This window comes from Marmota monax, unplaced genomic scaffold, assembly GCF_021218885.2.
Source record: "Marmota monax isolate L192 unplaced genomic scaffold, Marmota_monax_Labrador192_F-V1.1 WCK01_AAM20220418_F8-fsc00206, whole genome shotgun sequence".
Taxonomy (NCBI): Eukaryota; Metazoa; Chordata; class Mammalia; order Rodentia; family Sciuridae; genus Marmota; species Marmota monax.
Window position 1 is genome coordinate 363,374 of NW_026694490.1, and position 72,089 is coordinate 435,462.

Consider the following 72,089-nt stretch of genomic DNA (forward strand, 5'->3'; position numbering starts at 1 on the left):
AAGACATAGGCAAAGCTTTGTTGATGCTACACATAGTCTCTTGGGAAAGATATTGGCTAAAAGAGTCACCCGTAGGTATGAACCTGTCTTTAAAAAGATGATGTTTTACTGTAACAATCAGGCCTTTGAATGGCATTCTGAATATTATACAATCTTGGAGTTGGTCTGTCAGGGGGAAAATAAGTGAAAGAAATTCTGTATGTGCAGACATTCATGCAGTTGATCATAAAGAGTCTGAACAGCTAGAACCTGAGTTGATGGTGCAAAAAGGCACTGCTTCTCTGCCTGGCCTCAGGCAGTCATAGATCATCCTGCACTGGGTCATGGACATTAACCCTAGGTTAGGGGGATAAGTCCCAGGAAATCCTCTTGGGCTATAAAAAATGGGCAAAGAGGACTTGGTCTCTGCGCTGCCTTTCGACCCCTTTTTGTCCATTTGAATGAATCCAGAATATGAGAACAGGGCTTGGTTTGCCACTTCTGCTGGTTGGTGGAGTCTCTATGGGCTGCAATTCTCCCCAGTTTCTTTCTGGTTATTGTCTCATGGGTTCAAGGAGTGAAATACACAGATAGAGATGGAGAGCAAGAGTTAAAGAAGTGGGATATCTGTGAGTGAGAAGAAGGGAAATGGAGCTCCCACAATGTGAAAGGGGACCTGGCAGTGGGTTTTTCCACTTGGGTGTACTAGTCTGGGGACTTGTATGGCTTCAGAGTCCATGCTAAACAGTTATTGGAAAAGTGTTGGGGTTGCTGTTTGGAATTTGTGTTGAACAAGTATCGGCAGGGTACCAGGGCTATTGGCCTGTGACCTTCTAATTGGCTGTGCCCTTTAGTCTTTGTATAGGAACTTTTCTGTAACCTTCATTTAGGTCCACCCTACTTCATTTTCCCACCCTGCTCCAGGTCAGAGGAGTTGACTGGAGTGTTTGGCATACTTCTGAAAGATAATATCATGGAGTTACCTTTACATTTGGAAAAAAAAACCTTAATAGGGGCACATTACTCTGAGTGCCTGACCATTCATTAACTATCCTATCTTATTCAGGAAGTGGAGGCTGCCAATCACAAATGATGTGGCAATGTTATATTATGACATGGGGAGAGGAATGATCTCCCCTTTTAAGGTCTGACAGGATGCCCCATTTGGCCAGGGCATACCTGTTGCTGGGACTGAGTAGTTTTTGCTTTGACAGTTTCCCATCAACCTAAATGCATGGGGAGAATGGCAGGATTAACAACTGTACATGGAAAGGAAAAAAAAAAAGCTATGGCTCGAAAGCAATACCTAGAGGAGAGAAAAAACTGCAACTACTCAAGCACTGGAAAAAAGCAGCAGCTATGAAAATAGCTGGGCAACTTCAGGGTCCTAAGCTCCAACTAAAAATAACTAAAGGCCCTGGACTGCTGGGGCTATACTGAAGTTGCACCACAAGCAGCAGGGGTCATGCTTGGGTAGGGATAAAGAAGAGCCACCTGTTTAGCCTCAGTATTAGGAAAAAAGCCCTTCAGGCCCTGATTGTAATCCCAGGCCAAAGCTGCCAAGGAAAGACAAGGTCTCCTGTGTATGCTGTCCCAGCTTGTGTTCTCTGAACAATTGTTGAACTCTTTCACCTGTCAGGGGTCACTTCTGTGTGGAGCCCTGCCTGTTGTCCACAGAGTTGAAGTACAAGGGTCTCTTGGAGTCCCCATATATGCAGGTACCTGTATCTTGGCCCAACTGGTTTCTGCAGGGAGAGGTCACTAGCAGTCTTGGTATGGTCAATGTAACCTTCATTGGGCAGAGTGCTCTAGACATAAGAAATAAAAGCTTCACTGGACAGAGGGGGAAAATTGACATAAACCCCTCACAGCTAATTGATAGTGCCTTTATGGTATATAATGCCTGGGAGGAACAGAAACTAAAGCCAACCCATATTTTTTTCAGCCTCTGCAAAGGGCTCTTCAGGGGAGCCTAAAGAATGGAAAGGGCCTGTTGAATATCAATATGCTTACTGTAAGAAAAAGACCTTAGAAGAGACTCTTGGTACAGTTGACAGTGAGGAACTCACTTTAAGTTGATGGCATTGTGATAATGATAAGAGAGACAAGTCAGGCTTAACAATACCCTGTGCTCCAACCCCTTGAATGCAACTTGGAAAAAGAAAAGATTAAGGCACAATTTTTGAATATACCAGGTTTTCTGATTCTTCTCCTGGGACAAAATTTGTTGTGTAAATTAAATACACAGATACCATTCATAAAGATTGTTTTAGAATGTGAATTTAAGAAAGGGTCTGAAACTAGAAAAGAGATATAAGAAAGTTATAGTCATGGAAATATATTTTAGTACAGAAAATTAGAAAGAAAAAGAAATGTTTCTGGGTGAGAAATATTTTGTATGGTAAAGTAATATTCTTGTGCTATAGTCCAAAATGAAAGAGAGGACAAAATGGATGTAAACAAGTTGTAGAATGTCTAAGAAAGTTGCAGAGTGGAAGGTAAGTTTCAAAAGGTATTTTTAATGACTTAATTAAGTTCGCTATAATTAGCACAGTCATTTAAGGGTTTTTTTTAAAGTCAGATTTTAATGTGCTGATATGAATTGAAATCTAAAATATTGTGTCTGTTAGGTTTTATTACTCAGGGAAAGTAAGTCTTAAAGGAATTCAGGTTTGTAACTGCTTTAAAGTCTTTTAAATGATTACTGCATAACTGGTTACATAAACAACTGTTATTTTAGGTTATTACAATATAGTTGACACTCCAAGTATATATGGCTAGAGATATGTATATATCTGAGAACTATGTTTGTCTAAACCTTGTCTGGATATCATATAAAAGTTTATAAAATGAAAGTTTATGCAGGTTTACAGGCAAGGTAACAATAAGTGCTCTCTTTTATATATTTATCTGATATGAAAGGGCCATACTGTCATTTAAAACCTGGCTTTGACTAAGTCTATTTCTGATCATTAACAGTGTTTCCTAAATGCATAAGAGATTTAAGGCTATCCTTTGATTTTGCTGGTACTGCTAACCTATGGAGATCTGTGATTGTAGTTACCATGCACTATGGATTCTAAATTTGACTTTAAGTTAAACTTGGTTAATATAAGGAATTCAGTGTAATTGTGATGCTAACCATTACTGGCTTCTTTCTATATTAGATGTACTCATGTTCTTCAAGTATATAAGCCTTTTAAAATATAAAGTTTAAGACAGTATTTTGCCAAGTTGGTATTCTCCAATAGCCTCCTTCAAATTTATATAGAAATAACACATGTGGTTAGTATTTATTTATGTCATTTAATGTTTTATAAGTGGATAAAGATAACCTGTTATTGGTGAGTTATATATAAAGTTTTGTGTTACTCTTTACACTGGGATGGGAAATTAAATGTATTTTTGGATGGTAGATATAAGGAGAGCCTGGCCAGTGGCACACGACTGTAGTCCCAGTGGCTTAGCCAGCCTCAGCAATGGTGAGGTGCTAAGCAACTCAGTGAGACCCTGTCTCTAAATAAAATACAAAATGGGGCTTGGGATGTGGCTCAGTGGCTGAGTGCCCCTGAGTTCAATCCCTGGTACCCCCACCAAAAAAATAAGGAGAGCCTGGTTTGTTCAAATGTTCCCAATGTAGACTGTGAAAACCTTTTGCCACTTTTTCCACAAAAAGGAAGTTTAAGAACTCTCAGACTTTCAGTTTGATTCATGTTTCAGATGTAATGTTGTATTATGTTAATTGATATTCAGATAGAGTCAGAAAATAATATATGAGAACTTTGTAGAATGATACTTTAAAAAAGAGGCAAAGATCAGCTAAAGAAATAAAGCACTTTAAGATTTTCCAAGAGGCCAACCTTACCTGATTAAGGTTTTTCTCTTGTCCTTCTTAATGTTAGAATGGCTCCAAAGTAGGATAGAATTAACTTATTTAAGTTGTGTTCATTAAAAAAAAGGGCTGGGACTGTGGTTCTGTGGTAGCGCACTTGCCTTGCATGTGTGAGGCCCTGGGTTCAATTCTCAGCACCATGTATAAATTAAATAAAGTAAATATCTAGCAACAACTAAAGGAAAAAAATATTTTAAAAAATAATTAAAGTTGTTTTCAAAAGATAAATTTTTAAAAAATTACTATGGTCTCAAAATAAATTGGGGATATAGTAGAAAACTTAAGTCGGGGATTGTAAAAGGTACTTAGGTTTATAAAAGAGTTTTTTAAAAGAGTGAAACTTCTATGTAATTGAGTTGATAAATATATGGGTCATTGTAGAGGCTAAATATATACCAAACATACAATAGTTTTCATTTTGTATTTTCCTTGTAAAACTTTATAACTGTTGCATTTAGTGTTTTGCAGAAGTACTACTTTTAACAAACAACCTAAGTTAATTTAAGACAATAAGTCATCACCTACAGGACATATAGGATATAATGCTGACTTCTAGTATCAATATTGACCACAATTAAATGAAAAGACTAACTGCAAAATTATGGACAATTGAGTTATAACCCATTACTTCCACTTTAAGACTGGCAAAACTGGCTTGTTCTATGTTTAAAACCAAAGATATGAAAGTCAAGTAAGTAATCTGGGGTTGTAGCTCCGTGGTAGAGCACTTGCCTAGTGTGTGTGACACACTGGATTTAATCCTCAGCACCACATAAAAATAAATAAATAAAATAAAGGTATTGGGTCCATCTACAGTTAAAAAATATTTTTAAAAAGTCAAGTAAGTAAAAGCGCCAAGGAAAAAGCAGCCAACATTTTGGCCCTTGCCCTCTAAAGTCAGCTAGAACCCAGGGAACAATGGAACCCCCTAAGGGCCCTGTAATTTTGATGAGTCACCCAAACTCCCAGTCAGAGGGATTGAGATAACCTTAGAGAATAGAAGGCCAACCAGTGCACATTGTGCAAAAAAAAGGTCATTAGAGGGCAATGTCCCCTATGCTTCCAAGGGAAGCCCACATATGGTCAGCAAGTCCCAGACCCATCCTGGCAGATGGAATGACTGGGAGATGAAGGCAAAAACAGCCATGAGGCTCCTCAGACAAACCCAAGAGTGATTGCTGAGAAATCTCAGCTGGCCCTAAGAATAGGTAAGAACAAGGTCAGTTTTGATCAATTTGGTTTTAAACACCTGGAAGGAGAGTTTAATTAAAGCACAATCATATATGGACATTTAAGAGGAAAGATAGTGAATTTTTTAATATAACTTAAGATATATATTTGTGTCAGCCCTACCAAAAGTAAGTAAAGCTGGAAGCTATAAAGGAAGGTTTCTTATGTGGGAATGCATAAATATCACAAAAGTCTCTAGAGTCATGTGTTTGTCCAGAGTCAACTTGAGCCTGATCTCATAAACCACAAATCTTCCTAACCTCCTACATAGATAAACTTGATCCTAGTATGAGTTTCTAGTGCTGATATTTATCCCTTAGATTGGTCTAAAATATACAATGTGGCACAGAAGAGCTCTAACTAACTTTACCAAGAAAAGCCTAAATTACACAGTTAAAGGAATCCCTCTATAAAGCATAGAGCTGATGCTAATGAGAAGCTATTTTACAGAAATCAGATGACATTAGATATCTTTACTGTAGCTCACTGTGCCATTATAAAAACTAAATGTTGTATATGTTTCTAACAACTCTACTAATGTTTCGAAAGCTTTAAATGGCCTCCACTCTCAAATCAATGGCATGTGGTATCCCACCTTGAGCTTTAATGAGTTACTGTCTTCATGGTTTTCAGAGACTGGATGAAATATAAATTGCTTTTGTGCTAATTGTTTACAAATATGTAATGCTTTACTGTCTTTTATCGTTGTCCTAGCAGGATCCCTACACTTTGTATGTCTTGTCCAGTTACCCGCCAACTGCCACTGTAGGCTTCTGGACTGCTGTGATGCTAAATACCCTTAACTGTCCATTCCCCACTTGATAGAGAACTAGGACTTTTGGTCACTTTCCCCAACTTTTCCCTCTCTCAGCAGGAAACAGCTTGAAGATATCATCACCCATTTTTCCCTAGAAATGGAATGTAGAAGTTGACAGTGGTGAAATTTAATAGAAGTCCACTCCATGCTTTGAATATATCCCGTGCTGCTCTGCCACTGAGACTTGTTTTAAAACCCGACGTTTTTTTTCTCTTCTCTCTCTCTCTCTCCATAACTAACCTTGTGGATATGGCGGGGGTGCGGGGCTGTATCACCTTTCTTCCCCATCTATAATTGTCCTGGAGCACACAACTACCACAGGAATAAAGTAGTTCAGAATTATGGGATGGCCCAGAGGATCTAAGAAAGGACTGTCACCCAAATTAACAAGTAACTTTCAACTCCCTTAGGGCATTCTGGAAAGCAGCCTTTGAATTACCTCTTTAAAACCCCTCTGTTTTAGGGCTGGGGTTGTGGCTCAGTGGTAGAGTGCTCACCTACTATACAGGAGGCACTGTTTTTTTTTTTTTAATTTTTTTATTGTTGGTTGTTCAAAACATTACATAGTTCTTGATATATCATATTTCACACTTTGATTCAAGTGGGTTATGAACTCCCATTTTTACTCCGTATACAAATTGCAGAATCACATCAGTTACACATCCATTGATTTACATATTGCCATACTAGTGTCTGTTGTATTCTGCTGCCTTTCCTATCCTCTACTATCCCCCCTCCCCTCCCCTCCCCTCCCCTCTTCTCTCTCTACCCCCTCTACTGTCATTCATTTCTCCCCCTTGTATTATTTTCCCCTTTCCCCTCACTTCCTCTTGTATGAAATTTTGTATAACCCTGAGGGTCTCCTTCCATTTCCATGCAATTTCCCTTCTCTCTCCCTTTCCCTCCCACCTCTCATCCCAGTTTAATGTTAATCTTCTTCTCATGCTCTTCGTCCCTACTCTGTTCTTAGTACTCTCCTTATATCAAAGAAGACATTTGGCATTTGTTTTTTAGGGATTGGCTAGCTTCACTTAGCATAATCTGCTCTAATGCCATCCATTTCCCTGCAAATTCTATGATTTTGTCATTTTTTAATGCAGAGTAATACTCCATTGTGTATAAATGCCACATTTTTTTAATCCATTCGTCTATTGAAGGGCATCTAGGTTGGTTCCACAGTCTTGCTATTGTGAATTGTGCTGCTATGAACATCGATGTAGCAGTGTCCCTGTAGCATGCTCTTTTTAGGTCTTTAGGGAATAGACCGAGAAGGGGAATAGCTGGGTCAAATGGTGGTTCCATTCCCAGCTTTCCAAGAAATCTCCATACTGCTTTCCAAATTGGCTGCACCAATTTGCAGTCCCACCAGCAAAGTACAAGTGTACCCTTTTCCCCACATCCTCTCCAGCACTTGTTGTTGTTTGACTTCATAATGGCTTCCAAACTTACTGGAGTGAGATGGTATCTTAGGGTGGTTTTGATTTGCATTTCTCTGACTGCTGGAGATGGTGAGCATTTTTTCATGGACTTGTTGATTGATTGTATGTCCTCCTCTGAGAAGTGTCTGTTCAGGTCCTTGGCCCATTTGTTGATTGGGTTATTTGTTATCTTATTGTCTAATTTTTTGAGTTCTTTGTATACTCTGGATATTAGGGCTCTATCTGAAGTGTGAGGAGTAAAGATTTGTTCCCAGGATGTAGGCTCTCTATTTACCTCTCTTATTGTTTCTTTTGCTGAGAAAAAACTTTTTAGTTTGAGTAAGTCCCATTTGTTGATTCTAGTTATTAACTTTTGTGCTATGGGTATCCTATTGAGGAATTTGGAGCCCGACCCCACAGTATGTAGATCGTAGCCAACTTTTTCTTCTATCAGACGGCGTGTCTCTGATTGGATATCAAGCTCCTTGATCCATTTTGAATTAACTTTTGTGCATGGTGAGAGAAAGGGATTCAGTTTCATTTTGTTGCATATGGATTTCCAGTTTTCCCAGCACCATTTGTTGAAGATGCTATCCTTCTTCCATTTCATGCTTTTAGCCCCTTTATCAAATATAAGATAGTTGTAGTTTTGTGGATTGGTTTCTGTGTCCTCTATTCTGTACCATTGGTCCACCTGCCTGTTTTGGTACCAGTACCATGCTGTTTTTGTTACTATTGCTCTGTAGTATAGTTTGAAGTCTGGTATCGCTATACCGCCTGATTCACACTTCCTGCTTAGCATTGTTTTTGCTCTTCTGGGTCTTTTATTTTTCCATATGAATTTCATGATTACTTTCTCTATTTCTACAAGAAATGCCATTGGGATTTTGATTGGCATTGCATTAAACCTATAGAGAACTTTTGGTAATATCGCCATTTTGATGATGTTAGTTCTGCCTATCCATGAACAGGGTATATTTTTCCATCTTCTAAGATCTTCTTCTATTTCTCTCTTTAGGGTTCTGTAGTTTTCATTGTATAAGTCTTTCACCTCTTTTGTTAGGTTGATTCCCAAGTATTTTATTTTTTTTGAGGATATTGTGAATGGAGTGGTTGTCCTCATTTCCATTTCAGAGGATTTGTCGCTGATATACAGGAATGCCTTTGATTTATGCGTGTTGATTTTATATCCTGCCACTTTGCTGAATTCATTTATTAGCTCTAATAGTTTCTTTGTAGACCCTTTTGGGTCTGCTAGGTATAGAATCATGTCAACTGCAAATAGTGATAATTTAAGTTCTTCTTTTCCTATTTTTATGCCTTTAATTTCTTTTGTCTGTCTAATTGCTCTGGCCAGTGTTTCGAGAACTATGTTGAACAGAAGTGGTGATAGAGGGCATCCCTGTCTTGTTCCAGATTTTAGAGGGAATGCCTTCAATTTTTCTCCATTCAGAATGATGCTAGCCTGAGGCTTAGCATAGATTGCTTTTCCAATATTGAGGTATGTTCCTGTTATCCCTAGTTTTTCTAGAGTTTTGAACATAAAGGGATGCTGTACTTTGTCGAATGCTTTTTCCGCATCTATCGAGATGATCATATGGTTCTTATTTTTAAGTCTATTGATGTGGTGAATAATATTTATTGATTTCCGTATATTCAACCAGCCTTGCATCCCAGGGATGAATCCTACTTGATCATGGTGCACAATTTTTTTGATATGTTTTTGTATCCGATTCACCAGAATTTTACTGAGGATTATTTCATCTAGGTTCATTAGAGATATTGGTCTGTAGTTTTCTTTCTTTGAAGTGTCTTTGTCTGGTTTAGGTATCAGGGTGATGTTGGCCTCATAGAATGAATTTGGAAGTTCTCCCTCTTTTTCTATTTCCTGAAGTAGCTTGAAAAGTATTGGTATTAGTTCCTCTTTAAAGGTTTTGTAAAACTCTGCTGTATAGCCATCCGGTCCTGGGCTTTTCTTAGTTGGTAGTCTTTTGATGGTTTCTTCTATTTCCTCAATTGATATTGGTCTGCTTAGGTTGTCTATATCCTCCTGACTCAATCTGGGCAGATCATATGACTTAAGAAATTTATCTATGCCTTCACTATCTTCTAATTTATTGGAGTATAAGGATTCAAAATAGTTTTTGATTATCTTCTGTATTTCTGAAGTGTCTGTTGTGATATTGCCTTTTTCATCCCGTATGCTAGTAATTTGAGTTCTCTCTCTTCTTCTCTTCGTTAGCATGGCTAAGGGTCTGTCGATTTTATTTATTTTTTCAAAGAACCAACTTTTAGTTTTGTCAATTTTTTCAATTGTTTCTTTTGTTTCAATTTCATTAATTTCAGCTCTGATTTTAATTATTTCTTGCCTTCTACTTCTTTTGCTGTTGTTTTGCTCTTCTTTTTCTAGGATTTTGAGATGAAGTAGAGGCACTGGGTTTGATCCTCAGCACCACATAAGTGTAAATCTAAAACTTAAGAATAAATATTTTTTTAAAAAACCCTCTGTTTCCCCTGATGTGCAGAATCACAGCTTGTAGAACAGGGGTCCCCTGTGTTTCTCCTTTGCTAGCAAAGCAATAAAACTTCTTTTTCCTTTTTTTCCAAATCTGTCCTCATCATTGGATTGGCATAGGGACAAGGACCAAGCTTTTGATAACAAAGAGACTGCCCTTTTCCTATTATATGTTTTTGACACCTTTTTTGAAAATCAGTTGTCTTTATGTGTGGATTTATTTCTGGGCTGTTTATTCTACTTCATTGGTTTATGTGTATGTTGTTTTTTTAAGAGAGAGAGAGAATTTTTAATATTTATTTTTCAGTTTTCGGTGGATACAACATCTTTATTTTATTTTATGTGGTGTTGAGGATCGAACTCAGCGCCCCACGCATGCCAGGCGAGCACATTACCACTTCAGCCACATCCCCAGCCCATGTGTATGTTTTACTGCTGATACTATGCTGTTTTGATTGCTATAGCTTTGCCCGTAGGTTTTAAAATCAGGTAGTCTGATGCCTCTAGATTTCTTCTTTTTGCTCAAGGTTGATTTGTTTATTTGGGGTGTTTCCTGATACCATATGAATTTTAGATATATTTTTTGTTCAAGTATAAAACAATTGGAATTTTTATAGGAATTACATTGGATCTATAAATAAGACTGCTTCAGGTAGAATGAATATTTTGACAATATTGATTCATTTAAGTTCTTAAACATAGGATATATCTCTATTTTCATCTACTTAACTATTTCTATTTATAATATTTAAATGTATGTTTTCTGGTGTACAACTTTCATCTTCTTGATTAAATTATTCCCTACATATTTCACTTATTTTGGTAGCTATTGCAGATGGAAATTTTTTCTTAACTTCAATTTTGGTTAATTCATTGTTTTTGAACAAAGATCCAAAGATAATTCAGTGAAAAAAAGTATTTCCTATACATTGTGGCATATCAACTGGATATTGCATAAATGTAAACTGTGATCATGCCATATTGAAAAGGTAACTCAAAATTAATCTCATAGATCTAATCAAACCCTAAATGTATAAAACTTAAAAAAAATAAGAGAAAATCCTCTGTGCTGCCTCAGAACAATAACTTCCACCTCTTCCAACCACACATATTCACTTAACCCCAAGACAGGCTGCTCTGTGAGTGCCCACATTATAGACCCCAGCTCTGTGTCTTCAGTGTGCTTCATACACCATAGTAAGCAAGTAAGTTCACACCTTGGGCCTTGGAACTAAAGTCTCTCCACATGTGCCTATCCTGCAGATACCAGCTTAGCCAGCCCGAGAGCAAGTCGGTGCTCTGGACACTGGATCCATTTCCTAGTTTTCCTTCACTAGCATGGTTACCATAGTGACTCAATGATTGCAGTGAGATCTGGTGCAGACTGAGCATCCATTTTTTTTCTTGTCTGAATAATGTATTGCCATAATAGTTGTCCAGTGCCTCTTTTTGAATTCTCCTTTGCCTTCCAAAATTATTAGTTGACACTTAAATGTATAGTTTTTATTTATAATTTGTTTATTTATAATAAACAGGTATGTATATTAAGGCTTGTATTCTCCCAACGGACAGTGATCTAATGCTGTCCATAACTCCATACAGGCAGTATAAAAAAAATTCAGAGCAAGAGACACATTCTAGATACAAGTCAAAATAATATAGGTTATACATTAACTTAGAGGTTCTTTTGCATTAAATAACTTCAGAAGTTATCTACTCTCTAAGACAGGGAGGATCCTCTGTGGTAGGTATGTGCAGAATTGGGGTATGAGGCTGATGGGCCTGAGTACCACCTACATGCTGAAATCTAACTCCAGGCAGTGATCTCTTCAATAGGCCCCTAACTCCACAAAACATGACAGCAAATTTGTTTTCTAAAAAGTGTGTGTGTGTGTGTGTGTGTGTTTTGCTTTTTTTTTTTAACCCATTCAACAGAAACAAAAATTAGATACACAGTGAAATTTAGTAGGTGGCATCACCCATCACACTGTCTGTACTATCAAATCCTACTTTAAAGCTCAATATTATTGGTATAAAACTTAAGATGACATCAGGATTCTCAGTTGAATTAAAGGGGAAAATGAAAAATGTTCTGCCAACAACTGAGAACATCTGAACACTGACACAGACCTAAAACACTAAATAATCCTCCCTAAGAGATTAGACAGTAGCAGTGGGGTGAAGCAGACCACCCAGTGTGGGCAAGACATAGTGAAGGATGGCTTTTCCAAGGATACAAAGGTGGTCATCATGTTAGAAAAACTAAAACTTATCTTTCTATCCAGTAGAAAATCCAAATGGACAGATAAGCATTTTTACACAGATAACACAAATAGTAAAAATGGCAAATCAATTGAAGAGGATCATCACTAACATTTTATTTCAGCACTGAGATTTTAACAGCATTCTTTACATGACACAACAACCCATGGGTTCTTGTGTTTGCTACAAAGAAGTAGAGTGGTAAAAACTATTAAGTCATCTTGGAAATAATAAATGACTGGATATAAAATAAGAAAATTCCAAAAAAAATCTTTGAGATATATTAGGTTTTTGTTGTTTTTAAGGATATTTATATTTTGCATTAGTTCTGACTGATAAGCTGACAAAACACTTCTCTGTTAGTGAATTCTGTAACATTATAACACAAGGAAAAATACAAATGAATGCAGATCCATCTGGCAAAAATTAACTGCAAAGTAGGTGAACATGAACGTAGCATGAAGATAGCACCAAATATACTTTGCTTTCAAAGTCAACTGTTAACATAAGAGACTAGTTTGTCCTTATTGTTTGTCTCGATTTTGCCATTCATTGTGCACCACCTCTCCGTCCTCCTGACATTTCTCATAGTGAGAAAAGTCTTCAAGGCTTCAGATGGTGTGCTTGAAGGAAGAAATAATTCTCAGCATTTGTTTTGCTTTTACTAGAGGCACCTCCTTTGTCTCTCAGGAGTTTGTGACTGGTTTGTTGTTGTTCCATAGTCTGATGTGCTGGAGCTGGTTATTGGGCACATTTTTGACAAAAATCCACTTCATGTCAAACGTGACCTTCCACTTATCCTGAGAACAGACCACAGCCGTGGTGCCATAGTCCACAGGAAACTTCATCTTGGCCATCTCACAGAAATGCCTAGTCTCACTGATGCTGAAAAGCAGGGAAGGTGTTATTCAGGAGCTTGTTGCCATGTTCAGTGTGGCACCAGTTGCAGTACTTGATGCAGTGGTGGATGTTGTCCTCTGAATAACTCTTTATGATGAACATGCCCATTTTTAAGGGCTCACTCAAACTATTTAAGGTTGTAGCTGTAGAGGGCCTTCTATTTCTCAAGGACAGGGTGGAAGTCTATACATGGGACAAAATTAATCTGAGTGATTTCAAGAGTGTTACTACTACTTCTAGCCTCCCTGTTCTACTTAAATGCAGTGTTTTTGTTATAAGGGGTGATCCAGCAGGTTTGGGTGGCTGCTGAGGGCTCTGATGCTGTGACTGGGCCAATGGGGGAGTCCTGAGCTGGGAGAATATGGACCACCTGCTGGGGCTGCAGGGTAAACTAGGGGCAGGTGACTGCCAGGAGCTGGGACCTTCAGCACAGGCCCTTTATTATCCTGGGTGCCAGTGTCCATGTGGTTCTTTATAGGTGGAGGAGGCATCACAACCCCTACTACAGGCCCACTTTTTTTTCTTTTTCATTTTAGGCTATGGTTTTGCAGGCTTGTCAGCAGTGGCAGCCCAAGAGGTTGGCTTTGAAACTAGCATGTTTACATTTGTCCCACTGCTGCTAGAAAGGATTCCTGTCAGTGCCACATCATTGATAAAGAGCCCACCATCTTGACTTCAGAAGTGGTGACATCCTTGTGCCCCATTCCAGGCTGTTCATCCCAGGTGCCTTGGTAAGTATGTCACTGTGAAAACCTGTCTGTCCATCAACAACCATGCCACTCAGGGAGCTTGGCAGATAAGTATAGCTGCTTCTGTATGTGGAGCTCTGAGTCTGCTGCTCTGAGAACTACTTGCCCCTCCTGCTGAGAATATAGGGTTTTGAGGGAAGAAACTAAACCTATGTTGACACATGTTGTTCCCCAGGCCCCCTGGCTTCCTAAAAACAGCATCATGCATGGAATGATTGTCTCCATTATGGAGCTGCCCATAGGTGGTGAGGTATGGAATTGGAGGGTCCCCTGCAGATCAAGGGGTAACTGTTACCCCAATTGGACTGTCCAGAAAGGTAGGGCTCAAAGTTTTTGTCATGAACTATATCCTTGTGATGCAAAAAACCATTCTGTAATTTATTATCTTGCCTTTTTGTTCTCTGGGGGTCCACACTACTGGTCCACCTGTTTTATGAACAGTGTGGAAGTTGGGCCTCTCAAGCCCTTCCCCGGGCTTCATCCCAATTCCACCTGGTACAGCTAGTTGCAGCAGTAGGCACTGGGTGTGCAGCTGTGAGTGGCCACACTGAAGGAGTGCTGACCCAAATGGCCTGTTTTATTTATTTATAAATATATTTCTCAATGTATTATTTATATTGGTATGACCCAAAGAACAACATTTTTAACAAAGGGTTAGCCTCTGTTATTACTATAATATATACTGATGTTAAAATTATCCAAGCATTGGTCAGTGGAAGGCCCTTCAAATTGGCTTCAATGTCAATTTGACATCTTTCTAGAGCTCCTAGAGCATGTACTTTGCTCTCTAAGCCCAGCTGTAGGAAGGAGGTAATGATCTGAACCTCAAAGTATCACTTTGAGGACTTGAAGAGAAAAAGTCTGAAAATACCTACCTATAATGTGTGGCATCTAGTAGGCCCTCAACAAATATTAGTTCCCAATTCCATCTTTGCCTCCTTCATTCTGTCCGTGCAATACATTTGACATTAACATAATAGCATAAATGTAGAGAGAATACTTGGGAATATAACAGCAAGCAGGGATAAGTCCACATTTCCAATATTTGTGAGCATCAGTGTCACTGCTGGGTATAAGAAGGTAAGGAGATGGAGCTGAGGAAAAGTGTCATTGCACAACTTCAAGTTAACTGGGTAGGAGTAGGCAAGGCATCACCCCAGTCCCATTTTTTTTTTGTATGGTGGTTTCAAAAATAGTCTTTTTCTTTCAAGTGTACATCTGAGGAAGGTATGGACTGTACACCACAGAACCAATAACTCATAGATAAGAACCAAGTGAGATGTAGAGTCTCATAGGCTACTGGAGCGAGAATGAAATGATCATAACCTCATCACTAGGACACTAAGAAGGTGACTAACTTTCCACCAGTCTTATCTATGAAACAGGATAATAACACCTACAACCTCCTGATGAGCAGGCATGCTTTAGGTTTTAATTGTGATCCCATGTAAGAAAGCAATCTTCATTCTCAAATGGAGAGAAGGATCAGTGCAATTTGGGTTAATTACAATAACAGGCATGCCAGGTATCCTGGAATTCTGCATGACTGTCTGGTATGGTTTGGATATGAACTCTCCAGCAAAGATTAATGTGTTGAAAGCTTGCTCCCCAGTACAGCAATATTTAAAGGTGGAACTTTGGGAAAGTGATTGGATCATGATAGCTTTGACCTTATCAATGGATTAATTCACTGATTGATTAATAATCTGATGGCATTATGGGGAGGTGGTAGAAATTTTAGGAGATGGGGCCTAGTTGGAAGAAGTAGGTCACTGGGAACATGCCCTGGAAGGACATTTCTTTTCCTGGCCTCTCCTTCTCTCTCTCTCTCCCTCCCTCCCTCCCTTCCTCTCCCCTCCACCCCCCCCTATTTCCTTCCTGGTAGCCATGACATGAGTAGCTTTCCTCTGCTATGCCCTTCCGCCAAGATGTTTTGCCTTATCTGAGGCCCAAAGCAATGGAGCTTTCTGATCATGGAATAAAACTTATCATTCACTAATATTAACATATACAAAAGCATCACAGAATATCCCACTAATGTGTGTAATTTCCCCCTGTCAATTAGAAATAATATTCAATAAAATGAATTGATAGTTAATATTCAGTTTTAAGACTTTAGAATTTTCTTTTTCCTATGTCATGAATTTTTAAAATGTTATTCCTAAAAATTTATATATTTAAAAATTTTTTTAGTTGTAAATGGACACAATATATTTATTTTATTTATTTTTTTGTGTGTTGCTGAGGATCAAACCAGTGCCTCATGCATGCAATGCAAATGCTCAACCACTGAGCTATAACCCCAACACTATAGTTTTAATAACCAAAGCACAAAGAAATATTTAAAAATTGTTTTCTCTTCTGTGAGAAGTACTATCTAATATCAGTTTTACCAATGAGGCCAATAAGTGATAGTATGCTGACATAAATGTATTCAAAGAGTTTTCAAGTGATGTAACTAGGGCTTGTCCCTAGTCTGCCTCCAGAGCCCACACTCCTCACCAGTATACTTTAGAAGAAACAGACATTTGTTGAACTCTATCAGCCCATGACGTTTAATGTTACATTGTGACCATAGTTCTTTTAGGGGAATCTATGCTTGTAGAATCACCCCACATTGTATCAAATGAAATTTATTTTAGAAAAACAAAAATGTAATAATTATCAAAGCAAACATGTTGACAATCACCACAATTACTATGCATTAGATAGCTGGACTCTTAAGATAATTCCTTGAACCTCCATGGTGAATTTTTTCCTTTAGAAACTCATAGTGCTTTTCCAGATGGAAATCACATTGTTCTGTGCTCTAGACTTCATTGGTTGGGAGGCGTGGCTAATTAGACCCCCACTGATGGGTGAGTCAAATGAGGTGTGGTGACTTACCCAACATCACCTAGAATATGTGGGTTAGATCTGGAACTGAGGGTCAGGTATATCTTGTCATTCACTAATGTGTCTGTCCATCAGATAAGGCATTTGCCACATATTTATATGTAGTAAGTCACTTTTCATGAGCTTGGGATATAGATAAATAGGAGAGGACACTGAGTACCTTTGAATAAGAGGAAATGAGGTGTTGACTTTTTCTTTCTTTCTTTCTTTTTTGTTGTAGATGGACACAATATCTTTATTTTATGTGTTTATTTTTATGTGGTGCTGGGGATAGAACCCCACAACCCCAGCCTCCAAGGTGTTGACTTTTCTTATCCAGCACAATACTATGTTGGGAGATTCAATTTTCTGTCCAATTTCTTTCAGTTAATTAACATGCTATGTGTGAGATTTACACTTATTGTCTATAGATGTCAATTGTTCATTCTTATTGGTGATAGTATTACATTGAATTAATATATTTCACAATAAGTGTATTTATTATGAGTATTTGGATTGTTTTAGTTCTTGACTTATGTATTATGAATGTCTTATACATATATTTGGATGGATACCTATTTCCATTTCTCTTGGGCCTCTATCTACCTAATACCTAAGAGTGGAACTTCTAAGTTATAGGATATATGTATGTTCAGCTCAGCAGTCACTGCCAAGCAGTTTTTCAAAGTGGTTATTCTAATTTATAGTCTCCACAGCAGTGTGAGAGTTCTGGCCTTTTTACATCCTTACCAATACTTGGCATTTTCCATCTTTTATTCTCTTGTTCTCTATGTGTAATAGTATCTCATTATAGTTGTATTTTTTTGTTAATTCAACTTTCTCTGAAGTTTTAGCTCTCCTTTAATATGAAGAAGGTCATCTCTCTCCCTCTTCCCCTCTTTACTTTCTAATTTGATTATTGTACTTGGTCTTTGGCCTATGTAATTTGTATTCTCAATTTTGCTCATTGTATATTGTATTATTTATTACTGTTCTGATCTCTCATATTTCCTATAAATTGGTAATTAGAGTCTTTATCCAATTCAGATTTCTTTTGGTAAATGTACCTCAGATATGGTGTTAGGTACCTCCTATAGTCTCACACCATATGTTAGTTCAGACTGCTGTAAGAAATAACCATAGAGTGGATGTGTTAAACAACCTTTATTTCCCACAGGTCTAGAAGCTCGATATCTGAATTCAGAGTGCTAGCTCCAGCATTGTTTGGTTCTTGGTGAGGGTCCTCTTCCTGATTATGTCCTCATATGACCTTTCCTTTTTGTGTACTTGCAGAGAGGAAGCAAGCTTATTGGTGTCTCTAATTATAAGTGAACTAATCCCATCATGAGAGTTCAACCCTCATGACCTAATGATCTCCCAAAGGCCCTATTTCCTCGTACTTTCATATTGGGTATTATGATTTCAATATATGAATTTGGGGGAAAACAAGTATTCACTCCATAGCATAATAAACTAGGAACCTTATCATGTTGATTGTCACTGCTATTGTGACTTTAAGATTGAACACTGGGCTCAGGTAATGCATCCATTATAAAACTTCCCATTAGTTTTTTTTTAACCTCATGATTTTTAATGTCTCTTAAGATTTATATCTAGATACGCTGCCGCAGTCTGGCTGGGCACAATCAGGAGCCACTTGTCAAAAGAAACTAACTTTATTTTTAGAACCACACACGCCAAACAAAACAGCCTCTCAGGAAAAACCCTCAGAGCCTCAACTGCCACCACCGGCTTTCCACAAGCCTCTCTCTCCCACACAAGCTTCTCTCCACCTCCCACAATCCTCCTGCTCTTGAGGCCGATTGGCTGGGTCACGTGGGTGGAGCCAAAAAAGTCCCCCAATGAGCAGCTCCGTGGTCTGAAAGGGCAGGGAAACAGCCCAATGAGCATCACCGCAGAGGAGCCAATCAGCTAGATGTTGCTGGGGCCGAGGAGCCAATCAGCTAGATGTTGCTGGGGCCGCTGTGAGCCAATCATCAGCCGGCAGCTGGAAGTTTGCTGGCAGCTGGAAGTTTGCTGGGGCCCCTTCGGCTGTGGCTCTCAACATCTCCCCCTCTCTGTTTAAACAACAAGCATGTGGCTTAGGGACCGTGCCTGCCTTAGGTTGTCCAATAGTACATATGGTCCTTAGGTTGGTACCATTGCAATTGGATCTTACCCGTCACTGACTACTGGTCCAGTATACAACCACACCTGTGGAGAGGTCTTTGTACCAGCGGGGGGGTGAGGTTCTTTGCCTCACCTCTGTTGGCCCCCAAATTTTAGCTGGACGATCATGACAAGCAGGAAGATACACCAAGCCAATTGACGGCTCCTTTTGGAAAAATTGTACCACCAATGATATCATCAGCAAAAATACCCCAACACTACCACAAGTCGCTGCACCAACAGATAGTTCACAATGCATACAGGTGAGCTCACAATGTATCCAGGCAAGTTCTGCAAGCAGTTCAGTGATGGCTATTGTAGAAGCTGTAGATTGGTGTTATCTTTGACTTCACCAGCACTGGGATGAAGATAGGAATTCTGGCAATAATGGCTAAAGAAAAAATTATGTAACATTACAGAAGGCACTAAAAGAAAACAATTTTCTTAACAATTTACATTATCTTTAAGAGAATTATTAAATATAATGAAAAGGAAAGGTGAAAGTAAACAAACAGATCTGTTAACCTTCTTTTTTGTTTACATATTAAAACAATCCTCAACAGTTGTTTACCCAATTTAAATTAAACCATATAAATCACGTGAAAAAAAAAATATTTGGATCCATTTTATCATGAGCGCTCATCTTATATGATATATGGACATACATACATTCAAACATATAACACAAAACACAAGTGTGCACACATAATATAATACATACAACACATAACATTATAGTAAAGGCCTTATAACTTTTTACAGGTGAAATCTCCATTGCAATGTTTAAAAACTCTATAGTCAAAAAATAGAACTGATCAGCAAAACATCAACCTAGGTCTGTATGAGCTCAAAAAACAAAATAGAACTTCATGATATGGCAAAGGGCAATAATAAAATAGATATTGAAAAAAGCATCCTGGTTCTGTTGCAGATGTAAGAATAGCCAAACTGGAGTTTTGGATATCAGTTTTTATGGATTTGAGCCAAATCATCTTCTTTTTGGTCTGTAGAAATCGCTTTAGTTAATCTTTCTGGAATCCAAATCGGCTGCTGTTCTCCCTGTGGAAACACATAAACAGACCCCCGACTCCAGACAATCACTGGGTCAGGACCTTGGTTAATCTCTCTGGAATCCAAATTGGCTGCTGTTCTCCTTGTGGAAACACACAAACAGACCCCCGACTCCAGACAATTACTGGGTCAGGACCTTTCCATTGTCCTGTTAGAATATCCTTCCAAAGTACCTTGGGCTTATGCACATTTTTTGGACACATATGCCTTTCCGCAGCACTAAGTCCTGATGAATCCAAATTTAAAAAGTTTAGAGTAAAAAGGGTTATTTTAAGTTTATCTTTGGGGAATATATACCCCTTCCCAATTCCTTCTTTTTGCTTTAATAAGTACATTTTAATAGTTTGATGAGCTCTTTCAACTATGCCTTGTCCCTGTGGATTGTATGGGATTCCTGTTATATGAGTAATGCCAAATGTTGAGCAAAATTGTTTAAAAGAGGTAGAAGTATAACCAGGGGCATTATCTGTTTTTAACTGTTTTGGAACACCCACAGTGGCAAAATTTTGTAAGCAATGAGCTATAACATCTTTAGTTTTTTCTCCGGCATGAAGGGAGCCCATCAAAATCCAGAAGAAGTATCAACTGTAACATGCAAATATTTTAATTTTCCAAATTCTGGCAATTGTGTGACGTCCATCTGCCAAATATGGTTAGGTATCAATCCTCTAGGATTGACTCCAAGATTAACTTGTGGTAAAAAGGTCACACAATTTTGACATTGTTTTATTATTTGTCTAGCTTGTTCCTTAGTTATTTTAAAACGCTTTTGTAAAGTATTAGCATTGACATGGAACTTTTTATGAAAATTTATAGCTTCTTCTAGTGTAGAGAAAATATGTATGTCATGTGTAGTTTTATCTGCTAAATCATTGCCCAAACTAAGGGCTCCAGGCAATCCTGTATGTGCCCTGATATGTGCTATAAAGAATGGATCTTTTCTGTCCCAGATTAGACTTTGTATAGTGGAAAGCAAAGACAAAACAGTAGAAGAAGGGGAAATCCTACCAGCATCTTCAAGAGATACTATAGCATTAAGTACATACTGACTATCAGAAAATAAATTAAATACAGAATCTTTAAACATCACAAAAGCTTGTAAAACTGCATTAAGCTCTACCTTTTGAGCTGATTGTTTGGGTACTAAAAATGTAAAAGTTTGATCAGGGGTAACTACTGCTGCTGTACCATTATTTGACCCATCAGTGAATATATTTGGAGCATTCATGATAGGTGTTTTTCTTGTCATTTTTGGAAAAATTACAGGATGCAATGACCAAAAAGACAATAAAGGATTAGATGGTAAGTGGTTATCAAATGAAACATTAGATTTGCACATGATTATTGCCCAAGTATTTAACTCTTTAGCTAACTCATCAATTTGATTCATAGTATATGGAGTAATAATTTTATTGGGAGAAATTCCAAACACTCCCTTTGCTGCTTTTATTCCTTTGAGTATTAATTGTCCTACAGCCTCAGGATACCTAGTAAGAATAGTGTTAGGAGAATAAGATAAATGTATCCATAATAGTGGACCTTCTTGCCAAAATACTCCTGTAGGAATATTTTTTGTTGGTAGTACAATAAATAATAAAGGCAAACTTATATCAATTCTATCCAAATGCATATTTTCCATATATGTTTCAATGATTTTTAATGCCTTTCTTGCTTCAGGCGTTAACATTCGGGGTGAATTTGGATCTGATGGACCTTTTAGGATATCAAATAAAGGTCCCAACTCTCCTGTTGGTATACCTAAATAAGGCCTTATCCAATTTATGTCTCCTAATAACTTTTGAAAGTCATTAAGTGATTTGAGTTGATCTACTCGTATTTGAATTTTTGGTGGACGGACCATGGTTGAGGATAATAGAACTCCTAAATAATTAATTGGAAAACTTAATTGTACTTTATCTATTGCTATCACTAGATTATAATTTTTTTTAATAATTTTGTAAGTGTGGCATAACATTCTAGCAATGTGTTTTTAGCTTTGTGTGCTAATAATACATCATCCATATAGTGAAATATTTGTAGTTCAGGATTTTGATTTCTAAGTGGCTGGACTGCTTTGTTAACATAAATTTGACAAATAGTTGGGCTGTTAGCCATCCCTTGAGGGAGTACTTTCCATTCATATCTCTGATCAGGACCCTCATGATTCAGTGCAGGGATAGTAAATGCAAAACGTGGACTATCCTCAGGATGAATTGGAATTGAAAAAATACAATCTTTAATATCTATAACTAAAACATACCAGGTTTTTGGCAAAGCAGACAACTGAGGAATCCCCGATTGAGCAGGTCCCATAATAACCATCTCATTATTAATGGCTCTTAAATCTTGCAATAATCTCCATTTACCAGATTTCTTTTTGATGACAAATATGGGAGTATTATGGGGAGATACAGAAGTTGTATATGTCCTTCCGCTAATTGTTGTTTGACCAGGTCATGGGCTGCTTGTATCTTTTCTTTAGTCAGGGGCCACTGAGGTACCCATACTGGTCTTTCGGATTTCCAAGTAATTTTTATTGTCTCAGTGGCCCTTTCTGAAAATCCAACCCATGTCTGTCTGTTCCTTGATCTATTTGTATTGGTGCTGCTATACCTTGTTCTTGTTTTTCTAATCTTTTTCCTTTCCTAAAACCTTGTCTAGTCATAATAGTGGGTGCATTTTGGTTGATGTTATTTGTTAATGTCAAACCTAATTGATCTAGGACATCTCGTCCCCATAAATTTATGGGAAGATGATCCAATACATATGGCTGTATAGTTCCTTCACATCCTTCAGGATCCTTCCAATCTAATACCATTGCACTTCTATGGGGATTAGTCGCCACTCCTAGGCCTCGAAGCGTTTGAGTGGCTTGTTGTAATGGCCAATGTTTTGGCCATTCTTGACGAGAGATGATGCTAAGGTCTGCACCTGTATCCAGTAGTCCATTAAATTCATGTCCTTGAATATTTAGTTTTAGCATGGGGCGAGAATCTAAATTTAAAGAAAGCATAGCCCAATCTACACCTGTGGAGCCTAATCCCTTGGAACCTCTTTCTACAGTACGACTGGAAAATTTATCATGTAGGCTGGGTATTATTAGTAACTGTGCTATTCTATCTCCTGGTGAAATTACTGATATACCCTTTGGAGAACTGGCTATAATTTTTATTTCACCTTCATAATCGGGATCAATTACCCCAGGACTTATCATAAGTCCTTTTAGAGTAGAAGAGCTGCGTCCCAATAATAAGCCTACTGTTCCTTTGGGAAGAGGTCCTTTCACCCCTGTGGGAATGATTTGAACTCCCATCTCTGGAGTTAGTACTGCTCTGGCAGAGGTGCAGATGTCCAACCCTGTGCTCCCTCTGGTTTTTCTGATGAGGGATCTGATGGACAATGTGTCCTGGGCACTACCCTGATGGGGTTGCTGGGTTCCTCCAGTGCTCCGTATATTTGTGGTTTTGGGCCTCGGAGCATTGGGCCCCCCTGTCCATTTTTTGGCAACGGAGCCCGATGCCTTTCTCCACGATATCGTGGATAAACACCTGGTCCTTGTTCGTTTTTTGATAATGGAGTACCCTCTATGGTGGTTTGAGAACGGCATTCATTAGCCCAATGTCTCCCTCTACGGCATCGTGGGCAAATACCTGGTATTCTACTCCTTTGATACCTAGTTTTGTTAAACCCTCCTCCAATGGGGCAATTCCTTTTAAAATGTCCTGTTTGTTCACAATTGTAGCATGTTCTTGGCCTGGCATCTAAAGCCTGTTTTACTGCAGCTGCCACAATTTGCCCTTGTTCATTAATGTCTCTGGCATCTAAAGCCTGTTTTACTGGAGCTGCCACGACTTGCTCTTGTTCATTAATGTCTCTACATAATTTAATATATGTGTTTAAATCTTCATGTTTCCATGGTCTAATGATATCTCTGCACCAACGATTTGCTTGCTCATAAGCCAGGTGTTTTAGTAATGGCATTGCTTGTTCTGTATTCCCAAAAACTCTGGTAGCTGTTTGAATAAGCCTATCTACAAATTCAGCATAAGGTTCATTAGCTCCTTGTATTACCTTAGATAATTGACCTTGTAAACCTCCATGTCCTTGTAAAGTCTTCCATGCCTTAATTGCATCTACAGCAATTTGTGCATATACACCAGGATCATATGCAATTTGTTGCTGCTGATCCTCATAAGGTCCCTTTCCTAACAACATATCTAGATTTCTCTGAGGATAACCAGCTGCTGCATTTCGCCTAGCCGTCTCCTTGCAAAATTCCTCATTGGCAACCTTCCATAACAGGTATTGTCCTCCATTTAGCACAGCTTTACACATATTAGCCCAATCTGCTGGCGTCATGTTCAAGTTGTTAATGGATTCGACCATGCTTACAGTGAAGGGTGCTTGAGGACCATAGGTTGTTACAGCCTCTTTTAGCTGCTTCACTGTTTTGAAATTTAAAACTTGGTAAAATCGCTGCCCTCCTGCCTCAAATACAGGGCATGTTAATATTTGAGATCTTGTCTCAGGATCCCAACTATCAACTGCGGGGGTTGGGGACCTCCCAGCATATGGAGGTGGCCTTGTTAGTTTGACACTTACGTCCCCTGGTGATAGAAAGGTGTTAGTAGCAGTCTCCTGTAGAGGTGGTGCTGTTGGTTGGACACTTACACCCTCTGGTGATAGAAAGGTGTTAGTAGCAGTCTCCTGTTGTAACTTTCCCCCTGATGGCTTTTTCTGTTTTACACTTTCTTTCTCTGTCTGACTAGCTTGAGAGGCCTTCTCTTTTACTTGAATCTTTTCCTCTGTTTGACTAACTTGAGAGACCTTCTCTTTTACTTGAATCATTATGTCTTCTCCTTCCTCTACCATTGTCTGAACTGAAGGCTTTGGACTAAGCAAACAAGATATGAATGTCCACAATGGCAATGTGCCAACTGGCAGAGTCCCTGGGCTTTTCTTTTCTATTCTTTTTAAATCTTCACCATGATGGTTCCATTGTGATATATTTAACAACTCCTCCTTAAAAAGCCATGGGCTACATTTTTGTATTGTATCAACGTATGCCCTGATTGTTCTTGATTTTACTGAGATGCCTCCTTCCTCTAACAATTTACTTAACACTCTTTCAGTCTGTTTTTTACTAATTTCTGATCCCGTATTTCTACTATAATACAACCCAACAAGATGACGCCAAACAAAACCGAGACAGAATGAAATAAAAAGGGAACAACAAAAAGTCATTATAGCCTTTCTATCCTCCTGACATGTGCATCCGTCCTTTCTCCCTATCTGTTCCTCAGACGTAAATAGTTTTTCCTCAAATGTGAGCGGTTTTTCTTCCGTCTCACTCATCTCCAGGGACAGGCAACTTAAAACAAAAGTGAAGCAAAACAAAAGAGGAATCTTAAAATGGCTACCCATCCTCTCGCCCTGCCCTCAGGGGCGAGCAGTTTCACTTACCCTCAGTCGCTCCCCGTGCGAGCCACCAAATGCTGCAGTCTGGCTGGGCACAATCAGGAGCCACTTGTCAAAAGAAACTAACTTTATTTTTAGAACCACACACGCCAAACAAAACAGCCTCTCAGGAAAAACCCTCAGAGCCTCAACTGCCACCACCGGCTTTCCACAAGCCTCTCTCTCCCACACAAGCTTCTCTCCACCTCCCACAATCCTCCTGCTCTTGAAGCCGATTGGCTGGGTCACGTGGGCGGAGCCAAAAAAGTCCCCCAATGAGCAGCTCCGTGGTCTGAAAGAGCAGGGAAACAGCCCAATGAGCATCACCGCAGAGGAGCCAATCAGCTTGATGTTGCTGGGGCCGCTGTGAGCCAATCATCAGCCGGCAGCTGGAAGTTTGCTGGCAGCTGGAAGTTTGCTGGGGCCCCTTCGGCTGTGGCTCTCAACAATACGCATTTCATTAAAAATTATACAGTGGTCATGTTCTAATTCTGTAATTTCTTCATTTATTAGCTGGATGATTTCTAAAACAGAAACTACTACCCCACTGATTATTAGGATTCACAGTTATAGTACACAGAGGAATAGTATGATGAATACTTGCATCTTTTATAGTATTTTCACTTTTTCAAAATAATGAGATATTTCCCTAGAAGCTTCCAAAGGTGAGCAAAAAGTTGGTATTTTTTGTGTTTTGTTTTCCTTTTTAGAGTGTCATCATGACTTAGAGATTTTTCTATATTTAATGTTTTAATCCATTACAGTCACTAATATTTGTTGTTCAAATTGTTTTCTTTGACTGTCCTTTTTTTACAGACCATCTGTTGTGATTGTTTATTCTGATTCATCTGGTAAAATCCCAATCTCAGACCTGGGTTTAGTCATATAGACTTGCTTTCTTCTTCCTTTTTTAAGTAAGAAATGAATATAGGAGACTCAATCTTCATATGTAAGTTGCTTATTGTTCCTGGGTTGGTCATTGATTCTTGACTTTGTCGGTGCATGAAGCCAATAAATATGTATTATATTTTTAGAGAATATACATCATCAACCTCAATATATGCAACTTCTCTGTCTCTATATAAATATTTATTTTTATCAGACTTAGTTTTAACCTACCAGTTTAATGATTGTATGTATATCTTTATGTGTATTAGATTTTTCTTCATAGCCAAATAGCATATTCTGTTATAATCTCAATGGCTTTTTCATGTTCTTCACCAGAAAAATCACAAAAAGATACAACTGTGATGGAAATGAAACTCTTTATTAGGACTTCTTGAGCAGAATGGAGACACAGCATTGACCATAGTGTGTTAAGCTTGCTAACCAAACAAAGAAAAGAGCTAGTTTTTACTTCTGTATAATGACAGTAGAGGCAGACTAGTGTTTAAGAATTTTGATTAGCTTTAGGTACATTTAAAAGGTGCTTTTCCTTTCCTTTGTGAGCACTTCAGCCTTGTGGAAAGGGCAGTCATTTGGTCAGTAGGTCAGTCTGGAGCCAAATATTACATATCTCCTATTATGCTGCATACTGTATAATCATATTTGCCTGTGATAGAGATGAGTTACTGCAGCTGTTAAGAGAACACATAGATTGGGGGTGGAAGATGGCACAAATCATGCAAGTAACAAGGATCCTGCTGTTTGGTGATTCCTCAACAATTTTATCTTTTATGTTATTCATTCCTGGAGAGTCATGGCATGACTATCCTGGCTTGAATGATGTACCAGGTTTTTTTTTTTTTTTTTTTTTGTACCAGGAATTGAACCCAGGGATTCTTAACCACTGAGCCACAGCCCTGTTTATATATTATTTAGGGACAGTATCTCTCTGAGTTGCTTAGGGCCTTGCTAAATTGTTGAGGCTGTCCTTGAATTCACAATACTCCTGCCTCAGCCTCCCAAGATGTTGGGATTACAGGTATGCACTGCCACACCTGGCTGATACACCTGTTTCTTTGTTTGTTTGTTTTAGGCTGATAAGACTAAGTGTTATTAAGTGAGAAGGTAGAGAAAGGCAGATATCATGGATTTTTTACCTTTATTTTGTTTATTTATTTTTATGTGGTGCTGAGGATTGAACTCAGTGCCTCACATGTGTGAGTCAAATGCTCTACCGCTGAGCCACATTCCCCAGACCCTCATGTTCATTTTTTTAATATTTATTTTTTTAGATGTAGTTGGACACAATACTTTTATTTTATTTATTGTATGTGGTGCTGAGAATCAAACCCAGGGTCTTGCACGTGCTAGACGAGCACTCTACCACTGAGCCACAACCTCAGCCTGCCTCATGTTCTTTTTTTTTTTAATATTTACTTTTTAGTTGTAGTTGGACACAATATCTTCATTTTATTTATTTATTTTTATGTAGTGCTGAGGATTGAACCCAGGGCCTTGCACATGCTAGGTGAGCACTCTACCACTGAGCCACAACCCCAGCCCAAATATCAAGTTCTTTTTTATTTTTTTAATTTATATATAACAGCAGAATGCATTACAATTCTTATTACATGTATAGAGCTTATTTTTTCATATCTCTGGTTGTATACATAGTCAAATAGCATGTTCTTAATAGCTAACATGCTATGGATTAAGGTCCTTGGAGTACATTTTCACCTTTTGAGTGGGGCTGACTGTCTTATTTTCCCCTCAGAGTTTTTATGCAGTGGGACAGATTATATGACAGAATATGAGGAGGCAAAGATCATTGGGGTCATAATTAGAGCCTGTCTACCACAGCATCATTAGACTAATTATCCATATTGGTTATTGGGAATGTTTCATATACCAGGATAACTAGACCTATATAATTTTATATATATATCAAGTATATATTCTGCCCTCCTCAGACAAACTAATGATTTACTTCCTTATACAGTGTTTTTAAATTTTCAATGTTATAATTTAAAGTAATACATCTCGTTATATAATTTTTTTTTATATATTTTTACTGGTTGTTCAAAACATTACAAAGCTCATGATATATCATCTTTCATACATTTGAGTCAATTGGGTTATGAACTCCCATTTTTACCCCAAATACAAATTGCAGAATCACATCGGTTACACACTCACATTTTTACATAATGGCATATTAGTGACTGTTGTATTCTGCTACCTTTCCCCTACTATCCCCCCTCCCCTCCCCTCCCATCATCCCTCTCTACCTCATCTGCTGTTGTTCAATTCTCTCCCTTGTTTCCCCCCCCTTTCCCCTCACATCCTCTTCTATGTAATTTTGTGTAACATTGAGGGTCTCCTACTATTTCCATATGCTTTCCCTTCTCTCTCCCTTTCTCTCCCCCCACTCATCTTTGTTTAATGTTAATCTTTTCCTCATGCTCTTCCTCCCTGTTCTGTTCTTAGTTGCTGTCTTTATATCAAAGAAGACATTTGGCATTTGTTTTTTAAGGATTGGGTATCTTCACTTAGCATAATCTGCTCTAATGCCATCCATTTCCCTATAAATTCTATGATTTTGTCATTTTTTATTGCTGCGTAGTACTCCATTGTGTATAGATGCCACATTTTTTTTTATCCATTCATCTATTGAAGGGCATCTAGGTTGGTTCCACAGTCTAGCTATTGTGAATTGTGCCGCTATGATCATTGATGTGGCAGTATCCCTATAGTACACTCTTTTAAGATCCTCAGGGAAGAGTCCAAGGAGGGCGATAGCTGGGTCAAATGGTGGATCCATTCCCAGCTTTCCCAGGTATCTCCATACTGCTTTCCAAATTGGCCTTACCAATTTGCAGTCCCACCAGCAGTGTACAAGTGTACCCTTTGCCCCACATCCTCACCAACACTTATTGTTGTTTGACTTCATAATGGCTGCCAATCTTACTGGAGTGAGATGGTATCTTAGGGTGGTTTTGATTTGCATTTCTCTGACTGCTAGAGATGGTGAGCATTTTTTCACGTACATGTTGATTGATTGTATGTCCACCTCTGAGAAGTGTCTGTTCAGATCCTTGGCCCATTTGTTGATTGGGTTGTTTGTTATCTTATTGTCTAATTTTTTTGAGTTCTTTGTATACTCTGGATATTAGGGCTCTATCTGAAGTGTGAGGAGTAAAGGTTTGTTCCCAGGATGTAGGCTCCCTATTTACCTCTCTTACTGTTTCTTTTGCTGAGAAAAAACGTTTTACTATGAGTAAGTCCCATTTGTTGATTCTAGTTATTAACTCTTGTGCTATGGGTGTCCTATTGAGGAATTTGGAGCCCGACCCCACAGTATGTAGATTGTAGCCAACTTTTTCTTCTATCAGACGGCGTGTCTCTGATTTGATATCAAGCTCCTTGATCCATTTTGAATTAACTTTTGTGCATGGTGAGAGAAAGGGATTCAGTTTCATTTTGTTGCATATGGATTTCCAGTTTTCCCAGCACCATTTGTTGAAGATGCTATCCTTCCTCCATTGCATGCTTTTAGATCCTTTATCAAATATAAGAAAGTTGTAATTTTGTGGATTGGTTTCTGTGTCCTCTATTCTGTACCATTGGTCCACCTGCCTGTTTTGGTACCAGTACCACGCTGTTTTTGTTACTATTGCTTTGTAGTATAGTTTGAACCCTGGTATCGCTATACCTCCAGATTCACACTTCCTGCTTAGAATTGCTTTTGCTATTCTGGGTCTTTTGTTTTTCCATATGAATTTCATGATTGCTTTATCTATTTCTACAAGAAATGCCATTGGGATTTTAATTGGCATCGCATTGAACCTGTAAAGAACTTTGGGTAATATCACCATTTTGATGATGTTAGTTCTGCCTATCCATGAACAGGGTACATTTTTCCATCTTCTAAGATCTTCTTCTATCTCTCTCTTTAGGATTCTGTAGTTTTCATTGTATAAATCTTTCACCTCTTTTGTTAGGTTGATTCCCAAGTATTTTATTTTCTTTGAGGATATTGTGAATGGAGTGGTTTTCCTCATTTCCATTTCAGAAGATTTGTCGCTGATATACAGGAATGCCTTTGATTTATGCGTGTTGATTTTATATCCTGCCACTTTGCTGAATTCATTTATTAGCTCTAATAGTTTCTTTGTAGACCCTTTTGGGTCTGCTAGATATAGAATCATGTCAACTGCAAATAGTGATAATTTAAGTTCTTCTTTTCCTATTTTGATGCCTTTAATTTCTTTCGTCTGTCTAATTGCTCTGGCCAGTGTTTCGAGAACTATGTTGAACAGAAGTGGTGATAGAGGGCATCCCTGTCTTGTTCCAGATTTTAGAGGGAATGCCTTCAGTTTTTCTCCATTTAGGATGATGCTAGCCTGAGGTTTAGCATAGATTGCTTTTACAATGTTGAGGTAAATTCCTGTTATCCCTAGTTTTTCTAGAGTTTTGAACATAAAGGGATGCTGTACTTTGTCAAATGCTTTTTCTGCATCTATCGAGATGCTCATATGGTTCTTGTCTTTAAGTCTATTGATGTGGTGAATAGTATTTATTGATTTCCGTATATTGAACCAGCCTTGCATCCCAGGGATGAATCCTACTTGATCATGGTGCACAATTTTTTTGATATGTTTTTGTATTCGATTTGCCAGGATTTTATTGAGAATTTTTGCATCCAAGTTCATTAGAAATATTGGTCTGTAGTTTTCTTTCTTTGAAGTGTCTTTGTCTGGTTTCGGGATCAGGGTGATGTTGGCCTCATAGAATGAATTTGGAAGAGCTCCTTCTTTTTCTATTTCTTGAAATAGCTTGAAAAGTATTGGTATTAATTCTTCTTTGAAGGTTTTGTAAAACTCCGCTGTATACCCATCCGGTCCAGGGCTTTTTTTGGTTGGTAGTCTTTTGATGGCTTCTTCAATTTCTTCCTTTGTTATTGGTCTGTTTAAATTGTGTGTGTCTTCCTGACTCAATCTGGGCAGATCGTATGACTTAAGAAATTTATCGATATCTTCACTATCTTCTATTTTATTTGAATATAGGATTTCAAAATACTTTCTAATTATCTTCTGTATTTCTGTAGTGTCTGTTGTGATATTGCCTTTTTCATCCCGTATGTTAGTAATTTGAGTTCTCTCTCTTCTTCTCTTCGTTAGCATGGCTAAGGGCCTGTCGATCTTATTTATTTTTTCAAAGAACCAACTTTCAGTTTTTTCAATGGTTTTTTTTTTGTTTCAATTTCGTTGATTTCTGCTCTAATTTTAATTATTTCTTGTCTTCTACTATATTTGCTGTTATTTTGCTCTTCCTTTTCTAGGTTTTTGAGGTGTAGTGTGAGTTCATTTATTTGTTGGTTTTTTCTTTTTTTGAGGAAAGAACTCCAAGAAATGAATTTCCCTCTTAAAACTGCTTTCATTGTGTCCCATAGATTCCAGTATGTTGTGTCTGTATTGTCATTTTTCTCTATGAATTTTTTTATCTCCTCCTTTATGTCTTCTGTAACCCACTGATCATTCAGTAACATATTGTTCATTTTCCATGTGATGTAGGATTTTTCCTTCTTCTTTTATCATTGATTTCCAGTTTTATTCCATTATGATCAGATATGGTGCATGGTATTATCTCCACACCTTTATATTTACTAAGAGTTGCCCTATGGCATTGTATATAGTCTATCTTTGAGTAGGATCCATGTGCTGCTGAGAAGAGCGTGTATCCACTTGATGATGGTTGATATATTCTATATATGTCGGTTAAGTCTAGGTTATTGATTGTGCTATTGAGTTCAATAGTTTCTTCATTCAGCTTTTGTCTAGAGGATCTGTCTAATGGTGAGAGTGGTGTGTTGAAGTCACCCATAATTATTGTGTTGTAGTCTATTTGACTCTTGAACTTGAGGAGAGTTTGTTTTATGAACGTTGCAGCTCCATTGTTTGGTGCGTACAAATTGATAATTGTTATGTCTTGTTGGTGGATGGTTCCTTTTAACAGTATATAGTGTCCTTCTTCATCCCTTTTGATTAACTTAGGTTTGAAGTTGATTTTATTCGATATGAGTATGGCCACTCCTGCTTGCTTCCGAGGGCCATGTGAGTGATATGATTTTTCCCAACCTTTTACCTTCAGCCTGTGTATGTCTTTTCCTATCATATGAGTCTCCTGAAGGCAGCATATTGTTGGATTTGTTTTTTTTTTTTTTTTTGATCCAGGTTACTAGCCTATGTCTCTTGATTGGTGAATTTAGGCCATTAACATTTAAGGTTACAATTGAAATATGATTTGTACTTCCAGTCATGTTTATTTATTTATTTATTTTAGTTTGGCTAGTTTTTAATTTTTGGTTATTTTCCTCCCCCTTTAGTGAGATACCTCCTGCTGTTAGTTTTGGGCACTATTTTTCAATTCCTCTTCTTGTAGTATTTTGCTCAAAATGCTTTGCAGTGCTGGTTTTCTGGCTGCGAATTCTTTTAGCTTTTGTTTATTGTGAAAGATTTTAATTTCATTGTCAAATCTGAAGCTTAATTTTGCTGGATACAGTATTCTTGGTTGGAATCCATTATTTTTCAGCGTTTGAAATACATTGTTCCAGGATCTTCTTGCTTTCAAAGTCTGTGATGAAAAATCAGTCGTTAACCTAATTGGTTTACCCTGGAATGTAATCTGCCTCCTTTCCCTCATAGCTTTTAATATTCTCTCCTTGTTCTGTATGTTGGCTATCTTCATAATTATATGTCTTGGAGTTGGTCTATTACGGTTTTGAATGTTTGGGGTCCTGTAGGCTTCGAGGATTTGGCAATCCATTCCATCTTTCATCTGTGGGAAGTTTTCTGGAATTATTTCATTTAATAGGTTGTCCATTCCTTTGGTTTGATTCTCTGTGCCTTCTTCTATCCCGATGACTCTCAGATTTGTTTTTTTTATGACATCCCATATCTCTTGAATAGATTGCTCGTGGGATTTAAGCATCTTTTCTGTGTTGACTATATTCTTTTCAAGTTGATAAACTTTGTCTTCATTATCTGATGTTCTGACTTCTACTTGATCTAGTCTATTTTTAATATTCTCGTTTGAGGTTTTAATTTGGTTTATAGTTTCCTGCATTTCTAGGATTACTGTTTGATTTTTTTTTAAGATCTCTATCTCCTGGTAAAGCTCGTTCTTTGCCATTTGAATTTGTTTGTTTAATTCATTTTCAAAATATACTTTTATTGCTTGGACTTGCTGTCTCATGTCTTCTCTAATATTCCTTTCCATCTGAGTTAGGTATGCCTTGAGTTCTTTCCCTATCCCTGTTTCTGATGCTTCTAGGTCCTCCTGTAGATTTAAGTTGTCCTGCATTGTTTGTACTCCTTTTTTCCCTTGTTTTTTCATGATGTTCACGCTACTTTCCAGTTCTATTTGATTGCTGTGTTTCTGCTCTCTTCTATAAATTTGTTTTGTTTTTTTATATTTCTGTTATCTCTCTTTTGTGTTGGTAGACTATGCTTGCTAAAGTGGATTCCGCTGAGAAGGAGTTCCGACGGCCGAGCTCCAGTGACGTCACCTCCCTGCTATGGCGGGCCCCAGGCTCCTTACTGGGGTGTCCGAATGGACGGGTGGGACTGGACTGTCTCTGGTTGGTTTCAGCTCCCAGTCGCCGGCGGGCGGGCGGACTCCAGCCGCCCAGTTGCGTGGGCAGCCAGCGGGCGATTGGTCGCTGGCTGGCAGGCGATCTCCAGCCGCCCAGTCGCGCGGACAGGGGGTGGGCCGTCCCTGGCGGGCGGGTGATCTCTAGCTGCCCAGTCGTGGGGTCAGTCGCCAGCGGGCGGGCAGTTTCCAGCCGCCCAGTCGCGCAGGCAGCGGGCAGATGATTGGTCGCCGGTGGGCGTGTGGTCCTCAGCCGCCTAGTTGCACGGGGCAGCGGGCTGGCTGTCACCGGCGGGCAGGCGATCTCTAGCCGCCCAGTCGCAGGGGCAATGGGCTGGCTGTCGCAGGCAGGCGGGCGATCCCCAGCTGCCCAGTCGCGCAGGCAGCCGGCGGGCAATTGGTCGCCGGCAGTCGTGCAGTTTCCAGCTGCTCAGTCACAGGGGCAATGGGCCGGCTGTCGCTGGTGGGCGGGAGATCTCTAGCTGCCCAGTCGCAGGGGCAATGGGCCGGCTGTCGCAGGCGGGCGGGCGGTCCCCAGCTGCCCAGTCACGCGGGCAGCCGGCGGGCGATTGGTCGCCAGCGGGCGTGCGGTTTCCAGCTGCTCAGTCGCAGGGGCAATGGGCTGGCTGTCGCAGGTGGGCGTGCAGTCTCCAGCCACCCAGTCGCAGGGGCAATGGGCTGGCTGTTGCTGGTGGGCGGGCAATCTCTAGCTGCCCAGTCGCGCGGTCGGTCGCCGGCGGGGGGCGGACTCCAGCCACCCAGTCGCGCGGGCAGCGGGTGGAGTTTCGCGGGCGGGCGTGCGTTCTCCAGCCGCCCAGTCGCGAGGGCCTGGCCTCTAGTCCCCTGATTTCTCCTGCTAGTCCTGGTTTCTCCTGCTAGACCAGATTTCCCCTGAGTGATGCCTCTCAGCAGTTCAAACTGTACTCTGGGCCTGCCGTTTGTTGGGCATGGAGGGTGGCTATTGGGAACCCCGGCACTCTATTGTTTTGATTTTTTCCTCTTGCCCCTCCCCCCACGCTGGCAATACAGGTTTCGTTTTCCCCGCTGATGGGAGGGGGAGTTGAAGGTCGGGTGTCTCTAGTTCTCCCTGCATCTTTATGCAGGCTTGCTCTGATAATCCCTCCCCCGGAGAGCCTAGGAGAGATTTTATGCGAATTCCCCGCTTTATGGGAGAAGAGCTGAGTAACACACACCTGTTTTATCATTGCAATCTGTCGGAGAGTGGCGGTGGTTATTTCAGCTCTCCAAGATGGTGGCCCCTGGTTTCCTTGGTGGAGTTTCCATTGTGGGGGATAGAGCTGTCCCGCTTCCTTCCCCGTCTGAAATCCCGAACTCAGCCCGGGGCTCTGTGAGTGCTCAGGCGGCAGGATTCCACAGAATCTGCAGGAATCTCCCTGCTTGCTGGTCGCTTCTCGGCGGCTCCGCGCCGTCTGTAGCTGCGGGGCGGGCCGCGCGGATCAGTCAGCCCGGATCTCCGGTCGCACAGTTGGCTCGTGTATGAGACTCAATTACCGGACCTCAGTGCTGGAAATCCTTCCTCTAGGTTTCGGTGCACCCCCATTTTGCTGTAAGTTCCTAACAAGATAGTTTTTTGTCGTTCTAACTCGTTATTCACCCGCGCAGTGGCGCGGTACATGGGGTGTGATGCACTCTATTCGCGGCCATCTTGGGACTCCTCATATAAATAAATTAAACCATACCCTGGGCAGCATTGCTTCTGAGCATCCAGGGAAATCAGAGCATACAATTCCTGGTGACTTCAGGATAGGACAATTTGGGGAAATTCTAATTTCTACTACTATGCAGGCCTTAAAGAAGTTATTTCCCAGATTTTCTAACTTTTCTTAAATTCCTATATCCAGATATAAACTATATACTTGACAATGTTATTTGAATAAATGCAAATTAAAATACTTCTTCATTACATTATTTCTAGCAACATTAATTTCCTACCCTCTAGTTCATATGTCTCAGAGATAATGTCTGATTTTCTTACTAATCACCTACATTTCACCTTAAAATCCGGTCATTTTACGTGGTTGCCATATGAAGGTATCTTGGCCTAAGAGAGAGAATTTTATTTCAACCACCACCATTACCAATAAGGATTGTTGAGTGGGTGAGTATCCATGGGGGAATGCAAAATATCCAGTTCCAAGGCTTGGGTGACCTATTACCCATGTAAGAGATCACAGGGTATGTACAATATTTTTCAACTTTTCTTTCATCATTATACCACTTGTAGAGGACTTTTGTACATTTACTTTCTCACACTTCCTTTATTCCTATAATATTAAAATTTAATAACACAGATAAAATGTTAAAGTTTATGTAGTTTAGTCCTTTGTAGTGTTAAAAATTATTCTAATTTCTACCAACCTTCTACATTCAAGAACAAATTTTTAGTCCATGGAGGAAATGTGGCCCCTGTTGAGAATGTATGAAATAATGTCATGAGAGTAAAACACTAGAATCTCATTTCTACTCCTTATTTCTACTGTGATGCTGGAATAATTTTTCAACCTCTGTCAGCCTGCCTTTTGTCGTATGTAACAGGGGAACCACAGTGCTTTCTGTTGTGAATGACAAATGAGAAATCCTATACAGAGTAGATGGAATGTAGTTTCTCTTCCATTCCAGAGAAGTGATGACAGTTACCTAAACTGAACAGGGCAAGTGGCATACAGGCCACCTAGAAATGTAGCAGTAGGAATGAACACATACTTAAACTTATGTTATGAATGAAAGTTTGGGGTCATTTTTGTGTAGTGGGATGACTTTGCTGAAACATTTCAGGAGAAAGAAGATTGTTGAACCATTTATTTAATCCCTCATCATTTTTGTTCCCTTATTTGATCTTCTAAAATTATATTAGAAGGGCTGGGGTTGTGGCTCAGCAGTAGAACAGTCACTTAGCATGAGGCCCTCCCTGGGTTCGATCCTCAGCACCACATAAAAATAAATAAAATAAAGGTATTGTGTCCAACTACAACTAAAAATAAATATTTAAAAATTATATTGGAAAATAAGGTTTCCATTGAACTTCCAAATGAAAAGAGAGGAAAATAAGGTAAGAATCACAAGCCCTTCAGCCTGATATTATACCTATTACCTCTTACAGAACCTTAAATTGGGGTTTGATCTACACCATCAGCTTCTTCAGTGAGAGAAATGTTGAGTGAGTATATATGTGGGCACAATAGTAGAAACATAAAATAAAAGTTTTTAAATCCTAGAAGCTCATCATCTATAAAGGAGAATTCTACATGTTTTGTGGGAAGGGTGAGAGTTAGAATTCCTGTTACTGTTCCTTACTACTAACTCTAAAAGATTGATTTTACATCAATGAATTTAATCTTGTCTTCTGTAAATTGGGAATAATGACAGAATTCTCACACAGTTGTGAGAGTCATACAAAATACATTATTGCATGCTTTTAGCTGTAAATGTATAAGTGAGACCATAAAGGAAGTGCCATTTTGAGGCTTTTTATTCTCCAAAAATAGTGTTTCTAAGATATACCTAATAAGGTTATGTAGGGTTGTTTTGATATTTTTAGGCATGTCATTGTAAACATGCTTGCACATATGCCAAGGAATGTATGCAGTCCAGACCCAAGAGTACACTGGGTAATAGGTATATCATTTTCTTCTTTGATAGGTTGTTATTAAATGTCTCTACAAACAGGTTTGTCAATTTGTCCTCCCCAAAAAATGTATGGAGTTCCTTTAGCTCCATTTTTTCTATTTGAAGAGGATGGAGCATAAACCCAAATTCATTAATTTAAGTTTCTTTTCAAACACTAAAATTGTTTTAGGACATATTATCAAGCATCTCATGGAACTGTTATCTTCACATTTAGAAATGTACATTTGAAATATGCCATTTATACTAAGGGAAATAAGATAAATTAAAAATAATCTGTCATTCCAATCTAGGTATATTATATTAGCAAATATTAACAATATTATTGCTGCGTGTGGTGGTGCACATCTTTAATTCAATAACTCAAAGGCTGAGGTAGGAGTATCACAAGTTATTGTCCAGCCTGGGCAACTCAGCAAGACCCTGTCTGAAAATAAAAGGTGGCAGGCTGGGAGTGTATCTCAGTGATAGAGCATCCCAAGTTCAATCCCCAGTACTACATCATTGTTATCATATTATTATCATTATTGATTATTAAATTTTTTTTTATACCAGTTCTCAATATGTTTCCCAGTCTGGCCTCAAACTTGTGACCTTCATGCCTCAGCCACTTGAACAACTGGCATTATAGGCACATGCCATCATGCCCAACTTTTCATTTTAACTTACATAATATTGTTTAACTCATGAAAACAAAGTGCTCTTATCTCGTATTTTATTGGGACATATTGGTGAAGAGATTTTAAATTTTGTTAGAAAAGTGTTTGATATCATGCTCTTTGATAGTTCCACTTATAGGAATTTATACCTCAACATTCAGTGTGGGGAAGCCCCTGACACCATCATTCATGTGTTCACACTGCTTAGAATTGAGCTGACCATTTCTCTAACTATTTCAGTTCCTTCAGGGTGCTCGATCCTGCTCAATCCATAATCAAATCAAGAAATTCTGTCTCTGGGCTGTGCCTGTGGCTCAGTGGTAGAGCACTTGCCTAGCATGTGTGAGGCATTGGGTTCGATTCTCAGCACCACATAAAAATAAATTAAATAAATATATTCTGTACATCTAAAACTAAAAAAAAAAAGTTTAGAAAAAGAAATTCTGGCTCATGGCTGGGTGACTACCTTAGAAGGACCATCTAGGATCCTCCCCAAACATTGACATAGAGCAGTGCTAATATTCCTCCTCCTAGAACGACCTGTAGACTTACTAATTCAGTGGTAGAGTGAAAAAGCATGAATGAGGTCATGGGTTCAATTCCTAGCAACACACACACACACACACCGCACAAATTCATACCTGTCTTGGGGAAATTTCCTTCCTTTTCTCCTTTCTGTGTCCTCAGAGGCTCTACCCTTCTTACCAAGTACAGGTAGCCCAATAATTTTGATATGTTTAAGTTGTATTAAAACATGGAAGAATACTGGCTTTAGGCAGTTTCCACTTCCACCCCTACCAAAAAGTTCCCTTGAGGCAAAAGAAAGGAAGGGGAAAGTATACCTCGAGCCTCACTCCTTGTTTCAGGGAGGATAAACATGGAGAACAGAAATTAACCATCATGGCCTGGGGTTGTAGCTCAGTGGTAGAGCACTTGCCTAGCATGTGTGAGGCATGGGGTTCTATTCTCAGCACCACATATAAATAAATAAAAAATAAAAATCCATAGACAACTTAAGAAATATTTAAAAAGGAGAAATTAACCATCACAGCATGTGTCCTGACACATACTGTTGCAACAGACTTGCCACAAGCAGATCAAGGTGCCTAGTCTTTCTCCTTGCCTCTGGTGGTGGGCCGGGGTGAGCAAATACTTTGCCATTCAGCTCTGTGGCTAGGAGCAGCCACACATGCTGACCAAGAGTCCATAGCAATATCTTACTAACAGTGTTTTTATGGTAGTTAATTAAGCCATTAAAGTAACAAAAGTGGAGCTGGACCCTCTAAACAAACTGTTGCATAAAAATTAATTTCTTTTCCTCCACAGACCAGGAACTCATTTGGATCCTTGACCTTACCTCTCATTGAGAGTTCTCTTACCTGAATGCAGGTCAGATTTAACATGGGGATCCTTTCTAAACCCTGAGCCGAAACTTACTTGTTGTTAGAAATAGAACTTCTTTTTTTTTAAAAAAATTATCTTTTTTAGTTGTACATGGATACAATACCTTTATTTTATTTATTTATTTTTATGTGGTGCTGAGGATCAAACCCAGTGCCCCACGCATGCAAGGCAAGCCCGCTACCACTGAGCCACAACCCCAGCCCCAGAAATGGAACTTCTTTATTGAAGGTCATTCATGTTATTTTGTCCCAATAAAATGGGCCTAAAAAATAGGCAAGTTTGGCACTTACAGTATATACAAAAGCCTGTTTTGCTGAGTGTGGTGGCACATGCCTATAATCCCAGCTAATTGGGAGCCTGAAGCAAGAAGATCACAAGTTTGAGGTCAGCCTCTGCAATTTAGTGAGACCCTGTCTCAAAATTAAAACAAAAAAAAAAAAAGGAAAGGGTTGGGGATGTAGTTTGGTGGTTGGGCACCTTAGTTTAATCTCCAGTATCTCTCTCTCTCTCTCTCTCTCTCTCTCACACACACACACACACACACACACACAAACACACACAGGCTCATACACCAGCAGTGAATATTACCAGCTTTTGCTTTTATTGACAATCTGCTTGTTTATTTTCTGTAGACTGTCCCGATTGAAACATTGTGCTTACATGGTCCTTAATCTTACAGATTCACAGATCTTGTTGCTCTATAATATCAAGCATTTTAACAGCTCAAAATGGAAAACTACTTCTATCATTAATTAGAAGAAAAATTGAAAGCATACAAAATAACATATTAGACGAAATTGGTCTGTTGATTTTTTTGTTTGTTCCAGATGCAAAATCTTATAAATCAAGTGATGAGATGGAAAATGATGGATGATGCCTTATTCTTTTTTAAAATTTTCTTTCTTTTTTGGTACTGGGAATTGAATTTGGAGGCACTTAACCACTGAGTCCCACTGACAGGGTCTCACTGAGTTGCTTAATGCCTCACCATTGCTGACGCTGGCTTTGACGTCACCATCTTCCTGCCTCAGCCTCCCAAGCCACTGGGATTACAGGCATACACCACCACACCCAGCCCATGCCTTATTCTTAACAAACACAATCCAACTGGATCTGGCAGCCCCAGTGTGGGCTCCTGGAGATACCTCTACTTCACTCCTTGAATCATTTTCTGTGGACTAAGATATGCTCCATCTGTGGCTCTGAGGATGTGTAACTTCTGGGAATTAGTTATGGAGAGGAATTCTAGGAAAGTGTTAGCCTATGCAGAAGCCATGAGAGGAGAGGAACATGATGTGAAAAATGAGTGAAAATTCCGGGCACAGTGGTACAGCCTATAATCCCAGCAACTCAGGAGGCTGATGCAGGAGGATTACAAGTTCAAAGTCAGCCTCAGTAGCTTAGTGAGTCCCTAAGAAACTTAATGAGACCATGTCTCAAAAAATAAAAAGGACTGCGGGTGTAGCTCAGTGGCTAAGTGCCTCTGGGTTTAATCCCTGATACAACAAAAATAAAAATCATGGCCCTAAATTATATTAATCAGTCATAGATATGATGACCAAAGTGCCACATTTTCTGTCCTCATGGAATCCATCTGGAATCCTATGTCTGTGTGCCTTGGAAACTAGTTCCTGATATTGTGAGCAATGACAGCATTATTGTTACCTTCACATGGCTGAATCACTGGAGGTCATGAGGGAAGGTGGATTCCTTTGATTGGCACAGGTGCTCGGAGTTACTTTAAGGGGCAGCAGGTGTCTCTTAAAGCAAGAGCTCCACACTGGTAAATGAATACCATCAACTTTGCCTAAGTGTGATGCTGGCCTGGGATTTTAGAGGACTTTACATGCTTCCAATGAACTGGAACTAGAACCTAGCCTGCTGAATCCTAGCTCTGTACTCTCCTCATGAACGTCCTACTCCAAGCTGCCTATTGAAGAAAGGCAAACCTGATTCTTGCCATTTTGGAGACAGTTTCCCTGAGAGAGAGAGAAGCCCTTTACAAGGGTGGTCCTGAAAATTCACCAGCATCCTGTGTGTGTGGAAAACAGGCCCCATGCAAGTAGAACTCCTTCATGTTAATGGGGTGCTGGGGTGCTTGGAAAATGGAAGGGTCAACCACCAATGGAGCAATTTGTCCAGAGCACCCAGTGCTTGGCATACAGGCTAGAACCATGGGGTGGGGTGGGGTGGGGAGTCTTGGTGGGAATAAATGTGGGCTGCTTTTAAAAATGTTTTGGAGATATGATCTTTATCTGTTTTCCTCATAGCACCAACATTATCTGGGGCCACTCTTCCTTCTAGGGGTTATATTTGGCTCTGAGCCTCTGTTGCTATGCAACAGCCTGCCTCTGAGCTCAGAACATGATTCAGGGAAATTGGTCTGGGCAGCTATGTCCATGGAGTCCTGGAGAGGGAAAGACAGTGAGGGTGTAGGGAGAAAGTGTGGGTAGCCATTACAGGGGTGGAGTCTTGGATTCTTGATGGCCTGCTTTCTGGGAGAGTCCATCTCTGCAGTATGGACAGGTCTGCCAACACTGATAAGGGAAGAGTGTAAGTAAAGGAGATGGTTGATGAACAAGATATATGGGGTCAACATTAAGTGAAACTTCTTTTTAATCTTTTAATATACACAGGAATGTTTGAAGCAGGGTTGGCTGTATACTCTCCATACTTTTTCATGAATTCTAAAGAGTAGCATCTCTTTTCTTATTTAAAAAATTAGAAGCTTTAATAGTTAAGCACAAAAGGGCAAAACCATTCATAATTTTAGCTATCTGTAATCTCAGGCAGGGACTCAAGAAAGAATGGTGGGTGGGAGATAGCAAAACAAATTGATGGAGTTTTCCCTCATTGGCAGCAATCCTTCTGTATCCATTACTTTTTGGAATCTCTAAACCAAAAGACAATAGGCTCAACTTCTCTGAGATGAGAAGCCTTACCTACTAAATGTGTATATATGGGGTAGTAGAATTTAAGATCTAGAAACCAAGAGTCTCATTATGTTTCAGCCATAGAAATCCATACCTGCACATAGGCTTATACAGACACATCAAGTATGTCTAAACAATCATTGCTCTTTTTGTGGTGCAGGAGTTCAAACTTAGGACCTCATGCATTCTTTTTTTTAATCTTTTTTTTTGAGAGAGAGAGAGAGAGAGAGAGAGAGAATTTTAATATTTATTTTTTAGTTTTCAGAGGACACAACATCTTTGTTTGTATGTGGTGCTAAGGATCCAACCCAGGCCGCATGCATGCCAGGCGAGCGCGCTACCGCTTGAGCCACATCCCCAGCCCTAGGACCTCATGCATTCTAAGCAAGTGTTCTACCACTGAGATACAACCTTAGCCATAAGCAATAATTTTAATCTATTTCTCCCATGAGAAATGTGTTTTATAGGTATTTAAAAAATAGGGAGTATATATGTACATATCTTTGATACTCCATGTACAAATTCAATATTTAAATTATGATAAGCATTTTCCTGATTATAACATTTCAAACAATAAGGGAATATGTATGTAAGTATGCATTTATTTATGTTTTAGTACTGGGGATGGAATCCAGAGATGCTTAACCACTGAGCCACATCACCAACCCTTTTTATTTTTAATTTTGAGACATGGTCTCCTTAAGTTGTTTAGAGCCTCACTAAGTTACTGAAACTGGCTTGGAGCTTACAATCCTCCTGTATCAGCCTCCTGTGTCACTGTTATCATAGGTATGTGCCACTGCACCCAGTTAGGAATATATTTTAATAAAATGAAATGAAATATATATAGGAGTATATACATATATATATGAACACATACATATATACACAGAGAGGGAAATGATTGCTACAATGAAGCAAAGTAACATATTCATCTCCTCACATAAATACCACTTTTGGTGTGTGTGAGATTATTAAATTTCTACTCTGGCCAAATATCTAACCTGTATTACTTTATTAGCTATAGTCATCATGCTATACATTATACCTTTAGACTTATTCCTTTTGGATAATTGTAATTTTGTACCCTTTGAACAATATCTAACCATTACCCACTTCCCCCACTCCTGGCAACATCTTCTCTACAATCTGTTTTTGCATATGACTATTGTAGATTCCATGTGGAAGAGAAATCATGCATTATTTGTGTTTCTGTGTCTGACTTATTTCACTTAACATGATGTGTTCCATGTTCCTCCATCTTATCACAAACAGCAGATCTCCTTCTTTAAATATGAATAATATTCCATTGCACATATTCCACAATTACTTCTGTCAACAGACACTTAAATTATTTCCCTGTCTTGGCTATGTGAATAGAGCTGTAATAAACATGAGTGAATAGATATCTCTATGACATAATGATGTCATATCCTTTGGGTATATACCCAGAAGAGGAATTGGATTCCTGACTCATATGGTAGTTCTATTTTTAATTTTTTGAGAGAACTTCCTATTATTTTGTATAATTTCTGTACCAATATACATTTTCATCAACAGTGTATCAGGGTTCATTTTCTCCACATTCTTGCCAACACTTGTTATCTTTTGTCTTTTTTTAACTTGTTCTCTTTATATATACATGACAGTAGAGTATATTTTGACATATTATATACACATGGAGTATAACTTCCCATTCCTGTGGTGTACATGATGTGGAGTTTCACTGTGGTGTATTCATATTTGAACATGGGAAAATTATGTCCGATTCATTCTACTCTCTTTCTTATTCTGATCCCCTCTCTTCCCTTCATTATCCTTTGTCTAATCCAATTAATTTCTGTTCTCACCCCCCCATTGTGTGTTAGCATTTGCATATCAGAGAGAACATTCAGCCTGTGGGTTTTTTTTTTTTTAAAGAGAGAGTGAGGGGGGGGGGAGACAGAGAGAGAGAATTTTAATATTTATTTTTTAGTTTTTGGCAGACACAACATCTTTGTATGTGGTGCTGAGGATCCAACCCGGGCCGCATGCATGCCAGGCGAGTGCGCTACCGCTTGAGCCACATCCCCAGCCCCTGTGGGGTTTTTTTGAGATTGGCTTATTTCACTTAGCATGATAGTCTCCAGTTCTATCCATTTACTGGTGCATGCCATAATCTCATTTTTCTTTATGGGTGAGTAATATTCCATTGTGTATATATACCACATTTTCTTTATCCATTCAGCTGTTGAAGGGCACCTAGGTTGGTTATCTTTTGTCTTTTGATAATAGCCATCCTAACAAGTATGAGATAATATCTTATTTTGATTTGGATTTGCATTTCCCTGGGGCTTCCTGATGTTAAACATTTTTTTTCATATACCTGTTGTTCACTTGTATATCCTCTTTGAAAAATAAATGTCTGTTTAGGTCTTTTACCTATGTTTGGCTTTTGTATTTTTTGTGTGGTGTAGTTCCATACACACACACACACACACACACACACACATATTAAATCTTTATCAGGTATATAGTTTGCAAACATTTTCTCCCATTTCAAAGGCCCCCTTTCATTTTATAGAATGTTGCCTTTTTTGTTCAGAAGTGTTTTAGTTTGGTGTAGTCCTACTTTTAATTTTGTTTTTATTGTCTGGGCTTCTGGTTCATTTCCAAAAACAAAATTAAAAAAAAAAATCACTGCTGGGCAGTGGCAAGGAACTTATCTTTTGTGATTTTACAGGAGTTTTATAGTTTCAGGTTTTAAGTTGAAGTCTTTAATTCACTTTGACTTTTTGGGGGGTGGTATTATGTAATTTAAAGTTCCCTTGAGATACCATCACAGACATAGGTGCTGGAGTCAGATTTTCAGGGATGTGATACTAGTTCTCCCTTCTAAACTTCCTGATGTGTAAAAGGAAATCCTGACCCTGTCTGAGGTGAGCTTTGTGAGAGTTCAAGCAGAAACCTTGGTCAAGATCCCAGGATGATATTAGGTCCATTATCTACAAGGACAATATATGCTTCCCTCCTGACCTAACTGCTGTGATCCTCAATAGAGAAAATGCTTCTTTAACTGGAAGCATCAGTATATTTTATTGAGTATTTAGGAATGTAAGTAGAAAGGAACCACACATGTTCATAGATATTATATAAGAAATCCAAGCCAGGCTCAGTGGCACCCACCTGTAATCCCATTGTCTCAGGAGGCTGAGGCAGGAGGATCATGAGTTCAAAGCCAGCCTTAGCAAAAGTGAGGCACTAAGCAACTCAGTGAGACCCTGTCTCTAAATAAAATGCAAAATAGGGCTGGGGATGTTGCTCAGTGGTCAAGTGCCCCCGAGTTCAATTCCTCATACCCCCTCCAAAATAAATTGAATGCCATCTCTGCTGTACAGTATAATGGAGTTGGAGTAAGGGAAATGTACACGTGACCTGGAGCTTCAAGACCTTCTGAACTCCAGAAGATGAGAAGAGAGTGGGTCTATAGGAGGGACACTGGACTGATTCAGGAGCTCTTTTTGAGACCCAGTGCCTGAGCAACTCTGGGTGAGTTCCTCTTTATGCCTTGATGTGCACTTTCACACAGGTGTTCTCTGAGCAGCTATCCCTCTTCACACCACAAGTAGTTCAGGGTGGAGAGGTCACAGTAAATAATAGGCCAGGATCATGTCCTTGTGAAAGTTCTATTGACCTAGCTCTTTGTAGGGCTATATTAACGTAGGAGAGGATGAAGGCTTCATTGGAGTCATCAGAGATTCTTGAAAGAAGAGTTGTACCTGATAGCATAGGCAGCAGTTATGGAGTGGGTGGAACAGAGGGAATGGAGAGTCCAGTATGACTAGAATGAAAAGCAGGGGCTCTCAGAGGGGCAAAAAGTGCTCTGAAATAATAGACTGAGCACTTCAGGTTCTGTGGACATTGATCTCTGGGTCTTACTGAAGGATTATTTTTTTTTTTTTGTGATGCTTCAGAAGCTTCTAAGAAGTCAGTGTGAGATCAAAGCTTTCCCTGACCTAGAATATGCTTGGTTATAGTTGAGTCCTCCTACCATCACAATTATCAGCTATTTTGATGTAGGTTAAAGTCTAAGAACCTGAACACCAGTTTTCACCACTTTTATTTTATTTTGGTGGGGGAAGGGGATGGAGTCAAACCTTGAATGATCTAGGTTCAAAATTTCTTTGCTTGGATATGGTCACTGAGGAGTGAATGGTTTACATCTAATCATTAGCTTCTACTCAGAGGTTATAGGAGAATGATATCCCAAGGGACAGCACATGGGGGGAATTCTGTGATCATTAAGGGAATGAAACCATTTAAGCCTCATGAGTAGCCAAATAGGCTCAATGGAAGAAGAGCACTAGTTATTTATAAAGGTAAGCAGAAGTTATTTATTAGGGCCCAGGGCAGGAATTGTAGGCAGGGATCCCAGGTTTATGGATATCTGATAAGTACAGAGCTAAATTCTGAGGAAAATTGTTGGGAGGGGAGACTAACACACAGGAACCAGAGATACTTTGAGGAAAGGCACACAGTTAGACATGAGGCTGGAAAATGGCATTATCAATAACACTCCCCCTGGAGTTCTTTCAGATCCTTCTGGGGCTCCTTGCCCATAGAGGTTTATGGGCTCTGCTGGAACATGGCAAAGAATTTCCTAGCCACCCTCAGCTTAGACCCTTCTAATGAGTACACTTCATTGGAGGTGCCCACAAATTTGATATCTTTGTATCTGATGGACAATAAGGGAAGTGACATTTGGGAAATAATGCCTCTTCTTGTAATTAAGCCCTTGGAGTTCCACAGTCCTAGGCTACCTCCCACTCTAACCCTAAGTAGAGTATACGAAGGCCCAGGGAAATGAACAGAGCAGCTCTGGATAGACCTTCCTGTCTCTGTCTGCCATTTGTTTCTTTCTGACATAATCAATATTCTCACCTAGTACTCCATACCATGCCACAGACAATCTAATTGCACATTGGTATAGGCATCTATGGTAGACTCTGTTCCTTGCAGACCTTTGATCCACATGGAGTCCCAATATTGTAGAAATAAAAAAATGACAGGGACTTGGAAACCTTGCATTGCCACCTTGAATTGGTGGCCATTCAATTGAGTATTGTTTCATTGTCTGAATTCTCCAATTAAAAGACCACATCTGTAGCCAAAGTGAGTAAGAATGGACACCATGTAAAATAATGGGGCATTTCAATAGAATGAATGACTTATAAGATCTGGACTTGTGTCAGGCAATTCTGGAAAGGGATCAAGGAAGTAGAGTATTGGTCAAGATTGGGTGCTGTAATTAAATGGGAATAATTCTATAATTGGGTGTGTGTCTTAATGAAATTTAGGAGAGAAGAACAGACCAAAGCTAAAGCTGCAATTAGTAATAAAGCAGTAGTCACATTAGTCAAGAAAAAAGTGTTTGGTTATTTTTGTGGTCTGTGTGCTTGTCTTGTTCTTTGTCTTACTTCATCATGGTCACAGAATGACTTTGACATTGGTGTTCTCTGAGATGGTCTATTTTGAACAATATTCAGCTGTGAATGCCAGCTTTCCTCATGATAGAGAATGGTTAGGTGCAGAGCAAGGACAAACTGAGAGACATGAGTATTCTCAACAGGGCCACCAGACTGCTGGAGTAGGCAAAGCCAGGTGTAGATGGAACCAATGAAAACAACCAGACCATTTATAGAGATAAAGGCCCTACATGTTTTTGCTCATCCTAGTAAAGGGCAAGAAAGCATGGATGCTACTGTACTCGAAGGTAATGGAATAAAATATCAGATGCCAGAATGCATCTTTATTTTGGCCTCAATTTCTATAGTTTACATTAACTATAAGCAAATATGTTGTAATATAGATTTAATTATAATACTTAAAATTAATTTATTGAGCATTAAGAAAAATATTTTTGAGAAACAAATGATTTTGCTAGGTTTTGCCAATGGTATTCTTGCAAAGTTAATCCATTGTCAATGATTAAATGATACATAATTCTTTTTGTTAAAAGCAATAGATAGGTGATATGATTGAAAATATAGAAAAGAAAATAAAGTGTTGTCTCAAATTTCTCAGTAAATTGAAATTAGATTTTAAGTAGTTATTAAGAATCAGAAAGGACTGTTAGTGAGTTGTGCAATAGTTGGTTGTTTCTATTTCTTAATTACTTCATCTGTGAATGTATTTTTCACATTATTTGAACTGAATATTCAGAAATAAAGCCCATAAAAATATACTCAATAACCAAAGCAAAGCCAATTGAAACAATGGGTAGAGTAAGGGCTTTTGGGTCAGAAAGATATGAATTCCAGTCTGCAAGCTTCCAATGACTAGAAGCATGATGTGTAACAGTATGAGACATTTAAACTCCCTGGACCCCTGTTCTTTCAGGGGGCAAGACTTTCCTCCCCCACAAGGTCCTTATTGATATTTGATGAAAAAAATGTCAAAGGTCACACAGGTTCTTTACCATTATACCTGGGATGTAAGATTCACTTTTCTTGTTTGTGAACCAAGAAACACCTTCTTGACCATGAAAGTATGTCAAAGGAAATAAAAGTTATGTAGTTCCAAAGATAAGTCAGTTAAAGATAATTAAAAATGTTATCTAAGTAAGAGTTAAAGAAGATTTTTGCCTTGCTCCCTTAATTATTTTTTTAATTTCATCTAAATATCTTAGAAATAGTCTATTTGAAAGAATCTTCAGTAAAATTGGTTATAGCTTTCTACTTCTGGAAGTTTCATATAGACTTTATCATGCTATACTATGTCTGTCAAGAAGAAAAAGTAATTTCATTAGTCTTATGAGATCTTTTAGAAGAAGAAACATAACTCCACAATTGTTTTTAGTTTTTAAATTTTTTTAGTTGTATATAGATAGAATACTTTTATTTGATTTATTTATTTTTATGTGGTAATGAGGATCAAACCCAGTGCCTCACATTTTCTAGGAAAGCACTCTACCACTGAGCTACAACCTTAGCCCTTGTCTTTAACAGCTTCTCTGAAATACATTTCCCAATTCTCTATGGAATGACCCAGGAGTTCCATTGTTGATCTGACCTGTGCCCTAGGCATCCTCCTTAAAATAGAAGAGATGAATCTTAGGGCAAATCTTAGACAAGATATTTGAAAGCTCAAAAGTCTTCAAGCTAATGTGAAAATATACAACCATGAGAAATTATGAATTTGTATTTACCCTTTTCAAATGAAAAAGTGTATCTGGGGCGGGGGTTGTGGCTCAGCAGTAGAGTGTTTGCCTAGCATGTGCTAGGCACTGGTTTTGATCCTCGGAAACACATAAAAACAATAAATAAAATAAAGGTATAAAAATTATTTTTAAAAAGTGTATCTGGAAATGGTAAAGCTGGTGGAGTAACTAGAGGACTGGTGCTAATAACCATTATGGTATATCTATGGAGATATATCACAGGAAGTGATGTTTAAGTTGAGACCTGAGGTAAGCAGGCACTAGCCAGGGGAAGAGAAGAAGGAGAAGCTAATTCAAGATTCTAGCTGGATATAAGAGGTATGAAACACTTTATGTACTGTTTCATCCTGACAAGATCTTGTGTGAAAGTCCACTACCTGCATTTGGCATGCCCAGAAAAGTGTGAAACATACCAGGATTTGTAGAAAGTGCCTCATCTCTGTTTTGAGAAATCCGCCTTCCTATCCCCAATCTGAGTACTCAGAGGCCATTTGTTCCTTACCAGGTATAAGCAGCCCCATGCTTTTCTTAAGTTTATTTTTTTTCAAAGTACAGAAGAAACCCTGGATTCAGACAATTTCTACATCACTCCCTGCTTTAAACCTCCCCTGAGGCAAGGGAGAAGGGGGCACCAGTCGTGGCTCCCTACTACAGGGAAGGTAAACATAGGCAGGGGAAAGATTAACCATCTCCACAGTATATGTCCTGGAATATTTGCTATAGAACAGCCAGAGGCAACTCAAGGTACCCAGGCTGTTGAGTTCTCTCCCTGGCTCTAGCAGTAGGCTTGGTAAGCAACCTCTTTGCCATCTATGCCTGTGGTTAAAAGCATGTACTTTGTAGTAACATGTCCATAAAGCGAGGATATTGATATTTCACTAACAGTGTTGTCATTACATTAAGTCTAGCTACTAACATGAGGGACCTGTAGTTGATTCCTTATAAAGAACTGGCTCCATAAAGAGTAGCTATTTTTCTCCCTGCAAAAGAGAAGTCACATGGCAACTTGCTTGAGCTGCCTCCTCAGTCAGGGCCCCTTATCTAGGGGATGCACATCAGAATCACCTTGATGGGCCTTTTCTAAATTCTACCCTGATAATCCTTTGTTGGGGGAAATAGGGCTTGTGATTCAAAAGCTATTCAAGTAATTACTTTAAAATAATATGGGCCTCAGAATCAGGTATGTTCATTCAGAAACAACAGTGTATGTGAGTACCTCTTCTTTATCCCACCAACCAGCTTCTGTCTTTATTTCCATCTTTCTTATTACCAAATTTGGTCTTTATTTTTAATCAGATTTTATGATTCTCAGATGGGAGGGAGATAGGGACCTAGACTTCATAGTATTTTCCTAATTTCCCCAGACCTGTGCCACTAGAAGTGTCTTAGCTATTAACCTTTCATTTTCAGAGGCTCATCCCTTAAGGTTGCCTGATTCAGCAAGTAGAAATACAAGATGCTCAGTTGGATTTGAATTTTAGATAAGCAAAATTATATTGTATGTCATGCCCTTATACTAAAATTAATTCATTATATGAAATTCAAATTTAAGTGATGCTTTTTATTTATAAGACTATACATGGAAGGCCATATGGGGGTAGAACCAAGGTACTCACATCAACAATCCCACCAAGGCTTCCACTTAATGGATGTACCAGTTTTTATCTATGTGTGAGAGTCTTCTTGCATATCCTAGCTGAGTGGATCCTCAATATTACTGAGGTGACAACATCACATGAAAAGGATGTGTATGTGAAAGATATCACCAGACAGCCTAGGAAGACAACCACATGAAGCAGAAAGACATCCTCCTGAGCCCAGTAAAGAATTCTGAGAGTTAATAAATCACTGTTGCTTGAAAGTGTTTTATTAAGGAAAAATGGAAATCCCAAACCTGTACTCTGAATTTTTTTCCCCTGGAGCTTGTTACATTAGACAATACAGGGAATCTTTTATCCTTAAAGCATTGGAAAACTGTTAGAATTTTGGCTATAGTCTGCATGTGGGTTTACAGGTGAGTATCAATTTCTGAACATTTCCTCAATTACTTCTTGAAGGAATTTTCAAGGAAATTTTCATGATACATGATTTACAACCTACTTTTGGAATTTAGCACCTAATTCCAGTTCCACTCCACTGCAGTCACACATTTTAAGAAATTCAGGCTGTTGCTACAAATGACTCTGTGAGCTGTGTGAAAATTCATATCCTCAGAACATTTCTAGGTGAGTATACAATTAGAACAATGGACATTTTTTCCCTTCGAGAAGTCTTTGTTATAGAAGTTTTCCTGAAATACTTTCTCCTGTTACAGAGATAGCCTTTGTCTGGAAGTATCTTTCCTTAGGAACAAGTAGGTAGGATTCCTTCAGCAGACAGCAGATGGGTATACCATTTTGACTGTCTCAAATCAGTACCAATAGCTGGATAAGACTCTCCAATTTTGAGCTTCATTAAGAAGCATCTTGCCTGCAGATCAAAGCTACTTTCTTAAATATTTATTCCTTTTATAAAGTATTGAATTGTATTCTTATTCTTTTGTCATGTTTTTTAGTTGGCTTAGGGTTCAAATGTAGAGAAGGGATATATGTTTGAGGGCCCTTTAATAACACAACCCTTTTACCAGACTGTAGGAATAGTAAGGGAGCCATTGAAACTAAAAAAAAAAAAAAAAGAGGAAGAGCTGTGGACCCATTGTAAGAACTACCCTTGAGGGGCAAAGTGAAACATAGACTCCCTGAGCATGGATTACTATCAAGCATTTTAAAGGGAGAGGGCTTGGGCTTGATTATGTGACTCATTCTCCTCCCCTTACCCCACACCAATTTGGGAATTGAACCACTGAGCTACATCCCCATCCCTTTTTATTTTATTTTGAGATTCACTGAGTTGCTTAGGCTGGCCTCAAACTTGTGATCCTCTTGCCTGAGAGCTGGGATTCAGGAATGAACAACCACACGGGGTTCTCTTTCTATTTCTAACTCACCGATCAGCAAACAATTCCCACAATAGAGGAGTGGATATAGAAAGGATAGAATTATTTTGGTCATGTATAGCCCCTCACATGGAAGAAATTGTGAGGAACTGAGGATAAAAATTCCTCATGATATCCTAATATTTGTTTCAATTAACCAAGTTTCTGCCTAGAAAATAACATTAATTATAGGCTTTCTTCTGAAAAATTCCTTTAAATATATTTTGTGATATTACTAGATCATTCAGTCACATAATTATGGACAGTCTCAGATTTTTGCCACAGACGGCAGACAGCTTAGTGTGAGTTTTACATGTTTCCCTGAAGAGGGATAATTCATCTCCAGGACCCTGGAATATCTCTCTGATTCTGTTTACTGATTAGTATTCCTCTTTGGATATGCTTTGTTTTTTTTTTTTTTCAGAGTGGAAAATAGAAGTTTATTAAAGGACAGCAGAAAAGACTTCTCCCGGAGGAAGAAGGGGACCCAAGAGATGGAATCTCGATATGCTTTGTTTTAACAATTGGGCAGAGGACTGTCAGTTGTCTGCATACCCACCTAGTTTCTCTGATTAGTATGCTTTCAGGTGGCCTGAAAGTTGAAGGTATTTTGCTTTAAGGAAAAAAATTAGGGACAGAAGACTGTAGAAAGCATTTCCTGTGTAAGCAAATACCATGCAACACCATTGCCATAGAAACCTCATGTCGTTTTTTGGTGACAATAATGACTTTATTGGAGACCAACTTGCTCTGGTTTGAGAACAGTGTCCCTACTCCAAGTGTATGGACTCTGGGGAGGGTGTGGTGCTCCGAGGTGGGGGATGAACCTCCCAAGGGTGTGGAGAAATGAAGTGATACCAAACCCAATCACCTCATTCTTGATCTGGCACTTGGTGCTTTGCTGACTGGAGAGGGAGAGAGATGTGGGATCCTTCTGGCCCTAGCAGCTTGATAACGTGCTCCAGGGTGTCCTGGACCTACTTTCCTTATAAATGCGGGGTGCGGGAGGGAGGATAAGAAAGGGAACAGCCCTCTGTGACCCAGCTACTCCTCTGTAAAATGGGAGCAAGAATGCTCACCCACAGAATTGTTGGTTTGAGGAAGAAACACGATGTTTAACATGCATTTGTGATAAATTTATATGTAATTTCCTGAATGAATTGAAAAAACTGTCACCATCAACACTGTCACATGTGTGTTGAAAGTTGGTGAGAAGGTATTGTGATAAGGTAATATAGATTCTTATTTGATAATCAGGTTATTATCCTTTCTATATTGTTACGGCTTAGAGTTCTTTTAGATAAAGATGGTATAAACGTTTGTGTAAAAGGCTTTACATACACATATGTTTTTGTTCCCCTATGGCAACTATTAGGAGTGTACTAGCTGAATTGAATGGTAGATGTGAGGTTAACATTTTAAAAAATTGATAAACTGTTTTCCAAAGTGATTGTAGCATTTTTAATTTTTACTGGTAATACTTCACAGTCCTTTTGAATACAAGTTATGGCCATTTTTAAAAATTTTAGCTGTTTTCATTGGGTATAGTGATATTTCATTGGAATTTTAATTTACATTTCCCTAATGACTAATGATATTTGACATATTTTCCATATAATTAATTGGTATGTGTGCATATAATTAGATAAACTCTGTTCAAAGTGTTAGCCCAATTATGTACTGGAGTTCCTATTTGTTTCTTACTGTATTAACATGTTTTCTATATTGTATTCTAGATGTTCTTTGCCAGATACTACTACTACTACTACTACTACTACTACTACTACTACTACTTATATTATTATTGATCTGAGACTTGAATCCAGGGGCATTTAACCACTGATCCACATCCCCAACCCTTTTAATTAATTTATTTACTTTTGTTTTGAGACAGAGTCTTACTAACTTGCTTAGGGCCTTGCTAAGTTGTTGCTGAGGCTGGCCTTGAACTTTCGATCCTCCTACCTCAGCCTCCAGAGTTGCTGGGCTTACAGGCAAGTGCCACTGCACCTGACAGATTTTATTTGAAAATAGATTTTATTTTAAAATATTTTCCCAGTCATTGACCAAACATTTTATTCTCACAACAGTGCCATTGAATGAATAGACTTTTTTAAATTTTGAGGCAGTCTAATTTATAAATTTGTTCATTTGTACTTTGGATATTGCTTTTGGTGTCCTATATAAGAAATGATTTCTTAACCCAAGGTCACAAGGGTTTTCTCCTATGCTTTCTTACAGAAGTTTTATGGATTTAGGCTTTATATTTAGATAAAAGATTCATTTTGTGTTGATTTTTCTGTATGGTGCAATATATGGATGAATGTATTTTATTTACTTTTATTGATGTGTATTAATTATACACAATGATGGGTTCATTGTGGCATATTCATACATGCTTATAATATACTTAGATCAAATCCATTTCCATTTTGTCTCCAATTACCTTGCCTATTGTCCTCTTATGGACCCCTTCCTCTCTACTAATAGTCTCACTTTTTCATTTATGACCTCCCTTTTTATCCCTTCCTCTAGCTTCCACATATGAGAGAAAATATACAATACTTGTGTTTCTGAGTCTGATCTATTTTGCTTTTGCTTAACATGATGTTCTCTCATTTAATAAATGGGAAAATGAAATGAACAGACAATTCTTGAAAGAAGTACAAATACCTAATAATTATAGTAAAAAAATAAAGTTCACACCTGTAATTCCAGAGACTCAGGAGGTTGAAGCAGGAGGATCACTAATTCAAAGCCAGCCTCAGAAACTTAGCAAGGCCCTAAGGACTTAGTAAGACTCTATCTCAAAATAAAACATAAAAAAGGGGCTGGGAATGTGGCTCAGTGGTTAAGTTACCCTGGTTCAATGCCTTTTATCCCCTCTCCCCCCCAAAAAAGTTCAACAAATTTAGCTATAAGAGAAATGCAAATTGAAACTACACTGAGATTCCATCTCACTCCTACTAGAATGGCAATCAAGAACACAAATAACAACAAATGCTGGCAAGGATGTGAGAGAAAAGGAACTCTTATATCTTATACACTGTTTCTGGGAATGGAAATTAGTACAGTCATGTGGAAAACAGTATGTAGTTTCCTCAAAAAAATACTAATATATATATATATATCTACCATATGATCTAACTATACCACTCCTTGGTATCTGCCCCAAAGAATTAAAGTCATTATGCTTTAGTGATTGTTGGAATAACTTTCAGTCTCAGCTAGCAGCTACAAGCAGCTCGGAAGTGCCTGAAATATCCACCTTCCTTCAGGCCTGACAGGAGCGCCTGCAGGATGGGGTGAAACCACATCCTGAGCACTTGCGGTTAGCATTGCCAAACTGCCCGGCCAGGAAACCGAGAGTCAGGGGCTTCAGGGCATGAAACCCCTGACTCAGTAAGGGCTAAAGACCCTTCCAGATTGCTTTCTGCCATGACAGCGATATTTAGAGTTTCCTCACAGTGCGGTTACGTTAGGCAGAAGATGATTGGCTTATGGATATTGTCTTGCTTATGTATGATTGACAGGCACGCCCCACTCCAAGCCTATAACAGTTGTGTGCATTCCAAAAAGAAACTGAGCTCCTGGACAAAAACTTGAGGTTTATCTTCTGCCAGTTCTCTCACCAGCTCCCAGAGTCTGTGTGTTGATTTTGTGTCTCTACCTGCTGAGACTGAGGTAGCCGAGCAACAATTGACCATACCAATGACAGGAACATATGCAAAGTGATATGTGCATTGTCATGTTTATCATAGCACAATTCATAATAGCCAAGTTATGGAATCAGCCTAAATGTCCATAAACAGATGAATGTATAAAGAAAATATGCTATATATACACAGTGGAGTTTTATTCAGTCACACAGAAAAATGAAATTATGTCATTTGGAGGACAATGGATGTACAAGTTTATATTTGTGCATATAGATTTCCACTTGTTTCAGTGCAATTTATTGAAAATGTCATCCTTTTTCCTACTGAACTACATTTATAACTTTGCAGAAAATCAGTTGTCCATATATATTAGATATATTAGATATATATATATATATATATATATATATATATATATATTAGATTCTCTCTCTCTCTCTCTCTCTCTCTCTCTCTCTCTCTCTCTCTCTCTCTCTCTCTGGTACTAGGGATTGAACTCAGGGGCACTTAACCACTGAGCCACCTCCCCAGCCCTTTTTTGTATTTATTTAGAGACAGGGCTACCTGAGTTCCTTAGGGCCTCGCTAAGTTGCTGAGGCTGGCTTTGAACTCACAATCTTCCTGCTTCAGCCTCCCAAGCTGCTGGGATTACAGGCATGTGCCACCGTACCCAGCTTATGTGTTTGTTCTTCTTTGAACATGTTTTTCACAGTCTAAGACCTTTGAAATTCCATGTGAATTTCAGAATCATCCTGTTAACTAATTTTAAAAGAAGTTTAGTAAAGTTTTCATTGAAACTATAGATTAGATTGGGAAATTAACATTAACAATTCTGACTCTTCTGGTCCATGAACATGATGTATCTTTCTTTAATTCTCTGATCAATGTTTTTTGGTGCTTAGTGTACAGGTAAATAATTATCCATAAATAATTTCATACATTTGATGCTATTATAAATCATATTATTTTAAAAGCACATTACTAGTTATTGTATCCTCACTAAGATACAATAGATGCTTTACAATAACTGCTGAGGAAGCTTTTTGTTTGAAAGCACAGGCTATCATATGAAAAAAAGTGTTTGATGCTTAGTACATATTTATCTGTATTTTCTTATCATCTATTTGGAGTCATTATCAATATATGGTATGAAATTCAGAAGAAAAATGCCCCAGAGATAATTCTACAGATAAGTTCCTGAAAACTCAAACTAAAGGACATAATTTGGGCTGGGCATTGTGGTGCATGCCTGTAATTCCATCATCTCAGGAGGCTGAGGCAGGAGGATCAAAAGTTCAAAGCTAGCCTCAGCAACTTAGCTCAGCCCTAAGCAACTCAGTGAGACCCTGTCTCTTAATAAAATGCAAAAAAAGGTCTGGGGATGTAGCTAAGTGGTTAAGTGTCCTGTGTTCAATCCCCAGTTACCCCCTGCCCCCCAAAAAACATAGTTTGTTAGTTTTCAAATTTATATGTGGTAGAATTGAACTTCTTGATGTATGTGTGTTTACTTCTTTGCCACTGCACCACAGTAAATAAATTTCAGTGAATTTCTGGGATTTTTGGTGGTAAGAGAGAGAATGGGAGAGGGTATATATGTATGCATGTACCTTTGTATGTATACGTATGTCACTGAAGCTGTCAACAATGTTTATAGTTTGGGTTAATTGCTGTGTTAACTTTTCATTGCGGTAATGAAAATGCCTTAGAAGAGCAACTCAAAGGATAAAGGATTTATTTTATTTTGGCTCCCTGTTCCAGAGGTTTCAGTCCTTGATGGACTCATTCCATTGCTTTGGGCCTAAGGAGAGGCAGAACATCCTGGTAGAAGTGTGTGGTAGTGGAAAATGCTCAGCTGTTAACAGCCAGGAAACAATGAGTGGGGGGAGGAAGAGGCCAGAGATAAGATATAGTCCCCAAGGGCATGACCTCTAGTAACCTACTTCCTGCAATTCTGCTTTCCCTGCCTACAAGCTTCCATTCCCTCCAAGTAGGAGGAACGTGGATTAACATGTAAAATTGATTAATCTGCTGATGAGATTACAATTCTCATGATCCAATCACTTCCCAGAAGCCCCACTTCTAGACATTGCTGCATTGGGGACCAAGTCTTCAACACCTGAGCTTTGGGGAAAAATTCCAGATCTAAACCATAATATTTGTGCTTAATTACTGTGTATTATGTCAGTTGTAATTGGTTCTTAGCAAATATTAACAGCAAGATAAGAATGGTGATTGTTTTTGCTTTCCTTGATCAGTATGGTTACCATGGTGATTCAGTGAAAGCTGTGTGATTTGATGCAGACAGAGCTTCCAGTTAGGATTCTTTCCTGAATCATGTATTACTATGAGAGTTATCAGGTATTGCTTTTCCAATTTTGATATTTCTTCTAGAATCATTAGTTAGTGCTTTAGGGAAACACTTCTCCCTTGTTTATTAATGCATTTACAAGAATATTCATTTGTATGAGTATGATTCAGATTTCCATTTTTAATAATTTTCTATTATTCTCATTTTATATTTTGGTCCTCAAATTTTCCTCAAATTAAACAGTGGAAGCCCCTTCACAATGACCTCAGTGTCAACTGGATACTTCCCTAGAATTCCTGGAGCTTGTACTTTGTTCTCTGAGCCTGAGAATCTCCCCATCTGTATAAAGGAAGTAATGATGTCTACCTCAGAGCATCACTTTGGGTATTTGAAAAGAAAATGCCTGAAAATAATAATGAACAGTGTGGCATATAGTAGGCCCCTCAGCATATATAAATTTCCAATTCCTAGTTTGCTTCCTTCATTCTGTCAGTTCCATACTACTAACATTAATAATAGCATGATTACAGAAAGATTATCTGGACAAGTAATAGCAAGCATGTAAAAACTTACATTTCCATTGAGTGTGTATGTGTGAGAGTTGTGGTATGGAGCTTGGAAGAGGAAAACTTTCATCCTACAGCTTCTAGTTAGCTGGGTAAGGATAGGTAAGACACAATCACCCTAGCCTCTATGTTTCACGTATTTCCCATCCTCTTACTTCTCTCTCTACTGCATGTGCTTTCTATTCCATTACTGTGCCCTCCAGTGTAACATCAGGGAAAAGGATGTTATCTGTACCCCATAACCAGGAGCTCATAGACAAAAACAAATGAGATGTGGACTCTATTAGATAGGCTACCAGAGCAAGTAAAGATATCAGAGTCCCATCGTTGGGACACTACTGGTAAAAAAACAAAACAAAAACTACTCTTCCACCAGCCTCCCCTATACAACGGGATAGCAAAAGCAAGTTCTGATGATAAGTAATTAATACTCTGGAATTTGAATATGATATCACATGGGAAGGGAACCGTGGTGTCAGGTAGGAGGGAAGGACCAATGTACTTTGGAGTAATTACATTAAGATCTTTCAGGGGTCCCATAATCTACATGGTAAGTGTTAAATTAATAATACTCCAGTGAGAGCTGTTGAGGTCAGAATTTTTCCAAATATGATCTGTGAACTACTTCAAAATTGCAAGGAGGTGATGGTTAAATTTGCAGATATCTGAGTCTGCCCTAAGAAAGATGAATCAAAATCAGGGAGTGGCATGTGAGGTATCTACATTGTTAGTAATTTCTCCATTTCATTCTGCTGCTCATCCAAATTTCAAAAACACTTCTATAGATTAGCATCAAGGTCTAAATTTTTGAATCCTCTGATATCCAATTTCACTGTCGGTTTCTCCTGCTACTTGGCTCTAAGTATCTGTGTCATGTCTTTTGCCTCAGATAGGTAGCATCATTCAATTAAGTAATATTTATTCAGTGATTTATGTACAACCCTATGGTATATGATCTGGAGAAATAGCACAGAGAACAAGGCATGCAGGCTCCCCAGAACTGTCATCCTAGTTTGGAAAAACTGGCAATGAGGAGACAAACAAATCATCAGACAGAGAAGTTTGATATGGTGATTTGTTGTTTGAAGAGAATAACCATAGAGAGTAGAAAATCAGGGAACAAGGATTATGATGTATGGTATATCAGTGAAGCACTTTCTTAGGAAGTGGCATTTGAGCTGAATCCTGAATCCAAAAAGAATCCAACAACGGAGAGGCCCTACAGAGTCCCTGTGGCATGTTTCTGTACCAGTTGATCAAGGACCAGAGTAAAACCTCCAGTGGTTTGAGCCTGGCAGACAATGTGTAGGCTTGTGGGAGTTGAAGTGCAGAGGGCAAACAGAAGCCCTAGGGTTTGGGCAATGTAAGAAGTTTGTATTTTATTCTGAGTTTTGTTAAAGGGATAGAGTTTAGTAGTGACATAATCTGACATTTGGTATTAGAAGGTGACTCTGGCCACTGTGTGGAAAATGGTCTGGAGAGAGACAAGAGAGCATGTGGGACAACCATTAAGGGACTATTGTAGAAGGCCAGGACATGGACTTTTTGTTCAGCCGTGTGGAGACATGGTGGTATTGTTTTTGTCGTTTTGATACCTTCTCAGAATGGTTACATCGTCCAGCAGTAGTTGTACCAAAATTTTGTAATTCTGAAGATATATCAGTTTTTCAATAGAATTCAGTTGTAAGACTATTGGTTATTTTGAAGATAGATGCAAACTGTAAAACTGTCAAAACTGTCAAAATCTCAACATGCAAGCAGTTACTGTGTACCTACCACTGTTTTACAGGTTTTCTTGTATTAACTCAAGTCATTCTCAAACCAACAACCCCTTAGGTATGGACGATTGTTGTATGTGTGTGTGTGTGTGTGTGTGTGTTTGTTTTTTGTTTTCCTTTTGAAAAGAGGAGACAACTGAAACACAGAGAGTTCTTTAATTCTCTTAAGGTCACAGAGAGCCAGGTCAATGTCTCCACCTTACAATTTTTAAAATAATGGGATTCCTGATTATTTATTCTTGTAAAATTAAACACAAGGAAATAGTCATTTAAAAATGTTTGTGGGCTGGGTTGTGGCTCAGTGGTAGAATGCTCGTCTAGCATGTGTGAGGCACTGGGTTCCATCCTTAGACCACATAAAAATAAAATAAAGGTACTGTGTCCACCTACAACCAAAAAAAGTTTTTAAAATATCTTTAGAAAATATTTTGAGCTGGGCACGGTGGAACACACCTACAATCCCAGGGGCCTGGGAGGCCGAGACAGGATAATTGCAAGTTTGAGGCCACACTCAGCAATTTAGTGAGGCCCTAAGCAACCTAGTGAGACCCTGTCTTAAAATAAAAAAATGAAAAGGGCTAGGGATATAGCTCAGTGGTAAAACGTCCCTGGGTTCAATCCCCAGCACGAGAAAAAAAATGTTTTATCTCCTACGGAAAGTACTGCATAATCCTGGTTTTACAGATGAGACATTTGAATGACTGTAAGATGAAATAAAATTATTCAATGTCACACAATTTGTAAGAACTAGGGTCTGTCCCTAGTCTTTCTCCAGAGCCTATGCTACCAACCAACCAGTATACTTAGGAGGACGAAAAAGATGTTGGGGCTGGAGTTGTGGCTCAGTGGTAGAGCACTTGCCTGGCATGTGAGAGGCACTGGGATCAATTCTCAGCACCATATATAAATAAATGAATACAATAAAGGTCCATCAACATCCAACAAATATTTTAAAAAACTGACTACTGTAGGAATGTAACAAAGCATGGCATTTCTGAGTCAAAGGGTGTATGTATGTTCAGCTCAGTAGATGTTTTTTTAAAGATTTTTTTAAAGATGGACACAATATCTTTATTTATTGTGTTTATTTTTATATGGTGCTGAGGATCAAACCCAGTGCCTCACATAAGCATTCTACCAATGAACTATAACCCTAGCCCAGCTCAGTGGATATTGTTCAACAGTTTTTGAAGTTCTTCTAATTTGTTTTTAGCATTGTATAAGAGATCTTGTTCTACATCCTTGCCAATATTTATTATCATTCTGGTGGCTATATGATGGTATCTCCTTGTGGATTTAATTGTCATTTCTCTGACTTAATATATAACTCTATTTGAAGTTTTGAGATATTTTAATCTAAAGAAGGCCCCCCAACTTAAAAAAAATCCTATGTATTTGCTGTTTTAGTTAGATTTTTCACCTCTGTTACTGAAAGACCTGACAAAAAAATTAGAGGAGGAAAACATTATTTGGAGGCTCAAAGTTTTGGAGGTCTTTATTGATAGAAGGCAGACTCCATTTTTTGCGCCTCAAGGTGAAGCAGAATGTCATGGTGGAAGTGTGTGATGGAAGAAGGTGGCTCAGGGCATGATGACTAGGAAGGAGAGAGAGAGAGCGAGAGAGAGAGAGAGAGAGAGAGAGAGAGAGAGAGCGCTCCACTCTGTGTGCCAATATATATATCCCAAAGGCATGTCCCAATGACAAATCTCCAGCTATACTTTACCTGCTAATAGTTAACACCCAGTTAATCCCTATTGGGGATTAATACACTGATTAGGTTAATGCGCTCATAATCCAATCTTCTTGCCTCTAAACCATCTTGCATTATCTCACACATGAGCTTTCAGCAGACAACTCACATCTAAACTATAACATTTCCTTAAGAAACTAGCCATTTTGTCCATTGGAAGTTACCCTGGATATTGCTAATCTTATCAATATCATGTTGTTTATTATGTTTCTCTATCCCTTCCTATTTCCTTTATTTTTATATAACAATTATTATATTTTATAATTGTATTGATTCTTTTTAGTTAAATATAACATTAGGATGCATTTTGATATAATAAAAAAATGGGATATAATTTTTTTCTAATTCAGTCCCCAGCACTTCTCCCTCCCACCTACTCACTCCCCTTGCTTCCCTCATTCTACTCTTGATCTTTCTGCAAATTCACAGTTTTTTTTTTTTTAAATTAGTGTCTTGTGGATATACTTGATGTTGGGATTCACTGTGCTATGTTTGTGTATGTACATACAATAGTCAGCTCAGATTCATTCCATTGTTCTTCCCTTTTCCCATCCCTCCTTCCTCCTCCTCAGTCTCCTTTGTCTGTTCTACTGATCTTCCCTCTTTTGATGAAATTCCCTCTCCCTTTCTTTCTCTCTTTCTTATCTTCCACTTATTTTGGATTAGTTTCTACGTAGCAGAGAAAACATTTGACCTTTGACTTTGGGTACTAGCTTATTTCACTTAGCTTGATAGTCTCCAGTTCTATCCATCCAGCAAATACCACAATTTCATTTTTCCTAATGGCTGAGTAATGCTCCATTTTGTATATATACCACATTTTCTTTATCCATTCATCTGTTGAAAGGTACCTAGGTTGGTTATATAGTTTGGCTATTATGAATTGTGCTTCTATAAACACTGATGTGGCAGCATCACTGTAGTATGATGATTTTAAATCTTTTGGATATATACTGAGGAGTGGGATAGATGGGTCAAATGGTAGTACTATCCCTAGATGATCATGTAGTTTTTGTCCTTGATTCTATTTGTGCAATGAATTCTCACCTGTGACCTGAAGCATGTAGTGGAAATAGGGTTCCCCTTGGTGGAATGGCCTGGCTGAGAAATAAAAGCTAAGAGAAATAAAAAGACAAAAGACAACAAACACAGATAGTAATTTCAAAAGCGGGGGCAGGACAGGCAAGCTGATCATATGGATTGAGCTTCTATACTATGGCAAAATGGAGCCCATGCCAAGTTTATTTATATCGGGAAACATCAAAGGCCTTCCATAGAATGTTCTTCACCAAAATAGGTTAAAGGTGGGCTGTCCAGTTCCCAAGGGGTTATGCCCATCTCCAGAACTACTATGAGGGATCTTCCTAGCAGAGCAGAGATAAAGGTAGCATGCATTGCGCAATCAATTGTGCAGGAGAGCCCCGGGTAGTTCACAATAACAAACCTAAATCTTCCTGGCTTCCATACTGAGAAGACCCTCATGTAAATCATGGGTGGCTTCCTGCAATGAATTATATTTATTGAGGTTTGCTAATGCTTTATTAAGGATTTTTACATCAATGTTCATTAGAGGTATCAGTCTGCAGTTTTCTTTCCTTGATGTGTCTTTATCTTGTTTTGGTGTCAGGGTAATACTGGCTTATAGAATGAATTTGGTAGTGTATCCTGCCTTCCTAATTTATGGAACAATTTGAGAATTCATCCAGTTTAAAAAATAAAATACAATATGTATATTAATTTTCTCCCCCATTCAAAGGCAAAAGGTGGCATATTCTATACTAATACTGTCCAATAGAAATTCTGGGGAAATGAAAATATTATGTATTTGCTCTGTCCATCATGGTAACCACTAGCTATCTGTGGCTACTGAGCATGTGAAACATGGTGCATACTATTGAAGAACTGAGTTCATAATTTTATTTAAATTTTATTTCTTACATTTAAATTGTCATGTGTGATTAATGGCTATTATATTGGACAACACCAGCTCTTCACATTTTTCTGCACCTTACATTTTTTTAACTTACAATGTATCCTGGAAATCATTCTATATCAGGATAGAGAGGAAATCCTTTTTGCTTCCTGTACCTACATAGTGCTCTAACTTGTAGATGTACCCTAGATTACTTAATCAGCCATCTGTTAGTGCATATCTGTTCATGTTTCTAGTTTTCTACTGTAGTAAATTATTCTGCTAGAATTGGCATTGTTAATATGACTTCTTTTGGGGATAGTATCTTAGGAGAGTGATTGCTCATTCCAAAAGTAAATACCTATGCAATTTTAGAGATAGCATTAAATCCCCTCTAGAAGGTTTATACCATTTTCACATTATCTGCAACAGTGTCCAAACCCATGTTAGGAACCTTCCTCACACTTGTATTTCAGACCTGCTATTACAGACTTTCAAGCAATATGGGATAATGCATATTTCCTCTAAGAGGAATGCAGAGGGGAGGTAATGTTATAAATCTATGAAAACCATTTCACTAAATCAGGAGAATTAAATATTCAGACTGGGGTCCTAGTCTTGTGCTTGTCTTTTGAGAACTTGTTCTTTACTTCTCTTTGTTTCTGCATTTTCCTTTATGTAGGTCTAGAAATCACAAGGGTGACATTGTGGAATGCAGATATGGAATTCGATTGATAATGCCTGGCATATAGTAAACTCCTAAAACATATTAATAAAGCAGTGACATGTAGATTCAAGAATAAACAGGAAATAAAATGACATATATGTCCTCTTGGTCTTTTTATAAATATATGATTTTTTTCAGTGTTGAGCCACTTGGTACTTACTGTTTCATAATCTGCTTTAAGGGGAAAAAACTAACTTCTATTTATAAAAATTATGCCTTTTCTTTTGATGAGACAATTACCCATTGAAAAAGAAGCTGGATGCCACCTGGTGAACATAGTCAAAATTGCAATAGTGAGACTGGTTTAGGGCACTTGGCAAGGGGAGGAAGTCTGGAGGTAGTGACAGAAGTATATATATTCCATTGTATAGGCCAGTGCTTTCTGGAAATTTTCATACCATAGTAGCAATCTTGCTACATTTGCACTGTCCTAGAATCTTCAAATCCTGGGGATGGAAATTCAGCCACCATGTAAACTAAAGAGTATACTGCATCAATTTGTTATCAAAATTTTATTCAATAAAGTTGACATAATTAAGACACTAATGTATACATACTGAATTAATACTCAATTATTTTTTGCAGTACCGAGCATTGAGCCCAGAGCCTAGCACATACTAGGCAAACATTCTACTTTTAAGCTACATCCCTAGCCTTTTTAATTTTTTTTTATTTTGAGACAGGGTCTTACTAAGTTGCCAAACTTGCTATCTTCCTAGCTCAGCTTCCCCAGTAACTAGGATTGTAGGCATGCAACACCATGTGTGGCTCCAAATAATTATTTTTCATGTGCTATCTTATTATGATTCTAAATCAATAAAGATTCTAAATCAATAAATATATCTCAAATATCACTTTGAGATATATGTCATATGTTTCCTATTTTATTAAACTCTATAACTATTTCATCGTGCCAATTAATTTTTTATTGTTTAATAAGTATCAATATAGAAATGTATATTTAGAAGCTGGAATTATTCTCTTACTTCTTTCCACCACCTCCTCTTTCCATAATGCAAAAGATACTTCTGTTAACTTTTTGTTGCCTATTTACTGTATATTTTTCTCTGTATGTAATCCCCTAAATTATGTTTAAACACATAAATATAACATCTACTATTATGGTTACTTTTATGTGTCAACTGGACTGGCAATGTAGTACTCAGCTTTAGGGTTAAATATTACTCTCAGTATGTCTATGATGGTGCTACTAGATGACATTAACATCTGATTCTTTAGACTGAGTAAAGCCAATTGACCTCCTCACCTCATCCAATCATATTAAAGCCAAATTAGAATAAAAAGAGTGAATGTACCATAAAAGGGAACTCCTGCTGTCTGACTTCCTTCAAACTGGAATTAGTTTTTTTTCTTGCCTTTGGACTACAACTGAAACATCAGCACTTCCTGGATCTTGAGCTGACTGGTCTTTGAACAGAAACTACACTGTTGGCTCTCCTGGTTCTGAGTATTTTGATCTGAGACTGAAACTACACAATTGATTCTCCTGGGGCTCCAGCTTTCTGACTGCAGATTTTGGGACTTGTCAGCAACCATATTTACATAAGTGAATATCTTATATTGAATGTTTATCAATCTACCTATTTATCTATCTCCATCCTGTAAGATGCATTTCTCTGGAGAACCCCAATACAGATTTTGGTACCAAGAGTGTTTCCAGAGGAACAGAGTTTTAATGATGAGCTTTCTAAATTTGTTCTGGGATTTCTCAAATGAGCACTTTAGATCTGATTAGATTGAAAGATGCTAGGGACTCTATTTCCAATAGTGAAGCAGCACTAATAGGACATAGAATTATCTGACAATAGAAATACACAAAATACCATTGGTCCACCCGCCTGTTTTGGTACCAGTACCATGCTGTTTTTGTTACTATTGCTCTGTAGTATAGTTTGAAGTCTGGTATCGCTATACCGCCTGATTCACACTTCCTGCTTAGCATTGTTTTTGCTATTCTGGGTCTTTTATTTTTCCATATGAATTTCATGATTGCTTTCTCTATTTCTACAAGAAATGCCGTTGGGATTTTGATTGGCATTGCATTAAACCTATAGAGAACTTTTGGTAATATCGCCATTTTGATGATGTTAGTTCTGCCTATCCATGAACAGGGTATATTTTTCCATCTTCTAAGATCTTCTTCTATTTCTCTCTTTAGGGTTCTGTAGTTTTCATTGTATAAGACTTTCACCTCTTTTGTTAGGTTGATTCCAAAGTATTTTATTTTTTTGGAAGATATTGTGAATGGAGTGGTTGTCCTCATTTCCATTTCAGAGGATTTGTCGCTGATATACAGGAATGCCTTTGATTTATGCGTGTTGATTTTATATCCTGCCACTTTGCTGAATTCATTTATTAGCTCTAATAGTTTCTTTGTAGACCCTTTTGGGTCTGCTAGGTATAGAATCATGTCATCTGCAAATAGTGATAATTTAAGTTCTTCTTTTCCTATTTTGATGCCTTTAATTTCTTTCATCTGTCTAATTGCTCTGGCCAGTGTTTCGAGAACTATGTTGAACAGAAGTGGTGATAGAGGGCATCCCTGTCTTGTTCCAGATTTTAGAGGAAATGCCTTCAATTTTTCTCCATTCAGAATGATGCTAGCCTGAGGCTTAGCATAGATTGCTTTTCCAATATTGAGGTATGTTCCTGTTATCCCTAGTTTTTCTAGAGTTTTGAACATAAAGGGATGCTGTACTTTGTCGAATGCTTTTTCCGCATCTATCGAGATGATCATATGGTTCTTATTTTTAAGTCTATTGATGTGGTGAATAACATTTATTGATTTCCATATACTGAACCAGCCTTGCATCCCAGGGATGAATCCTACTTGATCATGGTGCACAATTTTTTTGATATGTTTTTGTATCCGAGTGGCCAGAATTTTATTGAGGATTTTTGCATCTAGGTTCATTAGAGATATTGGTCTGTAGTTTTCTTTCTTTGAAGTGTCTTTGTCTGGTTTAGGTATCAGGGTGATGTTGGCCTCGTAGAATGAATTTGGAAGTTCTCCCTCTTTTTCTATTTCCCGAAGTAGCTTGAAAAGTATTGGTATTAGTTCCTCTTTAAAGGTTTTGTAAAACTCTGCTGTATACCCATCCCGTCCTGGGCTTTTCTTAGTTGGTAGTCTTTTGATGGTACAGAATAGAGGACACAGAAACCAATCCACAAAACTACAACTACCTTATATTTGATAAAGGGGCTAAAAGCATGCAATGGAGGAAGGATAGCATCTACAACAAATGGTGCTGGGAAAACTGGAAATCCATATGCAACAAAATGAAACTGAATCCCTTTCTCTCGCCATGCACAAAAGTTAATTCAAAATGGATCAAGGAGCTTGATATCCAATCAGAGACACGCCGTCTGATAGAAGAAAAAGTTGGCTACGATCTACATACTGTGGGGTCGGGCTCCAAATTCCTCAATAGGATACCCATAGCACAAAAGTTAATAACTAGAATCAACAAATGGGACTTACTCAAACTAAAAAGTTTTTTCTCAGCAAAAGATACAATAAGAGAAGTAAATAGAGAGCCTACATCCTGGGAACAAATCTTTACTCCTCACACTTCAGATAGAGCCCTAATATCCAGAGTATACAAAGAACTCAAAAAATTAGACAATAAGAGAACAAACAACCCAATCAACAAATGGGCCAAGGACCTGAACAGACACTTCTCAGAGGAGGACATACAATCAATCAACAAGTACATGAAAAAATGCTCACCATCTCTAGCAGTCAGAGAAATGCAAATCAAAACCACCCTAAGATACCATCTCACTCCAGTTAGATTGGCAGCCATTATGAAGTCAAACAACAACAAGTGCTGGCGAGGATGTGGGGAAAAGGGTACGCTTGTACATTGCTGGTGGGACTGCAAATTGGTGCAGCCAATTTGGAAAGCAGTATGCAGATTTCTTGGAAAGCTGGGAATGGAGCCTCCATTTGACCCAGCTATTCCCCTTCTCGGTCTATTGCCTAAAGACCTAAAAAGAGCATGCTACAGGGACACTGCTACATCGATGTTCATAGCAGCACAATTCACAATAGCTAGACTGTGGAACCAACCTAGATGCCCTTCAATGGATGAATGGATAAAAAAAATGTGGCATTTATACACAATGGAGTATTACTCTGCATTAAAAAATGACAAAATCATAGAATTTACAGGGAAATGGATGGCATTAGAGCAGATTATGCTAAGTGAAGCTAGCCAATCCCTAAAAAACAAATGCCAAATATCTTCTTTGATATAAGGAGAGTAACTAAGAACAGAGTAGGGTCGAAGAGCATGAGAAGAAGATTAACATTAAACAGGGATGAGAGGTGGGAGGGAAAGGGAGAGAGAAGGGAAATTGCATGGAAATGGAAGGAGACCCTCAGGGTTATACAAAATTACATACAAGAGGAAGTGAGGGGAAAGGGGAAAATAATACAAGGGGGAGAAATGAATGACAGTAGAGGGGGTAGAGAGAGAAGAGGGGAGGAGAGGGGAGGGGAGGGGGGATAGTAGAGGATAGGAAAGGCAGCAGAACACAACAGACACTAGTATGGCAATATGTAAATCAATGGATGTGTAACTGATGTGATTCTGCAATCTGTATATGGGGTAAAAATGGGAGCTCATAACCCACTTGAATCAAAGTGTGAAATATGATATATCAAGAACTATGTAATGTTTTGAACAGCCAACAATAAAAAATTAAAAAAAAACAACAACAACAAAAAAAGAAATACACAAAATATTATCATTTGATAACCCTAATCTTCTACTTATGAGAAGTAGGGTTCTGGGAGACTGTGTATAAAATTACTTTGAATATTTTAGTCAAACAAAAACAATGATATTCATACAATGTCATTAGAAAAAAATGAAGAAAAAGGGGATTTGCTTGGGGATTCAAATTCCAAGCTCAAATGCAACATACATTTATCTGAATGCTTCTGTAGGTGCCCTGAATGAATCCCTTATCTCCTTTGGATGCAGGGCTGAGATTTCTGAAAATCAAATAAAGAATCTTATCCTGAGACTGGCTAAATTCCATAACAACTTGAATTTCCAGGCTTACAGGGAGTGGACAGTTAAACTGATTTTCCCATTGACTGGGAAAGAAGTCCCCCGCCCCTTACCAACAGTTTTGCTTTCAATCGTTCTACTTACTTGTGGTCATCCACAATTTGAAAATATTAAATGTAAAATTCCAGAACTAAGCAATTCATAAGTTTTAAATTGTACACCATTCTGAGTAGCATAAGGAAATCTCATATTATCCCACTCTATCTTGGCCAGGATCATCCCCTTGTTTATTGTATCTACACTATGTGTACTACCTGCCTATTAATCACTTAGTAGCTGTCCAAGTTATCAGATTGATTATTGAAGAATTGAAGTGCTTCATAATGGCTCCAAAGTACAAAAGTAGTAATAAAAGATATCAGGACATAAAACATGGAAGGAAAGGTTTACTTTGGTTGTGACAACACTTCAGGGCATATAGGAAAAAACATGAATGTATAGGGTTCAGTACACTCTTTTCAAACATCTAACAGGTGTCTTGAAAGATTTTTTTGCAGTTCTGGGGATTGAACCCAGGGCTTTGTGTGTGCTAGGCAAGTACTCTTCCAATGGACCACATAACCAGCCTTTGGAACATATCTTTTAAGACTACTATGTCCTAAAAGTCTGAATACATACATGTGGGAAGACTCTGATGAAAGTGGAGACATTAAACTTGAAAATTCTGATGATTCTTCTTTGCCAAAGATAGAGCCCTCTCCATCCCCAGTGGAAGTGGCCTCTCTGACCCTATTGAAATTGCCTTCTCTACTCCTATTTGAGGGGGTTAATCTAGTATTGTCTGAAGAAACTCTAATGGCTTTTCCCTAGGCAGTTGACATACAAAACAATGTACGTCTCCTCAGGAGCTACCCCGGCCATCTCTCTTTGCTTCTAAATCTATAACTAGACTCAAGCCCCAGCAGACATGAATAAAGTGAGGTACAAAGTATGACCCATGAAATAATGCACTCTATTTCAAAAGAACTATTAGAGGTTTCTAAATTATGCCAATAGGAATCAGAGAATAAGTGTGGGGATGAATATTCAAGGTATGGGATAATGGTGGAAGGAACATAAAGTTGGATCAGGCTTAATTTATTTATGTGGGCTCACTAAGAAGGGATCCTGTATTTAATGATGCTATTTATGGGGTTAGAATGAAATCTAATAGTTTGTTTTGCTGAAATATGGACCAAAAAGGTAGCTCACAATGAGCTAGTTAGAATTGCCAGACCTGCTTTAGTTTAATGTAGTAGAAGGGATTCAAAGATTTAAGGAGATTAGAATGTTAGAGTAGATTTGTCAGTTAAAACCTTCTCACCTACCCCTTTAGGGTTCTAAAGACATACCTTTCACCGTGATCTTGAGAAATAAATTTGTGAGGGAGTCCCAAAATCTTTGAGGAGCTCTGTTATCACTACTCTGTAGGTCACACCTTTCAGTGGCCACTGAATTGGGAAATCTAAATGCAGTGGGAATGATTGAACCCCAAGTAACAAGGGAAAAGTGGTGGCACTCAAACATCAAAGACAAAGTGGGCATGGTTACCATGTAAGTGGCAGCATTAAAGCAACTATCAGAATACTATGACTTGCTCAGACCTATGACATTGGCTATTTGGTCT

The 72,089-nt window shown here is 38.4% G+C and overlaps 1 pseudogene; it reads right to left on the reverse strand.

The window, feature by feature from the left end:
- Positions 1–13,285: 13,285 nt before the first annotated feature.
- Positions 13,286–35,533, reverse strand: LOC124075654 (YTH domain-containing family protein 1-like; annotated as a pseudogene).
- Between the last annotated feature and the right edge of the window lie 36,556 nt (positions 35,534–72,089).